Source organism: Bombina bombina, chromosome 5 (genome assembly GCF_027579735.1).
Source record: "Bombina bombina isolate aBomBom1 chromosome 5, aBomBom1.pri, whole genome shotgun sequence".
NCBI classification, from domain to species: Eukaryota; Metazoa; Chordata; class Amphibia; order Anura; family Bombinatoridae; genus Bombina; species Bombina bombina.
Window position 1 is genome coordinate 957,227,992 of NC_069503.1, and position 72,089 is coordinate 957,300,080.

Sequence of the window (72,089 nt, forward strand, 5' to 3'; positions counted from 1 at the left end):
TCTGGGATTTGTTTGATATAGTACCTAATTTGGGGGCTTTTATCGGTGTCATGTTGATATTGAAATCCCTTGCTAATATTATTTTGCTTTGAGACCATTGAGTCAGTAATTGTAAGATGTGTCTGAAGAATATCTCCTGTTTCTTATTTGGGGTGTAGATGTTGTAAACGGTTATATCTGCCTCCTCTAATTTTCCTCTTACTATTACATATCTACCTTCCTCATCTGCTGTTATGGATTTGTGAATAAATCCAAGAGATGAGTGAATCAATATAGATACCCCTCTCCTCTTAGTATTTGCTGTGGCATGATAGTGTTGTGTAAAATGTCGTGACCAATATTTGGGAATATGGTTTTTAGGAAAGTGAGTTTTTTGTACGTATAATAGGTTGGCCTGTAGATGAGTGTATTGTGATATGGCTATTTTGCGTTTAACATCTGTATTCAACCCTTTCATGTTATGTGAGATCAAATTAATTTGTGGCATCATTTGTTATAAATCCTATTGAGATATGACATCATATTGTGCAACCTGGAAAAGGGAGGGTTCCTGTGACTCGACCTTAGTGATAACATATTGTACCTTTTGAAAAACAATAAAAAGAAGACTAGAGAAAAATAAACAATAACTTTCCCCTAACAAAGGGGTTGAAAACAAACTTACTCAGTATCACACAATTGAGGGGTGTGATGCGGCTATGTACGTATATCTAATTAATAACATCTTAACTATAACAGCTACTGTTTGCATTAAGGGTTCTGTTAATAGCACCATCGTATTGTATAGAGCAACACGACGCATGCCTGGGTATAGTTCTTTTTTAAAGGGACAGTCTACCATATAATTGTTATTGTTTTAAAAGATAGATAACCCCTTTATTACCCATTCCCCAGTTTTGCATAACCAACACGGTTATATTGTATCTAGGAACCTTCTTCCAGCCCCCTGATCACATGACTGTGACTGTTTATTATCTATTGTTCTAACTTTAGCATTGTTTTGTGCTAAATCTTAAATAACCCCCTGTGCCTGAACTCAGTGTTATCTGTATGGCCCACATGTACTTTCTGTCTCTTTGTGTTGAAAAGAGATTTAAAAAGCATGTGATAAGAGGCAGCCCTCAAAGGCTTAGAAATTAGCATATGAGCCTACCTATGTTTAGTTTAAACTAAGAATACCAAGAGAAAAAAGCAAATTTGATGATAAAAGTAAATTGGAAAGTTGATTAAAATTAAAAGTCCTATCTGAATAATGAAAGTTTAATTTATAGTAGACTGTCCCTTTAAGTATAAAGAAATCATGATTCAGTCACATAACAGTTCAATCAATACAAAAGGATACTTATGTACACTGCGTCCGTTTACGTAATCCTTTTCCTTTTTATATGTGCAGAGTCTATTAGGTAGTGATTCCTCTTGCTCATTCCGTATTATTTTTTGTTCTGCCTTTTTCTATTTATTGTAGACCATTTTGAGGATTGAGCAGATCACAGTGAGACTTGTGAGTTTGTATTTTTTTGTAATTGTAAGATCATCTGTAGTTTAGGAGTGTCCAATCCTAGTATAGCCCACACTTCAGGTATGTCTTCTGGCTCTTTTATAGTGATAGTCTTATTGTCCTTTAGAATGGAAAGTGCAAATGAGAAACCCCATTTGTATTGTATTTGATTTTTCCTAAGGAGTGATGTAAGAGGTCGTAACAGGCTCCTTCTCTGTAGTGTCCTTAGGCTAAGATCCTTGTAGAATTGTATGACATTACCTTGAAATTTGCCTGTTGGATTATTTCTTGCTGCTGCCAGGATTTTATCTTTCTCCTGAAATAGGAGTAGTTTCACCACAACATCACTAGGTGGACTATCTCCTTTAGGTTTCGCTTTAATGCCCTATGAGCTCTCTCAATACTGAATTCAGAACCTCCATTGTCTCCAGTGATGTGTGTGAATAGTTGCTGCAAATATGGGACAAGGTTTTTGATGAGAATGGATTTAGGAACTCCTTTTAATCTTATATTATTTCTTCTATTCCTGTTCTCCAGGTCTTCAAGTTTGTCTTGCATATTGGACATAAGCTGCTGCTGTGAGGATTTAGTTTGGGAAACTTTGGTTAAATCTTCCGTGACCAGTTCTTTATGCTCCTCCAAAGCTTAAATTCTACCACCCAATTCTGTGATTTTTATCTCTGTTAGACTGTTAGTTACAGAAGTGTGCATAGAATCAATTTTGTCCCATAATTTCTCAAAGCTTGAAGAAATAAACTGTTGTGATATGCTTTTGTAACAGGGGTTTGATCTAACTCCATGTTAATGTCTTCTGGATCTATTTCAAAGTCCTCTTCTATCCCTATTTCACCTTGCTCTAGTTGCTTGCTGTTTTTATGGGGTTTGAAAAATGTTTTTTGTAAAGTGGCCTTACTTGTCTTATCCCCTTTGAGGTTCTTTCTAGCAGACATTTTAAGTAGTAAAGTCTCCAAGTGTGTAGATATGCTCTGGAGATGAGTCATCTATGTACTTTTACCTCACAAGGAAAAACCAATTCTGGATGGGAATGTCTCTGTTAAAATATTACCTCTTCGTTTTTATTTCTTGGTCTGAAGTAGATTTTGTTAAATCTGTCCCAATAGAAAATCTTTGCTATTGCGGTATACGTATGCTGCTTCTTTATGATCTTAAGATTGGGAGGTCTATTTATGGCTGTGTCATGCTGCCCTGGCCTATTTTGCAGCCTATATTAGTTTTCATTCATGTCCCTGCTCTCTTTACCGGTTCTATCTTACCGGTATTTCTCAGCACCCTAATGAGCTGTGTTCCTCCCTACATGTGTATCATATGCGGCTTTAGTTTTACTCACCGCCGGGTGCTTTTGGTTGCGGCCTGGTGCGGTACTAGCGCGCTGATCTTGCTGGTTCTTTAGTTGCGGCCTGGTATTGGAAGTGCTTGCCGGTTTTAATGAGGTATCGAGTGTAATGATGGTTTCCACTTGGTGTTATCTACATCTGACCGAACCAGCAAGTTTGTGGCCCAGATATCATCCTGTGTGCCGTCTCTTCTATGCTCCCTGCGTGTCCGTGCTGTGAGGGCTTCTCAGACTCCCAGTGTGAGGTGCCTGGAAGCGCTACTTATTTTTCTGGATTACCATCCACAACAGTATCTCTGTTCAAGCCCCCAACCCTCCGTTGCCAATTTTATATCATTTAGCTCCTTTACACCCAGGATGTCTTTTATTAAGCCTGCATCAGCCTGGAGCTCAGAGATCAGGCATCCATCTCTGAGCATGTCTAAGCACCGCCCCTCTCCTTTCCAATTTTAGATGACACAAGACATGGCTGTTGCCTTTCTCCATTTCTGTTCCAATGTGTAATTGAAGCTGTCACATATCAGACAACATTATAATATAGAAAGTATCTAAAATATCACAATGGTTCACTATCTCTCTTTTTGTCAATGACATTCTGTGTTCGTCAACTAATCCAGAAATTTCAATCCCTCAGCTTCCTGCTGAATTCCAGACCTTTCACACTCCAATTTTTTTAATTTATCAAGATCTGAAATTTTCATAATTTTAAAATTTAATGAATTAAAGTGCCCCTGTTTTAAAGAGTATTTTTAGCTACTGGGCTTTCATTCGTTAAACTTTACATTCACTTTAAGTACGTTGAGTCTCCCTAACCAAGACAACTTTTTAGATCTCCAACAAGACAGGTTCCTAATTATAACTTCTTTTATCTGTAAAAAGTTGGATTCGTTAATAGTATCAAATGTAGGCTCAAGTTTAACCCCTTTACAGTACTATTTATTAAATCTGGATTTATAAAAAAAAATAAAAAAAAAAATGGGATTTTAGTGTTTGGTGTCCCTTTAATTAAACACCTTCAAAAATGTGCTTTTTACCAGTGATGCTGCAAGGAAAAAAACGGGTGAAACATTTTTATTTATTTTTAAAATGAGATAGTGGGATTTATTTTTATACACAGACTGCAGTTATAAATGTTTTTTTTTTTTTTTTAAATTAAACATAACAGGATGACAAAGATAATATTATCTGCTTATATCTAGTTATTACCAGAAATAGTGCAATCTGAAGGGTATGGTGGCAACTACTTGAAGCAGTAAAATATTAAATCTTCAAAAAAAATTTATGAGCGTTCTTTTAATAGTTTCACTCCAAACATTATGCTAATTAACAATGTTGCTTTTACTACTACAAAGCAATTTTGTAAATAGGGTGTTTCTTTAATTACATGGGGAATACAAGCTTATGTTTTGAGATAGCAATAAAATTCAAAGTAAAATATGCTCAGAAGGTTTGTCATTTTTACTTCAATTAGACAACTTGAAAGCAAATTGGATGAAGATTCACATATTTTTGCTTAAAGCATTTTAACGTTTTATAAAAGAAAACGGATCTCTACATGTTTTTTTTTTTAAATTTATTTAAGAAAAGCATTATAAAAGTTAAATACTGGTATATTGCAGCGTGCACTTCACAGCATTATAAAAGTTAAATACTGGTATGTTGCAGCGTGCACTTCACAGCATTATAAAAGTTAAATACTGGTATGTTGCGGTGTGCACTTCACAGAATTGGGATAATAAAGACACTGCAATTAATTAACACAACACGTTGGCCAAAGTGTGATTATCAGAACAGTTACTTTTATTTGTACATTTTGCTAAAGACATTTTTGTCAATGGCATCTATCCATATAAACTCTCGGCTAGATTACGAGTTTTGCGTTATGAGCGGTTTGGTGCTAACTTGCAAGTTATTGTCACCGCTCACCTCCCTATAACGCTGCTATTACAGGTTTGCAAAAACCCGACGTTAGCAGGCAATATGTTGGCGTAAAGCTCCATTGAGCTCCATACCGCACCCAAATACCAGCGCTGCTTTGAGCTGGTTTTACGTGCACGATTTCCCCATAGACATCAATGGGGAGAGCCGGCTAAAAAAAGCCTAACACCTGCAATAAAGGAGCGTAAAGCTCCATAACGCAGCCCCATTGATTCCTATGGGGAAAGAAAAGTTATGTTTACACCTAACACCCTAACATAAACCCAGAGTCTAAACACCCCTAATCTGCTGCCCCTGACATCGCCGACACCTACATCACACTTATTAACCCCTAATCTGCCGCCCGCAACACCTACATTACAGTTATTAACCCCTAATCTGCTGCCCCAATGTTGCTGCCACCTACCTACACTTATCAACCCCTAATATGCCGTCCCTAACATCGCTGCCACCTACCTACACTTATTAATCCCTAATCTGCTGCCCCAATGTCTTCGCTACCTACCTACACTTATTAACCACTAATCTGCCGCCCCAATGTTGCCGCCACTATACTAAATTTATAAACCCCTAAACCTAACCCTAAGTGTAACCCTAACACCCACTAACTTGAACATAATTAAAATAAATCTAAACAAAAAATTACAATTAATACCTAAATAATTCCTATTTAAAACTAAATACTTACCTGTAAAATAAACCCTAAGATAGCTACAATATAATATTAGCTATCTTAGGTTTTATCTTATTTCACAGCTAAGTTTGTATTTATTTTAACTAGGTAGACTAGTTAGTAAATAGTTATAAACTACAATTAAATAAAATACATTAATTAAATACAATTAACTAAATTACAAAAAAAATAAACACTAAATTACACAAAATAAAAAAGAAATTATCATATATTTAAACTAATTACACCTAATCTAATAGCCCTATAAAAATAAAAAAGCCCCCGAAAATACAAAAAACCCTAGCCTAAACTAAACTACCAATAGCCCTTAAAAGGGCCTTTTGCGGGGCATTGCCTGTACCTGTAATAAAAAAATACAAACAACCCCCCAACAGTAAAACCCACCAACCACACAACCAAACCCCCCAAATAAGGGCATTTAGCTCTTTTTCAGCCCAAACCCTAAGCTAAAAATAAAACCCACCCAATAAACCCTTAAAAAAACCTAACCCTAACCCCCGAAGATCCACTTACAGTTTTTGAAGACCGGACATCCATCCTCAACGAAGTGGCAGAAGTCCTCAGCGAAGCCGGCAGAAGTCTTCATCCAGACGGCATCTTCTATCTTCATCCATCCGGATCCATCTTCAAGACATCCGGCATGGAGCATCCCCTTCTTCCGACGGCTAACGAAGAATGAAGGTTCCTTTAAGGGACATCATCCATGATAGAATTCTATCAGCCAATTAGAATTAAAGGTGAAAAATTCCTATTGGCTGATGCAATCAGTGCCTGATCGATGAACATAGAAGATGCCGTCTGGATGAAGACTTCTACCAGCTTGGATGAAGACTTCTGCCGGCTTCGCTGAGGACTTCTGCCGCTTCGTTGAGGATGGATGTCCGGTCTTCAAAAACTGTAAATGGATCTTCGGGGGTTAGTGTTAGGTTTTTTTAAGGGTTTATTGGGTGGGTTTTATTTTTAGCTTAGGGTTTGAGCTGAAAAAGAGCTAAATGCCCTTTTAAGAGCAATGCCTATCCAAATGACCTTTTCAGGGCAATGGGGAGCTTAGGTTCTTTTAGATAGGCTTTTATTTGGGGGGTTTGGTTGTGTGGGTGGTGGGTTTTACTGTTGGGGGTTGTTTGTATTTTTTTTTACAGGTAAAAGAGCTGATTTCTTTGGGGCAATGCCCTGCAAAAATCCCTTTTAAGGGCTATTGGTAGTTTAGTTTAGGCTAGGTTTTTTTTTTATTTGGGGGGGTTTATTTTGATAGGGCTATTAGATTAGGTGTAATTAGTTTAAATATTTGATAATTTCTTTTTTATTTTGTGTAATTTAGTGTTTTTTTTTTGTAATTTAGTTAATTGTATTTAATTAATGTAATTTATTTAATTGTAGTGTAAGGTTAGGTGTTAGTGTAACTCAGGTTATGTTTTATTTTCAGGTAAATTTGTATTTATTTTGACTAGGTAGCTAGTAAATAGTTAATAACTATTTACTAACTAGTCTACCTAGTTAAAATAAATACAAACTTAGCTGTAAAATAAAAATAAAACCTAAGCTAGATACAATGTAACTATTAGGTATATTGTATCTAGCTTATGGTTTATTTTACAGGTAAGTATTTATTTATTATTTTAATTATGTTAAAGTTAGGGGTGTTAGGCTTAGGGTTAGACTTAGGGTTAGGTTTAGGGGTTTATAACTTTAGTATAGTAGCAGCGATTTGGGGGGCAGCAGATTAGGGGTTAATAACAGTAATGTAAGTTGCGGTGATGTTAGGGACAGCAGATTAGGGGTTATTAATATTTAACTAGTGTTTGCGATGCGGGAGTGTGGCGGTTTAGGGGTTAATGTGTTTATTATAATGGTGGCGATGTCTGGAGCGGCAGATTAGGGGTTAATACATTTATTTTAGTGTTTGCAATGTGGGAGGGCCTCGGTTTAGGGGTTAATAGTTAGTTTATGGGTTAGTGTACTTTTTAGCACTTTAGTTATGAGTCTTATGTTACAACTTTGTAGCGTAAAACCCATAACTACTGACTTTCAGTTTATGGTACAAATCTTGACGGTATAGGCTGTACCGCTCACTTTTTGGTCAGATAGGCAAACTCGTAATACCGGCGCTATGGAAGTCCCATTGAAAAAGGACTTTTTGAAAGCTGCGGTAGTTACGTTGCATTACGGCCAAAAAAGTGTGCGGTACAGTTATACTGTCAGGGTTGAGCACTGTTTCTTTAAGAGACTCTGAAGTTTCTCCTAATTGATTGCTCCTCCTATAAAACAACACAGCACATTGCAATCAGTGCTTGGTATTGTGTTCCAGTATCCACTGAGTACTCCTTGTATTATGCTCTGGATTACAAGTTGTCTAAGCCTCTCTGCCTTATTTTCTAACAGGTTGAAATATCTGCTGGATTTCCTAAATACCGGATCCTACTCTCACTTACTTCCTCATTTGATGCCTCTGCAAGATTCCTCAGTGGGGTAAAGGAAGATTTATTACCTTCTCTCAGTGTCTCTCTGCTTCAGCAGCAGCCGCTGCTACATTCCAGGCTGTCAGCTCTGCCAGTGACTTCACAGGCTCACTTCCTCCTCATTTAGCATTCACACGCTGCCTGCCTGCTCCACATCAGACTTCTCAGCTCCTGCAGCATTTCAGGTACACTCTCTGCAAATACTACTACTGACTGCTTAGCTTGCTACCACTTACAAATATTGCAGTATTTGATTATACATATTTAGGTAGTATTACGCTCTCCATCCTGAAATTATTCTTTGAGTGTGAATCCAGGATCTGTGTACTTTTCTGCACGCTGACCCAGAGTGTGTTCTGAATAACTTTACCTTACTTCTACCATAGCCCAGTCTTGCTTGCTTCATTTAACAACCTGTGAATCAGAGTTGTTATTAACAACCTGTTTTTACCATAAGGTGGTCTTATATTTCCCTGTCCAATACTTTAATTATTCTGTCAAAAGGTATACAGTGTGTGTTTATAAGATAAAGATATAGACTGTGTATATTTTGAAATAATAAAACACTTTATTTTTCAGAATCTGCTTGTCAGTAGTTGATTCAATAAATAAAGTGTAACAACCAAATTTTTACTACTGTTGTGTTCCATATAACAAACATTAATTGAGAGTAACATTATATAATACCAAGCCCAAAAAAAAAAAAAAAAAAAAAAAAAAAAAAAAAATATGGAACCAGTAGATCTTCCACAGGTTGTTTTTAATCTCACTCAAAGGGTTGATCAGTTAGCCCAGGGCTTACACGACTTACAAGTTGAAAATGTTGCACTAAGAAATATTATAAAAGAATCCATTGCACTGAAATCTAGTCAATTTGAGACTATGCTTGAACCACAGGTTTCCTTACCAGAGCATTTCTCAGGCAATAGAAAAATGTACAGGCAGTTTAAAAATGCCTGCCACTTACTCTTTTCCATGAAACCCAGGACTTACCCCACTGAGAGAGTGAAGGTTCTGACCACCATATCATTCCTCAGAGGGGAACCAAGAAACTGGGCTGACAAATTCTTTGAGACAGAGGATCCAATTTTAGGATCACTAGAAGCTTTCTTTGCATCCATGGATGCATTATTTCAAGATACAGATATCCAGCTCACAGCTGAATCCTCCATGAGAAGCCTCAAACAAGGCAAAAGACCTGTGGAGGAGTATATCACAGACTTTAAACAGTTTTCTGCTGATTCTCTTTGGAATCCCATAGCCTTGCGGAACCAATTCCGTATTGGTCTCTCTGAGGCTTTGAAAGACGAATTTGCTAGGATTGAACAACCAAAAACTCTAGACGCCTTTATGAGAATGGCTACTCAAATTGACCGCCGCCTCCGTGAGAGAAAAGCGGAAAAATCTGCAACAGATTTAAAACCTAAAATTTCATACTCTGCTACTACCAGTCCTTACTACGCCTCCGCTAAACCTCAGCCTGAGGCAATGGAGATAGGAATCCTCAGAGGACCACTCAGTCCTGAAGAGAAATTACGCCGTAGGATGAAGAATCTTTGTTTATACTGTGCCAGTCCTACTCACAATGTTCAAGACTGCACAGTCTTGTTAAAGTCTAAGAAATGTAAGTTTAAACTTATTAATTCATCTGTACATTCTCAGTTAAAGACATCTTATTGCACGCTGTCTCTTTCTCTACAGCTGGAACAAAGTCTACTGAAAATTGATGACGCTATCATTGATTCAGGGGCTACTGGTAACTACTTAGATCTTCACTATTGTCTTCAGAATCGTATCCCCTTGATCTGCAAGAAGACACCAGTCCCCATCAAAGTAATCGATGGATCACCCATGGTTTCTGGTCCCATAACCCATGAGACCATTCCTGTTTTTGTGAATATCTGTGGACATACAGAATTGATGTCCTTAGATGTCTTACCCTCTCCTCATTTCACTTTGGTTCTTGGGATGAAGTGGTTGCAACTTCATAACCCAACTATTGTTTGGTCCCCTTTTGAAATAAAGTTTAATTCAGATTATTGCAGAAATACTTGTCTCACTGGTCATTTATTAATGCAAACTCATACAACAATAGATAACCTACCCAATGAATATTCTGATTTTAAAGATGTGTTTAGTAAGACAGAGGCAGAGAACTTACCACCTCATAGGATATATGACTGTCCGATAGACCTTCAACCTGGTGCCAAGATCCCTTACGGTCATCTCTATCCTCTCAGCCCCCCTGAATTGGAGCATTTGAAAGAATATTTAGAGGAGAACTTAAGGAAAGGATTTATTAGAGCTTCCACTTCTCCAGCTGGAGCTGGGATATTCTTCGTGCGAAATAAAGATTCCAGTCTAAGACCCATTATTGATTACCGCGAACTCAATAAATGTACAATTAAGAATCGTTATCCATTACCCTTAATTCCAGAAATGATCGAAAGACTTTCTGATGCCACCATCTTCACCAAGTTGGATTTAAGAGGGGCATATAATTTAATAAGGATAAAGGAGGGCCATGAGTGGCTGACGGCATTCAGGACCAGGTATGGTCTTTTCGAATACCTGGTAATGCCTTTCGGCCTGTGTAATGCCCCCGCTACGTTCCAGCACTTTATCAACGATGTGTTCAGAGATCTGTTGGACGTATGTCTTGTAATATATTTGGATGACATTCTCATTTATTCTAGAACCAGAGAAGAACATGTAAAACATGTTCGTCAAGTTCTTTCCCGGCTTAGAGTGCATAGACTATATGCAAAGCCTGAAAAATGCATGTTCCACACAGATCAAGTATCCTTCTTGGGCTATAACATCTCCCCCTTAGGTATTCAAATGCAGACTGAAAAGGTAAACGCAGTTCTCGATTGGCCTCAACCTAAATCAAGGAAGGATGTACAGCGGTTTTTTGGGTTTTTCAAACTACTATAGAAAATTCATCAAAAACTTCTCTTCTATAGTCAAGCCTTTAACACTTTTAACTGGCAGTACAACACCTTTCATCTGGAATGCTCAGGCAGAGAAAGCTTTCCAAATTTTAAAAAGAAAATTCACATCAGCTCCCATTTTGCATTTTCCCAAACCTCAGTACCAGTACACGTTAGAAGTCGATTCTTCGGATTATGCAATTGGAGCCGTTCTCTCTCAGCAAAGTTCTTTAAGTCAACCTCTACATCCCATCTCCTTTTACTCCAAATTAATGTCACCTGCTGAAAGAAACTACGCTATTGGAGACAAAGAACTCTTAGCAATCCGCCGATCCCTCGAACATTGGAGACATCTGCTCGAAGGAACTACCATACCTATTAACATCTTTACTGATCATAAAAATTTGCAGTATCTCCAAAGAAACAAAACTCTCTCAGCCCGACAGGTTCGTTGGAGCCTCTATTTTGATCGCTTTAACTTTTCCATCATTTACAGACCAGCAGATAAAAACGGAAAGGCTGATGCCTTATCCCGTTCACTCATAAAATCTGAAGAGCTCCCACTCAGATCCAGCATCATACCTCCTGATTGTTTTGTTGGACTGATAACTCCAATCATCTCTGAACTCAAAACTTACTGCAAAGATGTTCCAATACCTCCTAAACCAGAACTCCATAAGTCTGCCGGATTATATTACCACAGGAGTAAATTGTATCTTCCTCCTCATTTGCAGTTACAGATGATAAAAGCCTCTCATGATACCCCTCTTTCCGGACACCCTGGCATTCGTAGGACTATGGAACGCCTCTCACGAACCTTTTGGTGGCCAAAGATGAGGGAGGACTATTCAAGAGTACATAAAGACCTGCAAGGTTTGTACCACCTCCAAACCAGATCGCAAAGCTCCTTATGGATTACTCATGCCTCTTCCTGTTCCCGAAAGACCCTGGTACCATGTCTCCATGGATTTCATTGTTGATTTGCCTCTTTCAAACAAACAAACTACAATATTTGTAGTCATTGACTTATTCACAAAGATGGCTCATTTCATCCCCTATCACAAACTCCCCACTTCCTCTGAAACAGCTCTTCTGTTTATTGATAATATAGTCAAGTTACATGGCATACCTCCTATATTAACTAGTGACAGAGGAACACAATTTACCTCAAAATTTTGGACCAAACTATGTGAAGTAACCCAGATCGATCACCGCTTTACTACAGCTTATCACCCCCAAACAAACGGGCAGGCAGAAAGACTGAATCAGTGGCTAGAACATTACTTAAGATGTTATTGTTCTTATCACCAATCAGATTGGATGAAATTCCTATCAATGGCTGAATATGCATACAATAATTCCTTGAACGCCTCCACAAAGATGACGCCCTTCTATGCGAATTATGCCTATCACCCTGACTTCACTTTTACTTCACACAACCCCTCTGATTCCCCATTGGTTGATGATATTGTCAATACAATACAAGAAAACTTTAAATTCATTCAAGACAATATTCTTTCAGCACAGAAGACACAGAAACACTACTACGACCTCAGAAGGAGACCATCTCCTGACTATGTTGTGGGTGATTTGGTCTGGTTATCCACAAAAAACTTAAAACTCCAAATACCCTCTAAAAAATTGGCAAGCTTGTTCATAGGTCCATTCCCAATAGAACGCATCATCAATAAGAATGCCATCCGATTACAACTTCCCAACAACATTAAGATTCATCCAACAGTTCACGTTTCCCTTCTAAAACCTTATGCCCGCACAAGGGATCAGCGAATTCTTCTACCACCTGTTGCTACCACCCTCGGTCAGGATGAATATGAAGTTGAATCCATTTTGGATTCCAGATTTTATAAGGGGGTCTTACAATATCTGGTTAGGTGGAAAAATTATTCACCTGACGAGGACACCTGGGAACCCATCACCAACTTGAATGCTCCTCGCCTTACGTCTCAATTTCATCGCAGGCATCCTGATCGACCCCGTCCTACCGCTGTGGAACAGCTTCCTTGAGCGGGGGTCATGTCAGGGTTGAGCACTGTTTCTTTAAGAGACTCTGAAGTTTCTCCTAATTGATTGCTCCTCCTATAAAACAACACAGCACATTGCAATCAGTGCTTGGTATTGTGTTCCAGTATCCACTGAGTACTCCTTGTATTATGCTCTGGATTACAAGTTGTCTAAGCCTCTCTGCCTTATTTTCTAACAGGTTGAAATATCTGCTGGATTTCCTAAATACCGGATCCTACTCTCACTTACTTCCTCATTTGATGCCTCTGCAAGATTCCTCAGTGGGGTAAAGGAAGATTTATTACCTTCTCTCAGTGTCTCTCTGCTTCAGCAGCAGCCGCTGCTACATTCCAGGCTGTCAGCTCTGCCAGTGACTTCACAGGCTCACTTCCTCCTCATTTAGCATTCACACGCTGCCTGCCTGCTCCACATCAGACTTCTCAGCTCCTGCAGCATTTCAGGTACACTCTCTGCAAATACTACTACTGACTGCTTAGCTTGCTACCACTTACAAATATTGCAGTATTTGATTATACATATTTAGGTAGTATTACGCTCTCCATCCTGAAATTATTCTTTGAGTGTGAATCCAGGATCTGTGTACTTTTCTGCACGCTGACCCAGAGTGTGTTCTGAATAACTTTACCTTACTTCTACCATAGCCCAGTCTTGCTTGCTTCATTTAACAACCTGTGAATCAGAGTTGTTATTAACAACCTGTTTTTACCATAAGGTGGTCTTATATTTCCCTGTCCAATACTTTAATTATTCTGTCAAAAGGTATACAGTGTGTGTTTATAAGATAAAGATATAGACTGTGTATATTTTGAAATAATAAAACACTTTATTTTTCAGAATCTGCTTGTCAGTAGTTGATTCAATAAATAAAGTGTAACAACCAAATTTTTACTACTGTTGTGTTCCATATAACAAACATTAATTGAGAGTAACATTATATATACCTGCAAAACTCGTAATTCCAGTGCTAGTGAAAAAGAGCCATAACGCTGCTTTTTCACTCATAACGCAAAACTCGTAATCTAGCCGTCTATTTGCTATATCACATAATGACTGTTCAAGTAGTCTATAAAACCATGTTGGAACTATAGTGTGCAAATACAAATTAACAAAGCATAAACATGAGTTATTAAGATTTATATGGAACATAAAAGGGGCATAACCCCCCAAAAAATTAGTTTCATGATTCAGATAGCGCAAACTATTTTTTAAAAAATTTTTTAAATTCTTTATTCGAAGGATCAAAACGATCATGTATTTTACATAAAGATTATTGCAAATGATCTTCCACTGATATAGTTAATATAATACATTAAAGTTACATTTAAACTCACGTCTTCTACATTAACACTGTGTTTGTGCATGTCCTTATATTTTTACAATATAATTCTCAATACAAATTTCAACTGCTTGTCTTCTTAAGTCTCATCCTAGTCCCCAGGGTGTCATTTTCGGTCTTATGTTTTATTTCAGACTCTTGATTCTGATTGGTGTGTGCTACCTTCAAAATTGAGCTGCCATTCCCCTCTTAGTTGGGCATTTAAGATAAATTCTGTGTTTCTAATAGGGTACAATATCTGCGTCTGTTGGACTTTGTCAAGAGAGAGCAAATAAATCTCCCATTTGTTCATGAAGCGATTTGTTAGTCTCTGAATATTCCCTATAGTGTCTGCTTGCTCATAGAGCAATTGTTGGTGTACTTCTCTTTTTAACTAAGTCAGGGTTGGAGCATCCCTACTCAGCCGGTTTTCCTTGCCTGTAGAATAACATTATGTGTGAAAAATGAGTTTGTTTTGTTGAGGTTTTGACAGTTTAGGAATAAAAAAGTTTGTGGTGTAAATGGGGCAATAGTGATGCCTATAGTTTTCAACCAGTGATTTACCATCCCCCAAATTTATGACACGTCCATGTCATGTGTAGTAGGTCTGCTTCCCAATTTCTGTATAGTTTGGGTGTTATATATGCTGTTTGAATGAGTCTGGTATGTGCCTCCCTGATATCCATGGATAGTGTGGCGAGCTGTACATTTTGAATGCTTTGTTTGATTTGGGTTATTGAGATATACAAGTCTAATATTCCTGACCATCACTCTTGTTTTTGGGTACATTCATTTTCACAAGTTATCAGCTCTTTATAAACTGGGGACATGGATCTGATTCCCTGTGTATACAGGTTGCTTAACTGTATACACAGTCAAAAGACTCACGATTGCCCTAAAGAAATCAGCTCTTTTCCCTGATAAAAAACACAAAGACCCCCAACAGTAAAACCCACCACCCAACCAACCCCCCAAAATAAAAAACCTAACTCTAACAAAAACCTAAGCTACCCATTGCCCTGAAAAGGGCATTTGTATGGGCATTGCCCTTAAAAGGGCATTCAGTTCTTTTTCATTGCCCTGAAAAGGGCAGTTAGCTCTTTTAAGAACGCCTAAACCCTAATCTAAAAAAAAAAACCCACCCAAATTTTTTTTAAAAAACCTATCACTAACCCCCGACGATCCACTTACAGTTTCTGAAGTCCGGACATCCAGGTAGCGAAGTCTTCATCCAGGCGGTGAGGTCTTCATTCAGATGGCATCTTCTATCTTCATCCCGGCAGCGCAGAGCGGGTCTATCCTTCAAGACATCTGGCACGGAGCATCCTCTTCATACGGTCGCCGCCGTACACTGAATCTTCAATGCAAGGGAGCCTTTTCAAAATGGCATCTCTTGGATTCCTATTGGCTGATTTGATTTTTGAAATTCAAATCAGCCAATAGGATGAGAGCTACTGAATTCCTATTGGCTGTGCAAATCAGCCAATAGGATGAGAGCTACTGAAATTCTATTGGCTGATTTGAATAGCCAATAGAATTTCAGTAGCTATATTGTAGTCTCCCCCCCCCCCCCCAAGATAATCGTGATATCTGTCATGCGTAAAAGGCGAATTCGGAGAGAACTCCAAAAGTCTCCTTTTTGTGATCCTGAGAGGGGTCCGTACACCCCTCTCAGGATCAGTGGGCAACCATCTAGGGTGATGGATGTACCTTCCTTGCGGGTCCAACATAGTCTGAGCCACTTTGTAGTTCAAATTTTTCCTAAAGAGAAAAGTCACTCCTCTAGCCCTCCTGCTCTCGTATTGAGTATAGATTACCACCCACCCCCCCCTCAACTTGTTTTAATTTTTGGTGTTCGCTTGGTTTCAAATGAGTTTCTTCTATTTTGGCTATGTCTGCTTTCTTAGAGTTTAAATATTTCAGGATGGATTTTCTTTTAATGGGTGATGTGATTCCCCCCACATTCCATGTTTAGGTTTTGGGCAGAAGTTACTTGTACTGAGTGTTTTTTAGAGTAAATATGATTTTTGAAGAGTTCTCTGGCTGTGTGGTTTAAGCGAATTGTGTATTGTAAAGTGAATACTCACAGTTTGACACCCTGGGGAGTTTCTCTGTGAAACCAGGCAGTTACTAGTTGGTCCTTTAGATGACAAGTAAAATAGGAAATCAATGTTTATCGACAAACAAGAATAGTGCAGATATATAACATTAACAATAAGTGCAAATCATCTTTAGCGACAGTATTAAACCCCCCCCCCCTTCAAAAAGGATATAGAACTTCGACCATATTTATATACAGTGGATCTGGAAAAAGAAAGAAAGTCTACAGTCCTTGTATGTGAAGTTCACCTATAACAGGTTAAGGTTTGCATAGGTTAAATGAAAGATTCTCTTTTCCATCCTCAGCCCTCTTCTTCATCAATTCTTTTTGCCTCCCTCTGATTGTTGCTTCTTAGATTATGTATTCTCATAATGGCTTGGGGCTGATTGGTTGAGTCGAAGAACTAGGGACCTTGTGCTGTCTGTATCTTAAGTCGTGCCGAATATAAGTGAGATAGATTCCCCTCTTCCCAGGAGTTTCTTGCAGTAAGGAGAGAATTCTCTACGCTTCTTTGCTACTTCGGCTGAGTAGTCTTGGAATAGATGGATACTTCCGTCCTCATAGGTCAATTCTGGTGCCTGCATGTAAGCCTTCAGGAGTAGAGTTTTGTCCTTGAAATTTAGGTATTTAATCATAATTTGTCCAGGCAGTGTTCTTTGGTCTGCTTTTTGCTGCTGAGGCCCAATTCTGTGGGCTCTTTCAACTACACAGGGTATACTAGAGTCTGGAATATGAAGTAGACTTGGGCGTATCTTTTCAGCGAAGTCAATTAGTGCTGAGCTAGGGATTGACCCAGGGAGGCCCACCACCCGGATTTTATTTCACCTGGACCTATTGTCCAGATCCTCTAGTTTTTTCCTGGAGGGCTTTATTTTGTCTTTGCAGTTGCGTGATGTTAGTTGTGGCTTCTATTTGTTGTGACTATGGTAGATAACCTTGTAGAGAATACTTTAAAGTCTGAGGTTAAGGCGTCCAACTCCAAACCTGGGTGGGTATCTTGCTGTGAGGTTTCAGTCGCCTCTATGTTTGTTGAGGGTGATGTGTGAACCTCTGCTTGATGTTTAAAGGGACAGTCTACACCAGAATATTTGTTGTTTTAAAAGATAGATAATACCTTTATTACCCATTCCCTAGTTTTGCATAACCAACACAGTTATATTAATACACTTTTTACCTCTGTGATTATCTACCCCTTATTTCAGTTCTCTTGATAGACTTGCATTTTAGCCAATTAGTGCTGGCTCCTAGGAACTCCACGTGCATGAGCTCAATGTTATCTATATGAAACACATGAACTAACACCCTCTAGAGATGAGAGGCGGCCTTCAAGGGCTTAGAAATTAGCATATGAACCTCCTAGGATTAGCTTTCAACTAAGAATACCAAGAGAACAAAGCAAAATTGGTGATAGATGTAAATTTGAAAATTGTTTAAAATTACATGCTCTATCTGAATAATGAAAGTTTGTTTTGGACTAGACTGTCCCTTTAAGTTTTCTGTCTTGCCGGTGTGTAATACTTTTGCATGCAGAGGTTATGCGCAACAGCGCTGAAACTATTAGTAGAGTATGTGGTTATTGTCCTGCAGGCTCAATGAGAATGTAAATACAATGACTTTGGACTGAAGACGTAGATATGGGGGGCGATTTTAGGGGTGACCGTGAGTGCCTTACACCATCATAAGTTCCTTGTGGCTTTTTGTCACAGGCTTCTATTTTTGACTCTGGACATAAATGGTGTTCTATAGCCTCTTTCCCACCTTATATCACAATTATTTGTGTGGCTCTGGGCTTTAAAGTTTGGTGGTTAGTCCACTTCTGCCTTGCTTTGTGATCGCTGCTATTGAAATGATCTGGCTGTTTGCCGGTATGGCCGTTTTTATGTACTTAGGCCTGCAGATGCGCCGGTTGCGCATTTCAAATAAGATGGCCGTGTGGGTTTTGAAGGGTCTATTGCCTTCTCGCCCTGTGTATATAGTGGGTTTGTTTATGTCCCTGTTTGGCGCCCTTAGCGTGTTGGGTGTGGGTGCTTCAGCTTTTCCCCCCATGCTCCTCAATGCTCACCTCCAGTGATTATCAGAGGCTCGGTTTCTTTAATGCATTGCGGCCGAGATTGAGGGCTGCACTGCCTCTCTCTTCTATCTTGGCTTCTTAATGAAGGAGCTGATGTAATTGCTCCTCATTCTGCTATCTCCGGGTGAATAGTACTAGTCTCTCACTAAGGCTGTGTGCTGTGAGAAAACAGAATTTATGCTTACCTGATAAATTACTTTCTCCAACGGTGTGTCCGGTCCACGGCGTCATCCATTACTTGTGGGAATATTCTCTTCCCCAACAGGAAATGGCAAAGAGCACAGCAAAAGCTGTCCATATAGCCCCTCCTCAGGCTCCGCCCCCCAGTCATTCGACCAACGGTTAGGAGAAAAAAAGGAGAAACTATAGGGTGCCGTGGTGACTGTCGTGTATAGAGAAATACATTTTTCAAACCTGATTAAAAAACCAGGGCGGGCCGTGGACCGGACACACCGTTGGAGAAAGTAATTTATCAGGTAAGCATAAATTCTGTTTTCTCCAACATTGGTGTGTCCTGTCCATGGCGTCATCCATTACTTGTGGGAACCAATACCAAAGCTTTAGGACACGGATGAAGGGAGGGCGCAAATCAGGTTACCTAAACGGAAGGCACCACGGCTTGCAAAACCTTTCTCCCAAAAATAGCCTCCGAAGAAGCATAAGTATCAAATTTGTAGAATTTGGCAAAAGTGTGCAGAGAAGACCAAGTCGCTGCCTTACATATCTGATCAACAGAAGCCTCTTTCTTGAAGGCCCATGTGGAAGCCACAGCCCTAGTAGAGTGAGCTGTGATTCGTTCAGGAGGCTGCCGTCCGGCAGTCTCATAAGCCAATCGGATAATGCTTTTCAGCCAGAAAGAAAGAGAGGTAGCAGTAGCTTTTTGTCCCCTCCTCTTACCAGAGTAAACGACAAACAAAGATGAGGTTTGTCTAAAATCCTTTGTTGCTTCTAAATAGAATTTTAAAGCACGAACTACATCTAAATTGTGTAACAAACGTTCCTTCTTTGAAACTGGATTCGGACACAGAGAAGGAACAACTATTTCCTGGTTAATATTTTTGTTGGAAACAACTTTTGGAAGAAAACCAGGCTTAGTACGCAAAACGACCTTATCTGAATGGAACACCAGATAGGGTGGATCACACTGCAAAGCAGATAATTCAGAAACTCTTCTAGCAGAAGAAATAGCAACCAAAAACAGAACTTTCCAAGATAGTAACTTGATATCTATGGAATGTAAAGGTTCAAACGGAACCCCTTGAAGAACTGAAAGAACTAAATTTAGACTCCAAGGAGGAGTCATGGGTCTGTAGACAGGCTTGATTCTGACCAAAGCCTGTACAAAAGCTTGTACATCTGGCACAGCTGCCAGTCGTTTGTGTAACAAGACAGATAAAGCAGAAATCTGTCCCTTTAGAGAACTCGCTGACAACCCTTTATCCAAACCCTCTTGGAGAAAGGAAAGAATCTTAGGAATTTTAATTTTACTCCAGGAGAATCCCTTGGATTCACACCAACAGATATATTTTTTCCATATTTTATGGTAAATCTTTCTAGTCACAGGTTTTCTGGCTTGGACCAGAGTATCTATCACTAAATTTGAAAATCCACGCTTGGATAAAATCAAGCGTTCAATTTCCAAGCAGTCAGCTGCAGAGAAACTAGATTTGGATGTTCGAATGGACCTTGTACTAGAAGATCCTGTCTCAAAGGTAGCTTCCATGGTGGAGCCGATGACATATTCACCAGGTCTGCATACCAAGTCCTGCGTGGCCACGCAGGAGCTATCAGAATCACTGAGGCCTTCTCCTGTTTGATCCTGGCTACAAGCCTGGGAAGGAGAGGAAACGGTGGAAACACATAAGCTAGGTTGAACGACCAAGGCGCCACTAATGCATCCACTAGAGTCGCCTTGGGATCCCTGGATCTGGACCCGTAGCAAGGAACCTTGAAGTTCTGACGGGACGCCATCAGATCCATGTCTGGAATGCCCCATAATTGGGTTAACTGGGCAAAGACCTCCGGATGGAGTTCCCACTCCCCCGGATGGAAAGTCTGACGACTCAAATAATCCGCCTCCCAGTTGTCTACTCCTGGGATGTGAATTGCAGATAGGTGGCAGGAGTGATCCTCTGCCCATTTGATGATCTTGGATACCTCTCTCATCGCCTAGGAACTCTTTGTTCCTCCCTGATGGTTGATGTAAGCTACAGTCGTCATGTTGTCCAACTGGAATCTTATGAATCCGGCCTTCGCTAGCTGAGGCCAAGCCCGGAGTGCATTGAATATCGCTCTCAGTTCCAGGATGTTTATCGGGAGAAGGTTGAGTGCACATTCAAAGAGCAGTAGCTTGATTCAAACCACAAACCTTCTACTTGCAAGGTAGTTCAGCTAGCCATTATGCTACCAATGCTGGCAGTAACTATCCCCACTACCTTCATTTGAGGAATCATCTTGGGCAACCTTATTAAATGTGACAGTACTGTTATCACATACATTTGAAGGGGGGCCACCTTGGCCTCCATACATACAGAACATGTTCTATCTGAAGGTACAGACAGTTTAGACAGGCTTAAACAGATTAATAATGCAAAAAAAAGTTTTAAAACAAAACCGTTACTGTCTCTTTAAATTTTAAACAGAGCACACTTTATTTCTGAATGTGTGAAAAACTATGAAGGAAATATCCAATCTTTACCAATCTTAATGCTTTAAAAGTATTGCACCCCAAGTTTCAAGCTTTTAACCCCTTAATTGAGGAAACCGGAGCCGTTTAATCAAATCACAATTTTTAACCCCACTACAGTCCCAGCCACAGCGTTTGCTGCGACTTCACCTGTCCTTAGGAGTTATACGATACCAAATTAAGCCATCCAGGAACGTTTTCAATGATCACTAGACCCTCTCACATGCAGCTGCATGCACTGCAGCCAAAAGAAACTGCGCAGTTATGGCGCGAAAATGAGGCTCTGCCTACTATAGTGAAAGGCCCCTCTGACTGGAAAGGTGTCTAAAACAACTGCCTGGCACCTAAAAACGTTCCCCCACAATAAAAGTTTTATAAATCACCTCAGATTACATAAAAAAACTTAAATAAAGCAATCGATTTAGCCCACAAGAGTGTCAACCAGTGTATAGCCCATAATAAGCCTTCATTCTGTTAAGAGTCTAAGAAAATGGCTTACCGATCCCCAAGAGGGAAAATGACAGTCTTCTAGCATTACACAGTCTTGTTAGAAAATGGACTAGTCATACCTTGAGCAGAAAAGTCTGCTAACTGATCCCCCCAACTGAAGTTCTCTGGGCTCAACAGTCCTGCGTGGGAACAGCAATTGATTTTAGTTACAGCTGCTAAAATCATACTCCTCTTTTAAACAGAACTCTTCATCCCTTTCTGTTTTAGAGTAAATAGTACAACCGGCACTATTTTAAAATAACAAACTCTTGATAGCAGAATAAAAAACTACAACTAAACACCACATACTCTTCACCATCTCCGTGGAGATGCTACTTGTTCAGAGCGGCAAAGAGAATGACTGGGGGGCGGAGCCTGAGGAGGGGCTATATGGACAGCTTTTGCTGTGCTCTTTGCCATTTCCTGTTGGGGAAGAGAATATTCCCACAAGTAATGGATGACGCCGTGGACCGGACACACCAATGTTGGAGAAACAGGGTTTTTATTCCCCTTTCCAACCTGGATAGACAGAGCTCGGTTCTCCTGCTGCCGTCCCAGATGCCCGCCCACCAGAAGTAGAGCAAACCATTTTAAGCAACTTACTAATTTACTTCTATTATCTCATTTGTTTTGTTCTCTTGTTATCATTTGTTGAAAAGAATACATAGTTAAAGGGGCACTCAATCAAAATTAAACTTTCATTATTCAGATAGAGCATGCCATTTTAAACAACTTTCCAATTTACTTCCATTAACAAAATGTGCACAGTCTTTTTATATTTAAATTTTTTGAGTCACCAGCTCCTACTGGGCATGTGCAAGAATAAGTGTGTATGCATTTGTGAATGGCTGATGGCTGTCACATGGTACGTGTATGCATTTGTGATTGGCTGATGGCTGTCACATGGTACAGGGGGAGTGGAAAAAGACATAACTTTTAAAATTGTCAGAAAAAAAATCTACTACTCATTTGAAGTTCAGACTAAGTGCTATTGAATTGTCTTGTTGTCTTACATTTGCTGATTATGCAAATCTACTGTGTTGACTGGTCCTTTAAGTTTGGGAGCAGCTAAGCACTACTGGATGCTAGCTGTTGAGTGGTGGCTCTTGTCATTGGCTTACCCAATGTGTTCAGTTAGCTCCTAGTAGTGCATTGTCTATGATTAAGCACTTGTAGTGGGTGTACGAAACGCTGCCTGTTAGTCTTCCTATTTTGTGTTTGTGCCATGTACCTAAGGACTTTGTACCTTTTTTTAATTTACCAAACACGTTTGGAATAAAGTTTGGTTATTTAATATCATCTGTGAACAGGGCCGGATTGGGACCAAAAATAGACCCGGGCATTTTAAGGCAAAGCAGCCCACTCCTTCCCCATGTTTTATTTAACCGCCCACATACACACACCAATATCCATGCACACACACATATAAACATGCATATGCATGCACATTACAAATATAAACATGCATATGCATGCACATTACACATATTCATTTGCTCATAAGCATGTACACCACATATACATACACTCGTAAGCATGCACACCACACACACTCATATGCACCCACACCACACATACACACACTCATATGCATGCACACAACACACATGCACACAATATGTATGCACACCATACACCACACATATACACAAGTATATGCATGGACACCATACATGCACACCACTGATACCCACTCTCAAAAGCACGCACACCACACATACAGACACACTCATATGCACGCACACCACACACTGATATGCACGCACACCACACATACACACACACACTCATATGCACCCACACCACACATACTCATATGTACGCAAGCCACACATACACCCACACTCAAATGCACTCACAACATACATACACCCACACTCATATGCACTCACACAACACATACATATACTCACACTCATATGCATGCACACAACACATACACCCACATATGCACACAACACACAGTCACATGCATTAAAGGGACAGTCTACACCAGAATTTTTATTGTTTTAAAAGATAGATAATCCCTTTATTACCCATTTCCCAGTTTTGCATAACTAACACATTTATAATGATATACTTTTAACCTCTGTGATTATCTTGTATCTAAGCCTCTGCAAACTGCCCCTTTTTTCAGTTCTTTTGACAGACTTGCAGTCTAGCCAATCAGTGCCTGCTCCCAGATAACTTCTCGTGCACGAGCACAGTGTTATCTATATGAAATACGTGAACTAACACCCTCTAGTGGTGAAAAACTGTTAAAATGCAATCTGAAAGAGGTGGGCTTCAAGGTCTAAGAAATTAGCATATGAACCTCCTAGGTTAAGCTTTCAACTAAGAATACCAAGAGAACAAAGCAAAATTGGTGATAAAAGTAAATTGGAAAATTGTTTAAAATTACATGCTCTATCTGAATGATGAAAGTTTATTTTGGCCTAGACTGTCCCTTTAATACCATATATATATATACAGGGAGTGCAGAATTATTAGGCAAATGAGTATTTTGACCACATCATCCTCTTTATGCATGTTGTCTTACTCCAAGCTGTATAGGCTCGAAAGCCTACTACCAATTAAGCATATTAGGTGATGTGCATCTCTGTAATGAGAATGGGGGTGTGGTCTAATGACATCAACACCCTATATCAGGTGTGCATAATTATTAGGCAACTTCCTTTCCTTTGGCAAAATGGGTCAAAAGAAGTACTTGACAGGCTCAGAAAAGTCAAAAATAGTGAGATATCTTGCAGAGGGATGCAGCACTCTTAAAATTGCAAAGCTTCTGAAGCGTGATCATCGAACAATCAAGCGTTTCATTCAAAATAGTCAACAGGGTCGCAAGAAGCGTGTGGAAAAACCAGGGCGCAAAATAACTGCCCATGAACTGAGAAAAGTCAAGCGTGCAGCTGCCAAGATGCCACTTGCCACCAGTTTGGCCATATTTCAGAGCTGCAACATCACTGGAGTGCCCAAAAGCACAAGGTGTGCAATACTCAGAGACATGGCCAAGGTAAGAAAGGCTGAAAGACGACCACCACTGAACAAGACACACAAGCTGAAACGTCAAGACTGGGCCAAGAAATATCTCAAGACTGATTTTTCTAAGGTTTTATGGACTGATGAAATGAGAGTGAGTCTTGATGGGCCAGATGGATGGGCCCGTGGCTGGATTGGTAAAGGGCAGAGAGCTCCAGTCCGACTCAGACGCCAGCAAGGTGGAGGTGGAGTACTGGTTTGGGCTGGTATCATCAAAGATGAGCTTGTGGGGCCTTTTCGGGTTGAGGATGGAGTCAAGCTCAACTCCCAGTCCTACTGCCAGTTTCTGGAAGAAACCTTCTTCAAGCAGTGGTACAGGAAGAAGTCTGCATCCTTCAAGAAAAACATGATTTTCATGCAGGACAATGCTCCATCACACGCGTCCAAGTACTCCACAGCGTGGCTGGCAAGAAAGGGTATAAAAGAAGAAAATCTAATGACATGGCCTCCTTGTTCACCTGATCTGAACCCCATTGAGAACCTGTGGTCCATCATCAAATGTGAGATTTACAAGGAGGGAAAACAGTACACCTCTCTGAACAGTGTCTGGGAGGCTGTGGTTGCTGCTGCACGCAATGTTGATGGTGAACAGATCAAAACACTGACAGAATCCATGGATGGCAGGCTTTTGAGTGTCCTTGCAAAGAAAGGTGGCTATATTGGTCACTGATTTTTTTTTGTTTTGTTTTTGAATGTCAGAAATGTATATTCGTGAATGTTGAGATGTTATATTGGTTTCACTGGTAAAAATAAATAATTGAAATGGGTATATATTTGTTTTTTGTTAAGTTGCCTAATAATTATGCACAGTAATAGTCACCTGCACACACAGATATCCCCCTAAAATAGCTAAAACTAAAAACAACCTAAAAACTACTTCCAAAAATATTCAGCTTTGATATTAATGAGTTTTTTGGGTTCATTGAGAACATGGTTGTTGTTCAATAATAAAATAAATCCTCAAAAATACAACTTGCCTAATGATTCTGCACTCCCTGTATATATATATATATATATATATATATATATATATATATATATATATATATATATATCTGAAGCGGTTACAGTGGGCACATTTCGTTCTACAAAAACACATAAAGTACCAATGTATGAGATACAAATGTACAAGTCCCATCAAATATAACTAAACAGAGGACCCATAGGTCACCTAAAACATGCTTGTAACTAGATTATTTTTGGTACTCGTAATGCTAAGTCTTTTTTATAGCTATCTATTATGCTATAATGCTCAAACTGGAAAGACGAGTAAAGGGGTTCCCTCTACCTTACACCTAGCCCACAGGGCCCCACTACTTTATATTCCATACCCCCCAACTGTCCCGATTTTCGCGGGACAGTCCCTATTTTAGGGGTCTGTCACGCTGTCCCGAGTTGCTAGCCATCTGTCCCGCATTGTCCCATGCATTAAAATTTTTATTTTTTTATTTTTACAGATACCCATATATGATGTAGTGTGTGTCTATCTGTATCTATAAGTGTGTGTGTATCTGCATGTATAAGTGTGTGCTATGTAGTGTGTGTGTCTGCATGTATAAATCTAAGATATGTAGTGTGTGTGTGTATCTGCATGTATAAGTGTATGCTATGTAGTGTGTGTCTGCATTTATAAATGTAAGCTATGTAGTGTGTGTGTGTATCTGCATGTATAAGTGTATGCTGTGTAGTGTGTGTGTCTGCATGTATAAATGTAAGCTATGAAGTGTGTCTATCTTCATGTATAAGTGTATACTATGTAGTGTGTATCTGCATGTGTAAGTGTATGCTATTTAGTGTGTGTATGTATCTGTATGTATAAGTGTATGCTATGTAGTGTGTGTATCTGTATGTATAAGTGTATGCTATGTAGTGTGTATGTATCTGCCTGTATAAGTGTATGATATGTAGTGTGTGTGTATCTGTATGTATAAGTGTATGCTATGTAGTGTGTGTGTATCTGCCTGTATAAGTGTATGATATGTAGTGTGTGTGTATCTGCCTGTATAAGTGTATGATATGTAGTGTGTGTGTGCGTATCTGCATGTATAAGTGTATGCTATGTAGTGTTTATGTATAACTGTATGCTATGCAGTGTGTATGTATAAGTGTATGCTATGTAGTGTATGTGTATCTGTCTGTATACGTCTATGATATGTAGTGTGAGTCTGCATGTGTAAGTGTATGCAATGTAGTGGTTATGTGTCTGCATGTTATAAGTGTATGCTATGTAGTGAGTGTGTATCTGTATGTATAAGTGAATGCTATGTAGAGTGTGTGTATCTGCATGTATAGGTGTATGCTGTGTAGTGTGTATCTGTATGTGTAAGTGTATGATATGTAGTGTGAGTCTGCATGTGTAAGTGTATGCAATGTAGTGTTTATGTGTCTGCATGTTATAAGTGTTTGCTATGTAGTGTGTGTGTATGTGCATATGTAAATGTATGCTATGTAGTGTGTGTGTATGTGCATATGTAAGTGTATGCTATGTAGTGTGTGTGTATCTGCATATGTAAGTGTATGCCATGTAGTGTGTGTGTATCTGCATGTCTAAGTGTATACTATGTAGTGTGTGTGTATCTGCATGTCTAAGTGTATACTATGTAGTGTGTGTGTATGTGCATGTATAAGTGTATGCTATGTAGTGTGTTACTGTGCTTTTTTGCTAACTTTAAAGGCCAGAATCTAGAATATTAATGAGGAAAGCAGAGAGCAGTTTTAAAGAATCTATTATTAAATGTCCAATTAAGATAAAAAATATTTAGCACTGTCTCTGCAAAGGTTAATTAAATACAGAGCTCACATAGCTATACCAATGGTTTGAGCTTGTGTTTGATTTGCTGCCTAAGAGTATTACAAGATATGTGAAACAACAACGGCTCCAGGGCTACAAGAAAGATATGACCTTATTTAGAATTTTATTTATATTACTTTGGTCTTATGATTTTTTTTAATACCCCGCCCCGCCCCGCCCACCACATGTCACATTTTTGCCACGGGGGGGGGGTCCCTCTTTTGAATTTTGAAATGTTGGGAGGTATGTATTACAGATATATTTAATGTTATAGAGAGGTCCCCTTTGCCTCGCACAAATATATAATATTATGGAGAGGTTCCCTCTGAGACACACACACCATATCCCCAGTACATTATATAGAGATATAAAAATATTATGTAGTAGTTCCCTCTGACACACACACACACACACGCCATATCCCCAGTGCATTATACACAGATATATAATATTATGTAGTAGTTCCCTCTGACACACACACCCCATATTTCCAGTGCATTATACACAGACAGATAATATTATGTAGTAGTTCACTCTGACACACACACACCATATCCCCAGTACATTATATACAGTCTGGTATAATATTATGTAGTAGTTCCCTTTTGACACACACACACCGTATCCCCAGTATATTATATACAGATATAATATTATGTAGTAGTTCCCTCTGACACACACACACACACACACCATATCCCCAGTACATTATACACAGACAGATATATAATATTATGTAGTAGTCCCCTCTGACACACACACACACACCATATCCCCAGTGCATTATTCACAGATATATAATATTATGTAGTAGTTCCCTCTGACACACACACACACACCATATCCCCAGTGCATTATACACAGATATATAATATTATATAGTATTCCCTCTGACACACACACACCATATCCCCAGTACAGTATATACAGATATAATATTATGTAGTAGTTCCCTCTGACACAAACACCATATCCCCAGTACATTATACACAGACAGATATATTATATTATGTAGTAGTTCCCTCTGACACTCACACACACCATATCCCCAGTGCATTATACACAGATATATAATATTATGTAGTAGTTCCCTCTGACACACACACACCATATCCCCAGTACATTATACACAGATATATAATATTATGTAGTAGTTCCCTCTGACACACACACACCATATCCCCAGTACATTATATACAGTCTGATATAATATTATGTAGTAGTTCCCTTTGACACACACACTATATCCCGAGTACATTATATACAGATATAATATTATGTAGTAGTTCCCTCTGACACACACACACCATATCCCCAGTGCATTATACACAGATATATAATATTATGTAGTAGTTCCCTCTGACACACACACACCATATCCCCAGTGCATTATACACAGATATATAATATTATGTAGTAGTTCCCTCTGACACTCACACACACCATATCCCCAGTGCATTATACACAGATATATAATATTATGTAGTAGTTCCCTCTGACACACACACACCATATCCCCAGTACATTATACACAGATATATAATATTATGTAGTAGTTCCCTCTGACACACACACACACACACACACCATATCCCCAGTACATTATATACAGTCTGATATAATATTATGTAGTAGTTCCCTTTGACACACACACCATATCCCGAGTACATTATATACAGATATAATATTATGTAGTAGTTCCCTCTGACACACACACACCATATCCCCAGTACATTATACACAGATATATATTATGTAGTAGTTCCCTCTGACACACACATACACACACCATATCCCCATTGCATTATACACAGATATATAATATTATATAGAATTCCCTCTGACACACACTATATCCCCAGTACATTATATACAGACATAATATTATGTAGTAGTTCCCTCTGACACGCACCATATCCCCAGTACATTATACACAGATATATAATATTATGTAGTAGCAGTGGAAGAAATACAATGTTGAGATGCATAGATTATTTTATTAGAGGCTGGCATTTGTGAACATTAGTGGGACTGGGGAAGTTGTAGACACACAATTTTTTTGCCCCTTGAGCCAGTGCTGCAATTTCAACAAATAGTTTTCCCGGCTGCTTTTGCTTGTTTGTACTTTGCTCCTCCCCTGCCCAATTTCACTATGAATGTTGTGGGTGTGCCGTGGGGCTTGCAAAGTTGCGCTGCTAGCCTAAACCTGCCTGCCTATCTGTGCTCACTGCCCTCTGACACACACTATATCCCCAGTACATTATATACAGACATAATATTATGTAGTAGTTCCCTCTGACACACACCATATCCCCAGTGCATTATACACAGATATATAATATTATATAGAATTCCCTCTAACACACACAACCCATATCCCCAGTACATTATATACAGACATAATATTATGTAGTAGTTCCCTCTGACACGCACACGCACCATATCCCCAGTACATTATACACAGATATATAATATTATGTAGTAGTTCCCTATGACACACACACACCATATCCCCAGTGCATTATATACAGATAAAATATTATGTAGTAATAGTCCTTACGCTGTAACTAGGTACAATAGCTATTAAATAGTTAATAACTATTTAATAGCTACCTAGTTAAAATAATTACCAAATTACCTGTAAAATAAATCCTAACCTAAGTTACAAATAGACCTACACTATCAATAAATTAATTAAACTACAAATATCTAAACTAAAATACAATTAAATACACTAAACTAAATTACAAAAACAAACAAACATTAAATTACAAAAAATAAAAAAAGATTACAAGAATTTTAAGCTAATTACACCTAATCTAAGCCCCCTAATAAAATAATAAAGCCCCCCAAAATAAAAAAAATTCCCTACCCTATTCTAAAGTACAAAGTAATCAGCACTTTTACCACCCCGATTCTATCCACCCAAACCCCCCTTAAAAAAACCTATCACTAACCCCCTGAAGATCTCCCTACCTTGAGTCGTCTTCACCCAGCTGAGCCGAAGTCGTCATCCAATCCTGGCGATGTGGTCCTCCATCCGGGCGATGTCTTCATCCAAGAGGCAAAGAAGAGGTCTTCCATCTGGGCGATGTCTTCATCCAAGCGGCAAAGAAGAGGTCTTCCATCCGGCCGATGTCTTCCTCCAAGCGGCATCTTTTATCTTCTTTCTTCCGGCTCCATCTTCAGACCTCCTACGTGGAACATCCAGCTGGCCCGACGGACTAACGACGAATGAAGGTTCCTTTAAATGACATTATCCAAGATGGCGTCCATCGAATTCCGATTGGCTGATAGGATTCTATCAGCCAATTGGAATTAAGGTAGGAAAAATCCGATTGGCTGATTGAATCAGCCAATCGGATTGAGCTTGCATTCTATTGGCTGATCGGAACATTGGAGTACTTACGCAGATTTCTGGACATCGCTAGTTTGTCCGACTTACGCACTTTAGCATCTGACGGCGCCGTATATGGGATAGCTCGAGTTGCGAGCTGAAACTACGGGCGGCGCAGGTTTCCACGCTTGCGCCGAAACCTGCGTCGTCTATCGGATCCCCTCTGACACACACACACACACCATATCCCCAGTAAATTATACACAGATATATAATATTATGTAGTAGTTCCCTCTGACACACACACACCATATCCCCAGTACATTATATACAAATATAATATTATGTAGTAGTTCCCTCTGACACACACACCATATCCCCAGTACATTATACACAGATATATAATATTATGTAGTAGTCCCCTCTGACACACACACACACCATATCCCCAGTACATTATACACAGATATATAATATTATGTAGTAGTTCTCTCTGACACACACGCACCATATCCCCAGTACATTATATACAGTCTGATATAATATTATGTAGTAGTTCCCTCTGACACACACACACAATATCCTCAGTACATTAGTTCCCACTGACACACACCATATCTCCAGTACATTATATACGGATATAATATTATGTTGTAGTTCCCTCTGACACGCACCATCTCCCCAGTGCATTATACACAGATATATAATATTATGTAATAGTTCCCTCTGACACACACCCTCTCCCCAGTGCATTATACACAGATATATAATATTATGTAGTAGTTCCCTCTGACACAGACACCATATCCCCAGTACATTATACACAGTCTGATATAATATTATGTAGCAGTTCCCTTTTGACACACACACCATATCACCAGTACATTATACACAGTCTTATATAATATTATGTAGCAGTTCCCTTTTGACACACACACCATATCCCCAGTACATTATATACAGCTATAATATTATGTAGTAGTTCCCTCTGACACACACACATACACCATATCCCCAGTGCATTATACACAGATATATAATATTATGTAGTAGTTCCCTCTGACACACACACACCATATCCCCAGTGCATTACATACAGATATAATATTATGTAGTAGTTCCCTTTGACACACACACACCATATCCCCAGTACATTATATACAGTCTGATATAATATTATGTAGCAGTTCTCTTTTGACACACACACCATATCCCCAGTACATTATATACAGTTATAATATTATGTAGTAGTTCCCTCTGATACACACACCATGGGCGCGATCCGATATGCAGCGTAGTTTGCGGCGCAAGCGAGGGAACCCCCGCCGCCCGCAGTTTCAGCTCGCAACTCGAGCTATCCTATATACGGCACCATCAGAAGCTAAAGTGCTGTAAGTCTGATAAACCAGCGATGTCCAGAAATCTGCGTAAGTACAAATTTCTGGAGTCGCCAGTGACTTACGGCACTTTAGAAACTGCCGGCGCCTACAAAACCTGACTAAAGTATGAAATCAACCGCACTGTCTAACACGCCTCCTAAACATAGCCCGACACGTCTAACCCTCTATCCGCTATCCCCCCTCACTATCCTAACAATAAAAAAAGTTATTAATCCCTAAACCGCCGCTCCCGGACCCCGCCGCCACCTAATAAAGTTTTTAACCCCAAACCGCCGCTCCCGGACCCCGCTGCCAGCTATATTAAATCTATAACCCCCTAATGTGAGCCCCTACCCCGCCGCCATCTACCTTACCTACCCCCTAAAGTGAGCCCCTACCCCGCCACCATCTATTTTAAATTATTTAACCCCTAATCTAATCCCCCTACCCTGCCGCCAGCTATATTAAATTATTTAACCCCTAATCTAATCCCCCTACCCCGCCGCCAGCTATATTAAATTATTTAACCCCTAATCTAATCCCCCTACCCCGCCTCCAGCTATATTAAATTATTTAACTCCTAAAATACTAAACTATCCCTACCACTAAACCCAAGTCTAACCCTACAAATAGCCCTGGAAAGGGCTTTTTGCGTGACATTACCCCAAAGTAAACTGCTCTATTGCCAACCCTTAAAAGGGCTTTTTGCGGGGCATGCCCCAAAGAATTCAGCTCTTTTACCAGCCCTTAAAAGGGCTTTTGGTGGGGCTTTGTCACAAAGTAAACTGCTCTTTTGCATCTAATCTAAATCCCCCTACACCGCGGCCACCTATAATAAATGTATTAACCCCTAATTTAATCCCCCTACACCGCCGCCGCCACCTATATTAAACACATTAACCCCTAATCTAATCCCCCTACACCGCCGCCAGCTATATTAACTATATTAACCCTAATTATATTAGGGTTAATCTAGTTAATCTAGTTATTATATTATATATATTAACTATATTAACCCTAATTATATTAGGGTTAATATAGTTAATATCGTTATTATATTATCTATATACTAAGTATAATAACCCTATCTAACTCTAACATCCCTAACTAAACTCTTATTAAAATAAATCTAATATTAATATTATTAATTAAAATATTCCTATTTAAATCTAAATACTTACCTATAAAATAAACCCTAAGATAGCTACAATGTAATTAATAATTACATTGTAGCTATTTTAGGGTTTATATTTATATTACAGGTAACATTTATTTTAACTAGGTACAATAGCTATTAATTAGTTAATAACTATTTAATAGCTACCTAGTTAAAATAATTACCAATTTACCAGTAAAATAAATCCTAACCTAAGTTACAAATACACCTACACTATCAATAAATTAAATAAACTACAAATATCTAAACTAAAATACAATAAAATAATCTAAACTAAATTACACAAAAAAACATAATTTATGCTTACCTGATAAATTCCTTTCTTCTGTAGTGTGATCAGTCCACGGGTCATCATTACTTGTGGGATATTAACTGCTCCCCTACAGGAAGTGCAAGAGGATTCACCCAGCAGAGTTGCTATATAGCTCCTCCCCTCTACGTCACCTCCAGTCATTCGACCAAGGACCAACGAGAAAGGAGAAGCCAAGGGTGTAGTGGTGACTGGAGTATAATTTAAAAAATATTTACCTGCCTTAAAAAACAGGGCGGGCCGTGGACTGATCACACTACAGAAGAAAGGAATTTATCAGGTAAGCATAAATTATGTTTTCTTCTGTTAAGTGTGATCAGTCCACGGGTCATCATTACTTGTGGGATACCAATACCAAAGCAAAAGTACACGGATGACGGGAGAGATAGGCAGGCTCTTTATACAGAAGGAACCACTGCCTGAAGAACCTTTCTCCCAAAAATAGCCTCCGAGGAAGCAAAAGTGTCAAATTTGTAAAATTTGGAAAAAGTATGAAGCGAAGACCAAGTTGCAGCCTTGCAAATCTGTTCAACAGAGGCCTCATTCTTAAAGGCCCAAGTGGAAGCCACAGCTCTAGTGGAATGAGCTGTAATTCTTTCAGGAGGCTGCTGTCCAGCAGTCTCATAAGCTAAACGAATTATGCTACGAAGCCAAAAAGAGAGAGAGGTAGCAGAAGCTTTTTGACCTCTCCTCTGACCAGAGTAAACGACAAACAGGGAAGACGTTTGTCGAAAATCTTTAGTTGCCTGTAAATAAAATTTAAGGGCACGAACTACATCCAGATTGTGCAAAAGACGTTCCTTCCTCGAAGAAGGATTTGGGCACAAGGATGGAACAACAATCTCCTGATTGATATTCCTGTTAGTGACTACCTTAGGTAAGAACCCAGGCTTAGTACGCAGAACTACCTTATCCGAGTGAAAAATCAAATAAGGAGAATCACAATGTAAGGCTGATAACTCAGAGACTCTTCGAGCCGAGGAAATAGCCATTAAAAATAGAACTTTCCAAGATAACAACTTTATATCAATGGAATGAAGGGGTTCAAACGGAACACCCTGTAAAACGTTAAGAACAAGGTTTAAACTCCATGGTGGAGCCACAGCTTTAAACACAGGTTTAATCCTGGCCAAAGCCTGACAAAAAGCCTGAACGTCTGGAACTTCTGACAGACGCTTGTGTAACAGAATGGACAGAGCTGAGATCTGTCCCTTTAAGGAACTAGCGGATAACCCCTTTTCTAAACCTTCTTGTAGAAAAGACAATATCCTAGGAATCCTAACCTTACTCCAAGAGTAACCTTTGGATTCGCACCAATATAGGTATTTACGCCATATTTTATGGTAAATCTTTCTGGTAACAGGCTTCCTAGCCTGTATTAAGGTATCAATAACTGACTCAGAAAAACCACGCCTTGATAAGATCAAGCGTTCAATTTCCAAGCAATCAGCTTCAGAGAAGTTAGATTTTGATGTTTGAAAGGACCCTGAATCAGAAGGTCCTGTTTCAGAGGTAACGACCAAGGTGGACAGAATGACATGTCCACCAGATCTGTATACCAAGTCCTGCGTGGCCATGCAGGCGCTATTAGAATCACTGATGCTTTCTCCTGTTTGATTCTGGCAATCAATCGAGGAAGCATCGGGAAAGGTGGAAACACATGAGCCATCCTGAAGGTCCATGGTGCTGTCAAGGCATCTATCAGGACCGCTCCCGGATCCCTGGATCTGGACCCGTAGCGCGGAAGCTTGGCGTTCTGTCGAGACGCCATGAGATCTATCTCTGGTTTGCCCCAACGTCGAAGTATTTGGGCAAAGACCTCTGGATGAAGTTCCCACTCCCCCGGATGAAAAGTCTGACGACTTAAGAAATCCGCCTCCCAGTTCTCCACTCCCGGGATGTGGATTGCAGACAGGTGGCAAGAGTGAGACTCTGCCCAGCGAATTATCTTCGATACTTCCATCATTGCTAGGGAGCTTCTTGTCCCTCCCTGATGGTTGATATAAGCTACAGTCGTGATGTTGTCCGACTGGAACCTGATGAACCCCCGAGTTGCTAACTGGGGCCAAGCCAGAAGAGCATTGAGGACTGCTCTCAATTCCAGAATGTTTATTGGAAGAAGACTCTCCTCCTGATTCCATAGTCCCTGAGCCTTCAGAGAATTCCAGACAGCGCCCCAACCTAGTAGGCTGGCGTCTGTTGTTACAATTGACCAGTCTGGCCTGCTGAATGGCATTCCCCTGGACAGATGTGGCCGATAAAGCCACCATAGAAGAGAATTTCTGGTCTCTTGAATGGAATGAAGGACACGGCATGCACTTTGAAGTTTTGTTAACCTGTCCTCTGTCAGGTAAATCTTCATTTCTACAGAATCTATCAGAGTCCCCAGGAAGGGAACTCTTGTGAGTGGAAAGAGAGAACTTTTCTCTTCGTTCACTTTCCATCCATGCGACCTTAGAAATGCCAGTACTATCTCTGTATGAGATTTGGCAGTTTGAAAGCTTGTATCAGTATGTCGTCTAAGTACGGAGCTACTGAAATTCCTCGCGGTCTTAGTACCGCCAGAAGAGTGCCCAGAACCTTTGTGAAGATTCTTGGAGCCGTAGCCAGTCCGAATGGAAGAGCTACAAACTGGTAATGCCTGTCTAAAAAGGCAAACCTTAGATACCGGTAATGACTTCTGTGAATCGGTATGTGAAGGTAAGCATCCTTTAAATCCACTGTGGTCAAGTACTGACCCTCTTGGATCATGGGCAAAATTGTTCGAATAGTTTCCATCTTGAACGATGGAACTCTTAGGAATTTGTTTAGGATCTTTAAATCCAAGATTGGCCTGAAGGTTCCCTCTTTTTTGGGAACTACAAACAGATTTGAGTAAAACCCTTGTCCTTGTTCCAACCGCGGAACTGGATGGATCACTCCCATTAATAAAAGATCTTGTACGCAGCGTAGAAACGCTTCCTTCTTTGTTAGGTTTGTTGACAACCTTGACAGATGAAATCTCCCTCTTGGGGGAGAGGATTTGAAGTCCAGAAGGTATCCCTGAGATATGATCTCTAACGCCCAGGGATCCTGAACATCTCTTGCCCAAGCCTGGGTGAAGAGGGAAAGTCTGCCCCCCACTAGATCCGGTCCCGGATCGGGGGCCCTCAATTCATGCTGTCTTAGGGGCAGCAGCAGGTTTTCTGGCCTGTTTGCCCCTGTTCCAGGACTGGTTAGGTTTCCAGCCTTGTCTGTAGCGAGCAACAGCTCCTTCCTGTTTTGGTGCAGAGGAAGTTGATGCTGCTCCTGCTTTGAAATTACGAAAGGAACGAAAATTGGACTGTCTAGCCTTGGCTTTGGCCTTGTCCTGAGGCAGGGCATGACCTTTACCTCCTGTAATGTCATCAATAATCTCTTTCAAGCCGGGCCCGAATAAGGTCTGCCCTTTGAAAGGAATATTAAGCAATTTAGATTTAGACGTAACATCAGCTGACCAGGATTTTAGCCACAGAGCTCTGCGTGCCTGAATGGCGAATCCTGAATTTTTAGCCGCAAGTTTAGTTAAATGTACTACGGCATCTGAAATAAATGAATTAGCTAACTTAAGGAATTTAAGTTTGTGTGTGATGTCATCTAGTGTGGATGATTGAAGTGTCTCTTCCAGAGACTCAAACCAAAATGCTGCTGCAGCCGTGACAGGCGCAATACATGCAAGAGGTTGCAATATAAACCCTTGTTGAACAAACATTTTCTTAAGGTAACCCTCTAATTTTTTATCCATTGGATCTGAAAAAGCACAGCTATCCTCCACTGGGATAGTGGTACGCTTAGCTAAAGTAGAAACTGCTCCCTCCACCTTAGGGACCATTTGCCATAAGTCCCGTGTGGCGGCGTCTATTGGAAACATTTTTCTGAATATAGGAGGGGGTGAGAAAGGCACACCGGGTCTATCCCACTCCTTAGTAACAATGTCAGTAAGTCTCTTAGGTATAGGAAAAACGTCAGTACTCGTCGGTACCGCAAAATATTTATCCAACCTACACATTTTTTCTGGGATTGCAACTGTGTTACAATCATTCAGAGCCGCTAATACCTCCCCTAGTAACACACAGAGGTTCTCAAGCTTAAATTTAAAATTTGAAATGTCTGAGTCCAGTTTATTTGGATCAGAACCGTCACCCACAGAATGAAGCTCTCCGTCTTCATGTTCTGCAAACTGTGACGCAGTATCAGACATGGCCCTTGCATTATCAGCGCACTCTGTTCTCATCCCAGAGTGATCACGTTTACCTCTTAGTTCTGGTAGTTTAGCCAAAACTTCAGTCATAACAGTAGCCATATCTTGTAATGTGATTTGTAATGGCCGCCCAGATGCACTCGGCGCTACAATATCACGCACCTCCTGAGCGGGAGATGCAGGTACTGACACGTGAGGCGAGTTAGTCGGCATAACTCTCCCCTCGTTGTTTGGTGAAATATGTTCAATTTGTACAGATTGACTATTTTTTAAAGTAGCATCAATACATTTAGTACATAAATTTCTATTGGGCTCCACTTTGGCATTAACACATATAGCACAGATATCTTCCTCTGAATCAGACATGTTTAACACACTAGCAAATAAACAGCAACTTGGAAATACTTTTCAAAGTAATTTACAAATAATATGAAAACGAACTGTGCCTTTAAGAAGCACAGAAAAATATTATAACAGATAAAATAATTAAGTTATAGCATCAATCTTTGTCAGAATATACAGTTTTAGCAAAGGATTGTTCCCCTCAGCAAATGATAACTAACCCAGGCAGCAGAAAAAAAATACACAAATAAACGTTTTTTATATCACAGTCAATACAATCAGCACAGCTCTGCTGTATGATTACTTCCCTCAAAAAAGACTCTTGAGATCCCTGAACTCTGTAGAGATGAACTGGATCATGCAGGAAGAAAATGAACCTCTGACTGAGTTTTTCTGATGCATAGTGAAAGCACCAAAATGGCCCCTCCCCCACACACATAACAGTGAGAGAGATCAGTGAACTGCTCTAATTTAAATCAAAACTATTGCCAAGTGGAAAAAAAGTGCCCAAAACATTTTTTCACCCAGTACCTCAGAGAAAAAAACGTTTTTACATGCCAGCAAAAAAACATTTTACCTCAATAATTAATTGTCATTTAAAACCTATTGCAAGTCCCTGCAAAATAGGTTAAGTCTATGTATACAGTTTAAAAGCCAGAGAAGTACCATTTCCCAGAAAACTGAAGTGTAAAATATACATACATGACAGCCTGATATCAGCTACATCTACTGCATTCAAGGCTGAGTTTACATTATAACGGTATGGCAGGATTTTCTCATCAATTCCATGTCAGAAAATAATAAACTGCTACATACCTCTTTGCAGATTAATCTGCCTGCTGTCCCCTGATCTGAAGTTTACCTCACTCCTCAGATGGCCGAGAAACAGCAATATGATCTTAACTACTCCGGCTAAAATCATAGAAAAACTCAGGTAGATTCTTCTTCAAATTCTACCAGAGAAGGAATAACACACTCCGGTGCTATTATAAAATAACAAACTTTTGATTGAAGATATAAAAACTAAATATATCACCATAGTCCTCTCACACATCCTATCTAGTCGTTGGGTGCAAGAGAATGACTGGAGGTGACGTAGAGGGGAGGAGCTATATAGCAACTCTGCTGGGTGAATCCTCTTGCACTTCCTGTAGGGGAGCAGTTAATATCCCACAAGTAATGATGACCCGTGGACTGATCACACTTAACAGAAGAAAACAAACACTAAATTACAAAAAATAAAAAAAATGTTACAAGATTTTTAAGCTAATTACACCTATTCTAAGCACCCTAATAAAATAATAAAGCCCCCAAAATAAAAAAATTTCCTTGCCCTATTCTAAATTTAAAAAGTTAGCTCTTTTACCTTACCAGCCCTTAAAAGGGCCTTTTGCGGGGCATGCCCCAAAGAACCAATCAGCCAATCAGATTGAACTTGAATCTGATTGGCTGATTCAATCAGCCAATCAGATTTTTCTACCATAATTCCGATTGGCTGATAGAATCCTATCAGCCAATCGGAATTCGACGGACGCCATCTTGGATGACGTCATTTAAAGGAACATCATTCATCGGGAAGTCGTCGTGCCGGATGGATGCTCCGCGGCGGAGGAGCGAAGAAAGAAGATTGAAGATGCCGCTTTGCTTGAAGACATCACCGGATGGAAGAAGACTCTCTGCCGCTTGCTTGAAGACATCGCCGGATGGAAGAAGACTCTCTGCAGCTTGATTGATGACATTGCCCGGATCGGATGAAGAGTTCTGCTCGGCTGGGTGAATACAAGGTAGGGAGATCTTCAGGGGGGTAGTGTTAGGTTTATTTAAGGGGGGTTTGGGTTAGATTAGGGGTATGTGGGTGGTGGGTTGTAATGTTGGGGGGTGGTATTGTGGGGTTTTTTTCAGACAAAAGAGCAGTTTTCTTTGGGGCATGCCCCGCAAAAGGCCCTTTTAAGGGCTGGTAAGGTAAAAGAGCTAACTTTTTAAATTTAGAATAGGGCAGGGAATTTTTTTTATTTTGGGGGCTTTATTATTTTATTAGGTGTATTAGAATAGGTGTAATTAGCTTAAAAATCTTGTAATATTTTTTTTATTTTTTGTAATTTAGTTTTTGTTTTTTTGTGTAATTTAGTTTAGATTATTTTATTGTATTTTAGTTTTGATATTTGTAGTTTATTTAATTTATTTATAGTGTAGGTGTATTTGTAACTTAGGTTAGGATTTATTTTACAGGTAAATTGGTAATTATTTTAACTAGGTAGCTATTAAATAGTTATTAACTAATTAATAGCTATTGTACCTAGTTAAAATAAATACCAAGTTACCTGTAAAATAAATATAAACCCTAAAATAGCTACAATGTAATTATTAATTACATTGTAGCTATCTTAGGGTTTATTTTATAGGTAAGTATTTAGATTTAAATAGGAATATTTTAATTAATAATATTAATATTAGATTTATTTTAATAAGAGTTTAGTTAGGGATGTTAGAGTTAGATAGGGTTATTATACTTAGTATATAGATAATATAATAACGATATTAACTATATTAACCCTAATATAATTAGGGTTAATATAGTTAATATATATAATATAATAACTAGATTAACTAGATTAACCCTAATATAATTAGGGTTAATATAGTTAATATAGCTGGTGGCGGTGTAGGGGGATTAGATTAGGGGTTAATGTGTTTAATATAGGTGGCGGCGGCGGTGTAGGGGGATTAAATTAGGGGTTAATACATTTATTATAGGTGGCCGCGGTGTAGGGGGATTTAGATTAGATGCAAAAGAGCAGTTTACTTTGTGACAAAGCCCCGCCAAAAGCCCTTTTAAGGGCTGGTAAAAGAGCTGAATTCTTTGGGGCATGCCCCGCAAAAAGCCCTTTTAAGGGCTGGCAATAGAGCAGTTTACTTTGGGGTAATGTCACACAAAAAGCCCTTTTCAGGGATATTTGTAGGGTTAGACTTAGGTTTAGTGGTAGGGATAGTTTAGTATTTTAGGGGTTAAATAATTTAATATAGCTGGCGGCGGGGTAGGGGGATTAGATTAGGGGTTAAATAATTTAATATAGCTGGCGGCGGGGTAGGGGGATTAGATTAGGGGTTAAATAATTTAATATAGCTGGCGGCGGGGTAGGGGGATTAGATTAGGGGTTAAATAATTTAATATAGGTGGCGGCGGGGTAGGGGGATTAAATTAGGGGTTAATAATTTTAAAATAGATGGCGGCGGGGTAGGGGCTCACTTTAGGGGGTTGTTTAATATAGTTGGCGACGGTGTAGGGGGATCACATTAGGGGGTAGTTAATGTAGGTGGTGGCGGGGTCCGGGAGCGGCGGTTTAGGGGTTAAATTTTATTAGGGATTGCGGTGGGGGATCGCGGTTGACAGGTAGATAGACATTGCGCATGCGTTAGGTGTTAGGTTTATTTTGTAGCTAGTGTAGGGAGTTACGGGGCTCCAATAGACAGCGTAAGGCTTACTACGGCTGCTTTTTGTGGCGAGGTGAAAATGGAGTAAGATTTCTCCATTTTCGCCACGTAAGTCCTTACACTGTATATTGGATACCAAACTGCGCTGGTTTGGTATACCTGCCTATGGCCCAAAAAACTACAGGCAACGGCAGAAATATACGAGCGTAACTTCTAGGTTACGCCGTATATAGGATACCAAACCAGCGCAAATGCCGGCGACGCTGCATATCGGATCGGGCCCCAAATCCCCAGTACATTATACACAGATATATAATATTATGTAGTAGACTAGTAGTTCCCTCTGACACACGCATTATATACAGTCTGATATAATATTATGTAGCAGTTCTCTTTTGACACACACACTATATCCCCAGTACATTATATATACAGATATAATATTTTGTAGTAGTTCCCTCTGGCACACACACACACCATATCCCCAGTACATTATATACAGATATAATATTATGTAGTAGTTCCCTCTGACACACTCATATATCCCCATAACATTATAAGACACCTGCTGCCTATGAACAAAACATTCTACAGCTAATACAGCCGGGAATCTCACATGATGTTGAAGCAGGAAGCCTGTACACTTTAAATACTAATACTTAGTGCCTGTGGCAGCCGGATCTGATACTGCAGAGTCAGTGCAGTGCACAGTTGATCACGGGATCCGCCAGGTTAATTACAATCTGAAATGAGTGAACATCCGGCCTGCCAGAGCGGTAGAGCACTGCCTGGCCTCGGTTCACCTGGCCTCCACCCTGCTTGTACTAAGAAGTGAGGTAGCAGTACTGCGATATATGCTCTGAGTCTGATCTCTGAATGCTAATCAATGAATTAGAATTCAATTAGTTATTTTATCCACCTAAAGAGAGAGTCCTCTGTCAGTCACTTGATAGTTGAGACAGTTGTTTAGCGCCGCACCCGAACTGAACTCACGCAGAGAGTCACACAACCTCGTGCGCCGCAAACTTATAACTGTAGTCATGTCACTGCAGTGTAGAACAAATAGAAATGGGAAAAAAATGAATTAAAAAAAAAATTCAACATTGCAGCAGCCCAGGGACTGAGAAGCAATGCGGGACTGAGCACTCAGTATGTGCTGTAATTGTGGGGTGGCTAAGGAATCCGGCGGCCCACTGGGCATTTGCCCGGTATGCCCTATGGTCAGTCCGGGCCTGTCTGTATGTTCCTACAACTTTTTATTGTTACCTAGTAGTACATTGCTGCTCTTTCAAGAAAGGATACCAAGAGAACAAAGCAAACTTGATAATAGATGGGGCCTGTCCAGGCAGCTGTCAGGGCTGGCAATGCATCTATACTGGGAAGACAAGATTCTGATTATCTACTAAAAATCAGCTCTTCTCTCAAGCCATCTGTGATAGCAAAGTGTACCATCTGTTTGTTTAACATTTAGCTATATCTAATGCTATTGATATTGTAAGCCTTCTCTGTGGATCTGGGCAATTAAGTACTCTGGTGGCCAAGTTTGAAAAGGCCTCAGCAAACCCCCTGGTAAATGAGTTAATTTAGGAGTGAACACTGCTCTGTTTTGTACACATGCTTTAATTTATGGATATGGAGGAATTCTACAGAAACCTGCAAGTCCTCTTTAAAATGTTTGAGTTTAAGGCTATCGATAGTCTCGACCACCTTCAGGCTGAAGGAGATGTCCCTGAGAGCGAGGGCGATGTCCCTGAGACTCTAACAATGGAGGATGTTGAAATTACAAAGCACTTGTGGGCTAAGCCATCAAAAGTGATGAGGCAGTTTCCTGCAAAAGAGGGTCCTGTCTACGAACTACCAATTTCACGTGAGAGATATTGCCCTCTCAGTTTGGTCCCTGCTCAGGAAGATGCTGCTGGCCTTCTGAAGCAAGGTACATGCTTTTCATACTATCAAAAGGGGCCTTATTTAATGCGTGCTGCTGGACAATGAGTTATTGGGCTTCTGGATCATGCAATAACATAATTTATATAAGAACTTACCTGATAAATTAATTTCTTTCATATTGGCAAGAGCCCATGGGCTAGTGACGTATGGGATATATGATCCTACCAGGAGGGGCAAAGTTTCCCAAACCTCAAAATGCCTATAAATACACCCCTCACCACACCCACAATTCAGTTTAACGAATAGCCAAGTAGTGGGGTGATAAAGAAAGGAGTAAAAAACATCAACAAAGGAATTTGGAAATAATTGTGCTTTATACAAAAAAATCATAACCACCATAAAAAGGGTGGGCCTCATGGACTCTTGTCAATATGAAAGAAATGAATTTATTAGGTAAGTTCTTACATAAATTATGTTTTCTTTCATGTAATTGGCAAGAGCCCATGAGCTAGTGACGTATGGGATAGTAATACCCAAGATGTGGAACTCCACGCAAGAGTCACAAAGAGAGGGAGGGATAAAATAAAAACAGCCATTTTTCGCTGAAAAAAATTAATCCACAACTCAAAATATAAGTTTATTCTCATAAATGAAAGGAAAAACTTAAATCATAAGCAGAAGAATCAAACTGAAAGAGTGGCCTGAAGAACTTTTCTACCAAAAACTGCTTCCGAAGAAGCAAATACATCAAAGCAGTAGAATTTAGTAAATGTATGCAAAGAAGACCAAGTTGTTGCTTTACAAATCTGATCAACTGAAGCTTCATTCTTAAAAGCCCACAAAGTGGAGACTGATCTAGTAGAATGAGCTGAAATTCTCTGAGGCGGGGCTTGACCCGACTCCAAATAAGCTTGAGGAATCAAAAGCTTTAACCTCAATGCCAAGGAAACAGCAGAAGCCTTCTGACCTTTCCTAGAACCAGAAAAGATAACAAATAGACTAGAAGTCTTCCTGAAATCTTTAGTAGCTTCAACATATTATTTCAGAGCTCTCACCACATCCAAAGAATATAAAGATCTCTCCAAAAAATTTTTAGGATTAGGACACAAGGAAGGGAGGGAACAATTTCTCTATCAATATTGTTAGAATTCACAACCTTAGGTAAGAATTTAAATGAAGTTTGCAAAACTGCCTTATCCTGATGAAAATTCAGAAAAGGAGATTCACAAGAGAGAGTAGATAATTCAGAAACTCTTCTAGCAGAAGAGATGGCGAAAAGAAACAACACATTCCAAGAAAGTATTTTAATGTCCAAAGAATGCATAGTCTCAAATGGAGGAGCCTGTAAAGCCTTCAAAACCAAATTAAGACTCCAAGGAGGAGAGATTGACTTAATAACAGGCTTGATACGAACCAAAGCCTGAACAAAACAGTGAATGTCAGGAAGCTTAGCAATCTTTCTGTGAAATAAAACAGAAAGAGCAGAGATTTGTCCTTTCAAGGAACTTGTAGACAAACCCTTATCCAAACCATCCTGAAGAAACTGTAAAATTCTAGGAATTCTAAAAGAATGCCAAGAGAATTTATGAGAACACCATGAAATATAAGTCTTCCAAACTCGATAATACATCTTTCTAGAAACAGATTTACGAGCCTGTAACATAGTATTAAACACTGAGTCAGAGAAACCACTATGAATAAGCACTAGGCGTTCAATTTCCATACCTTCAAATTTAATGATTTGAGATCCTGATGGAAAAACGGACCTTGAGACAGAAGGTCCGGTCTTAATGGAAGTGGCCAAGGTTGGCAACTGGACATCTGAACAAGATCCGCACACCAGAACCTGTGAGGCCATGCTGGAGCCACCAGCAACACAAACGATTGCTCCATGTTGATTTTGGAGATCACTCTTGGAAGAAGATCTAGAGGCGGGAAAATATAAGCAGGTTGATAACACCAAGGAAGTGTCAACGCATCCACTACTTCCGCCTGACTATCCCTGGACCTGGACAGGTACCTGGGAAGTTTCTTGTTTAGATGAGAAGCCATCAGATCTATTTCTGGAAGACCCCACATCTGAACAACCTGAGAAAACACATCTGGATGGAGGGACCGCTCCCCCAGATGTAACGTCTGATGGCTGAGATAATCCGCTTCCCAATTGTCTATACCTGGGATATGAACCACAGAGATTAGACAGGAGCTGGATTCTGCCCAAGCAAGTATCCGGGATACTTCTTTCATAGCTTGGGGACTGTGAGTCCCACCCTGATGATTGACATATGCCACAGTAGTGATATTGTCTGTCTGAAAACAAATGAACAGTTCTCTCTTCAACAGAGGCCAAATCTGAAGAGCCCTGAAAATCGTACGTTCCAAAATATTGATTGGCAATCTCGCCTCTTGAGATTTCCAAACCCCTTGTGCTGTCAGAGATCCCCAAACAGCTCCCCAACCTGAAAGACTCGCATCTGTTGTGATCACAGTCCAGGTTGGACGAACAAAAGAGGCCCCTAGAACTATATATACAATGGTGATCTAACCACCAAGTCAGAGATAGTCGAACATTGGGATTTAAGGATATTAATTGTGATATACTTGTATAATCCCTGCACCATTGGTTCAGCATACAAAGCTGGAGAGGTTTCATATGAAAACGAGCAAAGGGGATTGCGTCCGATGCTGCAGTCATGAGACCTAAAACTTCCATGCACATAGCTACTGAAGGGAATGACTGAGACTGAAGGTTCCGTTAGGCTGAAACCAATTTTAAATGTCTCTTGTCTGTTAGAGACAGAGTCATGGACACTGAATCTATCTGGAAACCTAAAAAGGTGACCCTTATCTGATGGATCAAAGAACTTTTTGGTAAATTGATCCTCCAACCATGTTTTCGAAGAAACAACACTAGTTTATTTGTGTGAGATTCTGCAGAATGTAAAGACTGAGCGAGTACCAAGATATTGTCCAAATAAGGAAACACCGCAATACCCCGCTCTCTGATTACAGAGAGTAGGGCACAGAGAACCTTTGAAATGATCCTTGGAGCTGTCGCCAAGCCAAAAGGAAGAGCGACAAATTGGTAATGCTTGTCTCGAAAAGAGAATCTCAGCAACTGATAATGATCTGGATGAATCGGAATATGAAGATATGCATCCTGTAAGTCTATTGTGGACATAATGCCCTTGCTGAACAAAAGGGAGAATAGTCCTTATAGTCACCATCTTGAAAGTTGGTACTCTTACATAACGATTCAAAATTTTTAGATCCAGAACTGGTCTGAATGAATTTTCTTTCTTTGGGACAATGGATAGATTTGAATAAAACCCCAGACCCTGTTCCTGAAACGGAACCGGCATGATTACCCCTTCATGCGGACTTGGGGGCTGGCTTTGGTTTCTTAAATGGCTTGGATTTATTCCAATTTGAAGAAGGTTTCCATTTGGAAACAGATTCCTTGGGGGAAGGATTAGGTTTCTGTTCCTCATTTTGTCGAAGAACAAGAGCGGTTAGAAGCTTTAGATTTACCCTTAGGTCTTTTATCCTGAGGCAAAAAAAAACCTCCCTTCCCCCCAGTGACAGTTGAAATAATTGAATCCAACTGAGAACCAAATAACTTATTACCTTGGAAAGAAAGAGATAGCAATCTAGACTTAGAAGTCATATCAGCATTCCAAGATTTAAGCCACAAAGCTCTTCTGGCTAAAATAGCTAAAGACATATGGCTAGATTACGAGTTTTTCATTATGGGTGAAAAAGCAGCGTTAACAGGTCCTAATGCTGCTTTTTTACGCCCGCTGGTATTACGAGTCTTGCAAATTTAGGGGCACCACACACTTTATTGGCCATACCACAAATCAATTTATGCAAATTGCGTATAGTCTTTTTTCTACGGGACTTCCATAGCGCCGGTATTACGAGCTTGTCCTGGGAGGCCAAAAAGTGAGCGGTACACCCTACCCCGTCAAGATTCGTACAGCGTTTTAAAGTCAGCAGTTATGAGTTTTACACTACAACGCTGTGGCATAAAACTCATAACTAAAGTGCTAAAAAGTACACTAACACCCATAAACTACCTATTAACCCCTAAACCGAGGCCCTCCCACATCACAAACACTAAAATTAAATTATTAACCCCTAATCTGCCGCTCCCAACATCGCCGTCACCAGAATAAACATATTAACACCTAAACCACTGCACTCCCGCATCGCAAACATTAGTTAAATATTATTAACCCCTAATCTGATGTCCCTAACATCGCCGCCACCTACCTACATTTATTAACCCCTAATCTGCCGCCCCCAATGTCGCCGCCACTATATTAAATTTATTAACCCCTAAATCTAAGTCTAACCTTAACACCCCCTAACTTAAATATAATTAAAATAAATCTAAATAAAACTTACTATCATTTCCTAAATTATTCCTATTTAAAACTAAATACTTACCTGGAAAATAAACCCTAAGCTAGCTGCAATATAACTAATAGTTACATTGTAGCTAGCTTAGGTTTTATTTTTATTTTACAGGCAAGGTTGTATTTATTTTAACTAGGTAGAATAGTTACTAAATAGTTATTAACTATTTAATAACTACCTAGCTAAAATAAATACAAATTGACCTGTAAAATAAAACCTAACCTAAGTTACACTAATACCTATCACTACGCTACAATTAAATAAATTACCTAAATTAAATACAATTAACTAAATTCTAAATAATTAGCTAAATTACAAAAACAAACAAACAAACACTAAATTACAGAAAATAAAATAAAATTAAAAGATCTTTAAACTAATTACACCTAATCTAATATCCCTATCAAAATAAAAAAGTCCCCCGAAGTAAAAAAAACCCTAGCCTAAACTAAACTACCAATAGCCCTTAAAAGGGCTTTTTGTGGGGCATTGCCCCAAACAAATCAGCTCTTTTACCTGAAAAGCCACTTCTGCCGGCTTCGTTGAGGACATCTTGCCACTTGGATGAAGACTTCTCCCGGGAAATGGATCTTCGGGGGTTAGTGTTAGGATTTTTTAAGGGTGTATTGGGTGGGTTTTATTTTTAGGTTAGGGGCTTTGGGCCGCAATAGAGCTAAATGCCCTTTTAAGGGCAATGGGGAGCTTAGTTTTTTTTAGTTAGGGTTTTATTTGGGGGGTTGGTTGTGTGGGTGGTGGGTTTTACTGTTGGGGGGTTGTTTTTATTTTTTTTCAGGTAAAAGAGCTGATTTCTTTGGGGCAATGCCCCGCAAAAGGCCCTTTTAAGGGCTATTGGTAGTTTAGTTTAGGCTAGGGTTTTTTTTATTTCGGGGGGCTTTTTTATTTTCATAGGGCTATTAGATTAGGTGTAATTAGTTTAAAAATCTTGTAATTTGTTTTATATTTTCTGTAATTTAGTGGGTTTTTTTTTTTTTGTAATTTAGCTAATTGTTTTGAATTTAGTTAATTGTATTTAATTTAGGGAATTTATTTAATTGTAGGGTTAGGTTAGGTGTTAGTGTAACTTAGGTTAGGTTTTATTTTACAGGTAAATTTGTATTTATTTTAGCTAGGTAGTTAGTAAATATTTAATAACTATTTAGTAACTATTCTACCTAGTTAAAATAAATACAAACTTGCCTGTAAAATAAAAATAAACCCTAAGCTATAACTATAAGTTATATTGTAGCTAGCTTAGGGTTTATTTTATAGGTAAGTATTTAGGGCGCGATCCGATATAGATCGTAGTTTGCGGCGCAAGCGAGGGAACCCGCGTCGCCCGCAGTTTCAGCTCGCAACTCGAGCTATCCCATATATGTCGCCTTCAGAGGCTAACGTGCCGTAAGTCAGATAAACCAGTGATGTCCAGAAATCTGTGCAAGTACAAATTTCTGGCGTCGCCAGTGACTTGCGGCACGTTAGAAACTGCCGGCGCCTACAAAACCTGACTAAAGTCTAAATCACCCGCACTGTCTAACACGCCTCCCTAACATAGCCCGACACGTCTAACCCTCTCTCCGCTATCCCCCCTCACTAGCCTAACAATAAAATATGTATTAACCCCTAAACCGCCGCTCCCGGAGCCCGCCGCTACCTAATAAAGTTATTAACCCCTAAACCGCCGCCAACTATATTAAATCTATAACCCCCTAAAGTGAGCCCCTAACACCGCCGCCATCTACCTTACCTACCCCCTAAAGTGAGCCCCTACCCCGCCGCTATCTATTTTAAAATTATTAACCCCTAATCTAACCCCCTACCCCGCCGCCATCTATATTAAATTATTTAACCCCTAAAATACTAAACTATCCCTACCACTAAACCTAAGTCTAACCCTACAAATAGCCCTGAAAAGGGCTTTTTGCGTGGCATTGCCCCAAAGTAACAGCTCTTTTGCCAGCCCTTAAAAGGGCTTTTGTCGGGGCTTTGTCACAAAGTAAACTGCTCTTTTGCCTACAATCTACATCCCCCTACACCGCGGCCACCTATAATAAATGTATTAACCCCTAATCTAATCCCCCTACACCGCCGCCAGCTATATTAACTATATTAACCCTAATTATATTCGGGTTAATATAGTTAATATAGTTATTATATTATATATATTAACTATATTAACCCTAATTATATTAGGGTTAATATAGTTAATATCGTTATTATATTATATATATATTAAGTATAATAACCCTATCTAACTCTAACATCCTAACTAAACTCTTATTAAAATAAATCTAATATTAATATTATTAATTAAAATATTCCTATTTAAATCTAAATACTTACCTATAAAATAAACCCTAAGATAGCTACAATGTAATTAATAATTACATTATAGCTATGTTAGGGTTTATATTTATTTTACAGGTAAATTGTTAATTATTTTAACTAGTTATGAACTATTTAAGAGCTACCTAGTTAAAATAATTACCCAATTACCTGTAAAATAAATCCTAACCTAAGTTACAAATACACCTACACTATCAATAAATTAAAGAAACTACAAATATCTATCTAAAAATACAATTAAATAAACTAAACTAAATTACAAAAACAAACAAACACTAAATTACAAAAAATAATAAAATGATTACAAGATTTTTAAGCTAATTACACCTATTGTAAGCCCCCTAATAAAATAATAAACCCCCAAAATAAAAAAAATTCCCTACCCTATTCTAAATTAAAAATAGTTCAAAGCTCTTTTACCTTACCAGCCCTTAAAAGGGCCTTTTGTGGGGGCATGCCCCAAAGAAAACTGCTCTTTTGCCTGCAAAAAAAAACACAATACCACCCCCCAACATTACAACCCACCACCCACATACCCCTAATCTAACCCAAACCCCCCTTAAATAAACCTAACACTACTCCCCCTGAAGATCTCCCTACCTTGTATTCACCCCGCCGGGCAGAACTCCTCATCCGATCCGGCCGATGTGTTCCATCAAGCGGCAGTGAAGTCTTCTTCCATCCGGGCGATGTCTTGAAGCAAGCGGCAGAGAGTCTTCTTCCATCGGCGACGTCTTCAAGCAAGTCGGCATCTTCAATCTTCTTACTTCGCTCCTCCGCCACGGAGCATCCTTCCGGCACGACGACTTCCCGACGAATGAGGTTCCTTTAAATGACGTCATCCAAGATGGCGTCCGCCGAATTCCGATTGGCTGATAGGATTCTATCAGCCAATCGGAATTAAGGTAGAAAAATCTGATTGGCTGATTGAATCAGCCAATCAGATTCAAGTTCAATCCGATTGGCTGATTGGTTCAAGTTCAATCCGATTGGCTGATTGGTTCAGCCAATCGGATTGAACTTGAATCTGATTGGCTGATTCAATCATCCAATCAGATTTTTCTACCTTAATTCCGATTGGCTGATAGAATCCTATCAGCCAATCGAAATTCGGCGGACGCCATCTTGGATGACGTCATTTAAAGGAACCTCATTCGTCGGGAAGTCGTCGTGCCGGAAGGATGCTCCGCGGCGGAGGAGCGAAGTAAGAAGATTGAAGATGCCGATTTGCTTGAAGACGTCGCTGATGGAAGAAGACTCTCTGCCGCTTGCTTCAAGACATCGCCCGGATGGAAGAAGACTTCACTGCCGCTTGCTGGAACACATCGGCCGGATCGGATGAGGAGTTCTGCCCGGCGGGGTGAATACAAGGTAGGGAGATCTTCAGGGGGGGTAGTGTTAGGTTTATTTAAGGGGGGTTTGGGTTAGATTAGGGGTATGTGGGTGGTGGGTTGTAATGTTGGGGGGTGGTATTGTGTTTTTTTTTGCAGGCAAAAGAGCAGTTTTCTTTGGGGCATGCCCCCACAAAAGGCCCTTTTAAGGGCTGGTAAGGTAAAAGAGCTTTGAACTTTTTTTAATTTAGAATAGGGTAGGGAATTTTTTTATTTTGGGGGCTTATTATTTTATTAGGGGGCTTAGAATAGGTGTAATTAGCTTAAAAATCTTGTAATCTTTTTATTATTTTTTGTAATTTAGTGTTTTTTTTTTTTGTAATTTAGTTTAGTTTATTTAATTGTATTTTTAGATAGATATTTGTAGTTTCTTTAATTTATTGATAGTGTAGGTGTATTTGTAACAGGTTAGGATTTATTTTACAGGTAATTGGGTAATTATTTTAACTAGGTAGCTATTAAATAGTTAATAACTATTTAATAGCTATTATACCTAGTTAAAATAATTAACAATTTACCTGTAAAATAAATATAAACCCTAACATAGCTATAATGTAATTATTAATTATATTGTAGCTATCTTAGGGTTTATTTTATAGGTAAGTATTTAGATTTAAATAGGAATATTTTAGTTTATAATATGAATTATATTTATTTAATAAGAATTTAGTTAGGGGTGTTAGGGTTAGATAGAGTTAATATAGTTAATATAAATACTATAGTAACTATATTAACTATATTAACCCTAATATATATAATGTAATAACTATATTAACTATAATATACTTAGGGTTAATATAGATAATATAGCTGGCGGCGGGGTAGGTAGATTATATTAGGGGTTAATAATTTTAATATAGATGGCGGCGGTGTAAGGGGTTCACATTAGGGGATAGATCAGTTAGATGGTGGCGGTTTTAGGGGCTCACAGTAGGGGGTTAGTTTATGTAGATGGTGGCGGTTTAGGGGTTAAATACTTTATTAGGTATTGCGGCGGTTGATCGCGGTTGACAGGGAGATAGACATTGCGCATGCGTTAGGTGTTAGGTTTATTTTAGAAGGTCGCGGTTGACAGGGAGATAGACATTGCGCATGCGTTAGGTGTTAGGTTTATTTTAGAAGATCGCAGTTGACAGGGAGATAGACATTGCGCATGCGTTAGGTGTTAGGTTTATTTTAGCAGCCAGTTTAGGGAGTTACGGGGCTCCAATAGTCAGCGTAAGGCTTCTTACGGCTGCTTTTTGTGGCGAGGTGAAAATGGAGTAAGATTTCTCCATTTTCGCCACGTAAGTCCTTACGCTGTATATTGGATACCAAATTGAGCGGGTTTGGTATACCTGCCTATGGCCCAAAAAACTACGGGCGACGGCAGAAATATACGCGCGTAACTTCTAGGTTACGCCGTATATAGGATACCAAACCCGCGCAAATATTGGCGTCGCCGACTTTTGCGGGCGACGATTTTTATCGGATCGACCCCTTAGTTTTAAATAGGAATTATTTAGTTAATGATAGTAATTTTTATGTAGATTTATTTTAATTATATTAAAGTTAGGGGGTGTTAGGGTTAGACTTAGATTTAGGGGTTAATAAATTTAATATAGTGGCGGCGACGGGGGCGGCAGATTAGGGGTTAATAAATGTAGGTAGGTGGTGGCGATGTTAGGGGCGGCAGATTAGGGGTTAATAATATTTAACTAGTGTTTGCGATGCGGGAGTGCAGCGGTTTAGGGGTTAATATGTTTATTATAGTGGCGGCAATGTTGGGTGCGGCAGATAAGGGGTTAATAAAGTGTAGGTAGGTTGCGGCGACATTGGGGGTGGGAGATAAGGGGTTAATAAATATAATGTAGGTGTCGGCGATGTTGGGGGCAGCAGACTAGGGGTTAATAAGTATAATGTAGGTGTCGACGATGTCGGGGGTGGCAGATTAGGGGTTAATAAGTGTAAGATTAGGGGTGTTTAGACTCGGGGTAGATGTTAGGGTGTTAGGTGTAAACATAAAATGTGTTTCCCCATAGGAATCAATGGGGCTGCGTTACTGAGCTTTACGCTGCTTTTTGGCAGGTGTTAGACTTTTTCTCAGCCGGCTTTCCCCATTGATGTCTATGGGGAAATCTTGCACGAGCACGTACAACCAGCTCACCGCTGACTTAAGCAGCGCTGGTATTGGAGTGCGGTATGGAGCTCAATTTTGCTCTACGCTTACTTCTTGCCTTTTAACACCGGGTTTCTGAAAAACTGTAATACCAGCGCTGTAGGTAAGTGAGCGGTGACAATAACATGCAAGTTAACACTGCACCCCTCATAACGCAAAACTCGTAATCTGGCCGATAGATTTAACATCAATTTTGATGATATAAAAAATGGCATCACAAATAATATGATTAGCATGTTGAAGCAAGCGAACAATGCTAGACAAATCAGAATCCAATTCTTGTTGCGCTAAATGTTCCAAACAAAAAGTTGATGCAGCTGCAACATCAGCCAAAGAAATTGCAGGCCTAAGAAGATGACCAGAATATAACTAGGCTTTCCTTAGATAAGATTCAAGTTTCCTATCTAAAGGATCTTTAAAAGAAGTACTATCTTCCATAGGAATAGTAGTATGTTTAGCAAGAGTAGAGATAGCCCCATCAACTTTGGGGATCTTTTCCCAAAACTCCAATGTAACTGCTGGCAAAGGATACAATTTTTTAGGAATAAAAGATGTACCAGGCCTATTCCATTCATTTCATTTCATCATTTCAGAAATAGCATCAGGAACTGGAAAGACCTCTGGAGTAACCACAGGAGGTTTATAAACAGAATTTAAAGGTTTACTAGTCTTAATATCAAGAGGACTAGTTTCCTCAATATCCAATGTAATCAACACTTCTTTTAACAAAGAACGAATGAACTCTATTTTAAATAAATAAGTAGATTTGTCAGTGTCAATATCTGAGGAAGGATCTTCTGAATCAGTTAGATCCTTATCAGAGGAGGATAATTCAGTATGTTGTCGGTCATTTGAAATTTCATCAACTTTATGAGAAGTTTTAAAAGACCTTTTACGTTTATTAGAAGGCAGGATGGCAGACAGAGCCTTCTGAATAGAATCAGCAATAAAATCTTTTAAATTCACAGGTATATCTTGTACATTAGATGTTGAAGGAACAGCAATAGGCAATGCACTATTACTAATAGACACATTCTCTGCATGTTAAAGCTTATCATGACAACTATTGCAAACCACAGCTGGAAAAATAATCTCCACAAGTATACAACAAATGCACTTAGCTTTGGTAGAACTGTTATCAGGCAGCAGAGTTCCAACAGTGATTTCTGAGACAGGATCAGATTGAGACATCTTGCAAATGTAAGAGAAAAATCAACATATAAAGCAAAATTATCAATTTCCTTATATGACAGTTTCAGGAATGGGAAAAAATGCAAACAGCATAGCCCTCTAATAGAGAAAAAAGGCAAGAGGCATATAGGAATGGGGTTTTAAATAATGAAAATATTTGGCGCCAAGTATGACGCACAACACAAACAGAATTTTTTTTGCCGCTAACAACATCCGGAAATGACACACTTGTGTCATCAAAGACGCAACTTTGTGAAAGGACTCAGCGTCGACCAAGATGCCGGAAATGACGAATTCACGTCATCGAACATAATTTCACTAAAAAAATCTTGCGCCAAAAATGACGCAATATACTTTGGCATTTTGCACCCTTGCAAGGCTAATTTTGCCTGTGAATTAAAAAGAACAGTCAATTGAAAAAGGACTATACCCCAGGTAAGATTTTTTTTTCCTAAAAAATGCATTTCCCAGATATGAAACTGATAGTCTGCAAAAGGAAATATACTTAAACCTGACTCATGGCAAATATAAGTACAATACATATATTTAGAACTTTATATAAATACATGAAGTGCCAAACCATAGCTGAGAGTGTCTTAAGTAATGAAAACATACTTACCAAAAGACACCCATCCACATATAGCAGATAGCCAAACCAGTACTGAAACAGTTATCAGTAGAGGTAATGGTATATGAGAGTATATCGTCGATCTGAAAAGGGAGGTAGGAGATGAATCTCTACGACCGATAACAGAGAACCTATGAAATAGATCTCCCGTGATGAAAACCATTGCATTCAATAGGTGATTCTCCCTTCACATCCCTCTGACATTCACTGTACTCTGAGAGGAATCGGGCTTCAAAATGCTGCGGAGCGCATGTCAACGTAGAAATCTTAGCACAAACTTACTTCACCACCTCCATAGGAGACAAAGTTTGTAAAACTGAATTGTGGGTGTGGTGAGGGGTGTATTTATAGGCATTTTGAGGTTTGGGAAACTTTGCCCCTCCTGATAAGATTGTATATCCCATACGTCACTAGCTCATGGACTCTTGCCAATTACATGAGAGAAAGATATTTTCGTGCATGCTACCTCCTCCCTACAAGTGTCGGAAACCGGCCTACAGTATTTCCTGACCAGCTTGAATTGAAAGGCCAGATGGAAGTGACGGTGATGCCACCAGATGTAGAGTATTGGAAGAAAATCCTTTCAGCTGGGCACATTGCTCTACGCTCCAGGTCAGCTAGTGTCAGGTTAGAGCCCAAGTTAGGCAAAATAGCAAGAGTTTATTTGTCTATGTCAGATATGTAGAGTGGAGTATGTGTGAAACCGCTGTTATACGATATTAGTTTATCGTATTTTGCTCTTTGTTTATTGTTTTCCTCAAATTTTATTTTGTGCTATTCCCTTATTCTTAAGACTCTTGTACCTCTTTATGAAGGCTGATAGACCAGAGATCTGAGGATTTACTGAGTCTCACAGGACTGCCTTGATCCACATTGAGTGGGGTAATGTCTGACTTTACAAATCTATCTTTGGGGACAGTTAATTCTCTATATTTAACCTGGAGGATGCTGCTAGTGACTATGTTTTCTATCAGTAACTTTATGTTGTTTCTTGATACTTCACTTTACATTTCTAGCTTATTTTACTGTGCTGATAGATTAAGGTTCCCTGCTATAGAGTCATATCTATCTACAGAGAGGCTTGTCTAGTGTTGTTTTTTTATGAAGGTATTAGAAAGGTACCATGCCAGTTATAATTAGACACTGACATTTATATGATTGCTTATATCTCTGCACTAATATAGAGTGTAATAATGTTCCTTAATAATAACAAGCTATCAAACTCACAGAACACTTTGTTTAACTTTATGCAGCTTTGGTTTATTTTATGATTTCTATGTGTTTACTGTTTAGTGTTTTCCTCTGCATCTATGAGTTATAGTCAGTGCTAGTATGACTAGTATGGCTCCCTATGTCAGATATTTATGGCAGACTTATGGGCTGACATGCCATGATTGCATCTTTGAGCTATATAGAAAATGACGTGCTCATGTATGTTGATTTCATTGTGCTCAGTGACTTATGGCTATATGGCAGAGCATCATAGACTTTGATACGGGTTCATATGTATAGTGAATGGATATAACTTTCTGCATGTTTAGTTACATAGTACCTGTGCAGCCCTATTATAGACCCCCTTAGTGATTAGCTAATCTCGCAATCTATGACACAGAAGCTCATGGCCTTAGCCTCACATCTGTTGTGAATTTGCGTACAATGTGGGCTGCATCAATGCTCTCTGCTAAATATCATTGGCAGCCTGTTGAATCCAATGAGTGAGTCTTTTGTAACTAGTGAAGCCTTTAATGCAGCCCAGATTGTGATGTCATTGGTGGGCAGAGCTTGGCAGCCATTTCAAAGTGACCAGAAACAATATTCATTTTAAAATAACTTTTTAATGTTACTGCTGCGTGAAATAGAAAGGGTGCAAGAGGATATTTGCTGTGTAATCTAAACTATGACTAAGGTGTACACTGTCCCTTTAACAGTCACATATTTGTAATATAAACAGGGCTCTAAGGTTTGCTTAAAGCAGTCACAGGTATTTTATGGGATTATGTGCAGGTAAAGGAGGGCAATATTATTTCACTGCTTAACCAGGAGACCAAAGGGGAGGGGGCAAAGTAAATGTTACGGACCTCACCACAGTGACTTGCTGCAGACACCAAAGCTGCAGAATATCGAAGTTACAGAACACAACTCAGGCTCAATCCCTTTGCCACAACTTGCTGAGCTTTAATTAGCAACAACTATGCAAGATATGTTTTTTTCAAGCACAGTGATAAGAAAATAAAACCAAGGCAATTTCATGGTTTCTAGCGGACGCTGCAATTAAGTAGCTACTTCACAGAAACTATCAGCTAGATTACGAGTTGTGCGTTAGGGTAAAAAAGCAGCGTTAACAGGTCCTAACGCTGCTTTTTTATGCCCGCTGGTATTACGAGTCTTGCAGGTTTAGGGGCACCGCACACTTTTTTGGCCTTACCGCAAAACCACTTACGTTAACTTCGTAAACCCTTTTTTCTATGGGACTTCCATAGCGCCGGTATTACAAGTCTGTCCTGGGAGACCAAAATGTGACCGGTACACCCTACCCCGTCAAGATCCCTAACGCATTTTAAAGTCAGTAGTTATGAGTTTTACACTACAACGCTGTAGCATAAAACTCATAACTAAAGTGCTAAAAAGTACACTAACACACATAACCTACCTATTAACCCCTATACCGAGGCCGTCCTGCATCGCAAACACTAAAATAAATTTTTTAACCCCTAATCTGCCGCTCTGGACATCGCTGCAACTATAATAAACATATTAACCCCTAAATTGCCGCACTCCCGCCTCGCAAACACTAGTTAAATATTACTAACTCCTAATCTGCCGTCCCTAACATCGCCGCCACCTACCTACATTTATTAACCCCTAATCTGCTGTCCCCAACGTCGCCACCACTATACTAAATGTATTAACCCCTAAACCTAAGTCTAACCCTAACACCCCCTAACTTAAATATAATTACAATAAATCTAAATAAAAATTAATATTATTACCTAAATTATTCCTAACTAAATACTTACCTGTAAAATAAACCCTAAGCTAGCTACAATATAACTAATAGTTACATTGTAGCTAGCTTAGGGTTTATTTTTATTTTACAGGCAAGTTTGTATTTATTTTAACTAGGTAGAATAGTTATTAAATAGTTATTAACTATTTAATAACTACCTAGCTAAAATAAATACAAATTTACCTGTAAAATAAAACCTAACCTAAGTTACAATAACACCTAAACCTACACTATAATTAAATAAATTAACTAAATTTACAACAATTAAATAAATTAAATTAGCTAAAGTACAAAAACAAACACTAAATTACAGAAAATAATAAACAAATTACAAGATATTTAAACTAATTACACCTAATCTAATAGCCCTATCAAAATAAAAAAGCCCCCCCAAAATAAAAAAAAAATCATAGCCTAAACTAAACTATCAATAGCCCTTAAAAGGGCCTTTTGCGGGGCATTGCCCCAAAGTAATCAGCTCTTTTACCTGTAAAAAAAAATACAAACACCCAATTTTGAGAGGGGTCTGGAACCTAACTCCCTCACTTCCCATTGACTTACATTATAAACTGGGTTTCAATTTACAACGGTTTCGATTTACAACCATTCCTCCTGGAACCTAATCCCGACGTAAACTGAGGGCTACCTGTACAAATTTACCTGTAAAATAAAACCTAACCTAACCTAAGTTACACTAACACCTAACACTACAATATAATTAAATAAATTAACTAAATTAAATACAATTACATAAATTAAATTAGCTAAAGTACAAAACCCCCCCACTAAATTACAGAAAATAATAAACAAATTACAGAAATTTAAACTAATTACACCTAATCTAATAGCCCTATTAAAATAAAAAAGCCCCCCCAAAATAAAAAAACCCTAGCCTAAACTAAACTACCAATAGCCCTTAAAAGGGCCTTTTGTGGGGCATTGCCCCAAAGTAATCAGCTCTTTTACCTGTAAAAAAAAATACAAACAACCCCCCCAACAGTAAAACCCACCACCCACACAACCAACCCCCCAAATAAAATACTATCTGGAAAAACTTAAGCTCCCCATTGCCCTGAAAAGGGCATTTGGATGGGCATTGCCCTTAAAAGGGCAGTTAGCTCTTTTGCGGCCCAAACCCTTATCTAAAAAATAAAACCCACCCAATACACCCTTAAAAAAGCCTAACACTAACCCCCTGAAGATCGACTTACTGTTCTGAAGACCGGACATCCATCCTCAAGGAAGCGGCAGAAGTCTTCATCCAACCGGGCCGAAGTCCTTAACAAAGCCGGGAGAAGTCTTCATCCAAGCCGGGCGAAGTCTTCATCCAGACGGCATCTTCTATCTTCATCCATCCAATGCGGAGCGGGCCCATCTTCAAGACATCCGGCGTGGAGTATCCTCTTCAAACGACGGCTTCTTACTGAATGACGGTTCCTTTAAGTGACGTCATCCAAGATGGCGTCCCTTTAGATTCTGATTGGCTGATAGAATTCTATCAGCCAATCGGAATTAAGGTAGAATGCAAGCCCAATCCTATTGGCTGATTGGATCAACCAATAGGATCGAACTTCAATCCTATTGGCTGATTGCATCAGCCAATAGGATTTTTTCAACCTCAATAGGATTGAGTTCGCATTCTATTGGCTGTTCCAATCAGCCAATAGAATGCAAGCTCAATCCTATTGGCTGATTGGATCAGCCAATAGGATTGAACTTCAATCCTATTGGCTGATTGCATCAGCCAATAGTATTTTTTCTACCTTAATTCCGATTGGCTGATAGAATTCTATCAGCCAATTGGAATCTAAGGGACGCCATCTTGGATGACGTCACTTAAAGGTACCTTCATTCTGTTTTAGTCGTTGCCAGAAGAGGATGCTCCGCGTCGGATGTCTTGAAGATGGACCCGCTACGCGCCGGATGGATGAAGATAGAAGATGTCGTCTGAATGAAGACTTCTGCCCGTCTGGAGGACCACTTCTGCCCGGCTTGGATGAAGACTTCTGCCCGTCTGGAGGACCACTTCGCTTGGCTTGGATGAAGACGTCTCCCGGTAAGTCGATCTTCAGGGGGTTAGTGTTAGGTTTTTTTAAGGGTGTATTGGGTGGGTTTTATTTTTTAGATTAGGGTTTGGGCGACAAAAGAGCTAACTGCCCTTTTAAGGGCAATGCCCATGCAAATGCCCTTTTCAGGGCAATGGGGAGCTTAGGTTTATTTAGATGGTATTTTATTTAGGGGTTGGTTGTGTGGGTGGTGGGTTTTACTGTTGGGGGGGTTGTTTGTATTTTTTTTTACAGGTAAAAGAGCTGATTACTTTGGGGCAATGCCCCACAAAAGGCCCTTTTAAGGGCTATTGGTAGTTTAGTTTAGGCTAGGTTTTTTTTTATTTTGGGGGGGGCTTTTTTATTTTAATAGGGCTATTAAATTAGGTGTAATTAGTTGAAATTTCTGTAATTTGTTTATTATTTTCTGTAATTTAGTGGGTTTTTTTTTGTACTTTAGCTAATTTAATTTAATTTAGGTAATTGTATTTAATTTAGTTAATTTATTTAATTATATTGTAGTGTTAGGTGTTAGTGTAACTTAGGTTAGGTTTTATTTTACAGGTAAATTTGTACAGGTAGCCCTCAGTTTACGCCGGGGTTAGGTTCCAGGAGGAATGGTTGTAAATCGAAACCATTGTAAATTGAAACCCAGTTTATAATGTAAGTCAATGGGAAGTGAGAGAGTTAGGTTCCAGACCCCTCTCAAAATTGTCATAAGTAACACCTAATACATTATTTTTAAAGCTTTGAAATGAAGACTTTAAATGCTAAACAGCATTATAAACCTAATAATATAGATTGTATCATCATCAAACTAAGTTTAATGAACAAAAACATTTGCTAAACATCACCTAATAAAATAATCACACAACAGACTGCATCATCATCAAACTAGGTTTAATGAACAAAAATGTTTTCTCTTGTAAGGTGTATCCAGTCCACGGATCATCCATTACTTGTGGGATATTCTCATTCCCAACAGGAAGTTGCAAGAGGACACCCACAGCAGAGCTGTCTATATAGCTCCTCCCCTCACTACCATATCCAGTCATTCTCTTGCAACTCTCAACAAGCATGGAGGTAGTAAGAGATAAGTGGTGAAACGTAGCTGTTATTTTGCTTCAATCAAGAGTTTATTATTTTTAAATAGTACCGGAGTTGTGCTATTTTGTTCCAGGCAGAAAAAAAGAAGAATCTGCCTGTGATTTCTATGATCTTAGCAGGTTGTAACTAAGATCCATTGCTGTTCTCACACATGACTGAAGAGAGAGATAACTTCAGCAGGGGAATGGCGTGCAGGTTATCCTGCTATGAGGTATGTGCAGTTAATATTTTTCTAGAAGATGTGAAGGCTAGAAAATTCTGCTGATACCAAATTTATGTAAGGTAAGCCTGAATACAGTGATTTAATAACGACTGGTATCATGCTTACTTTCTGAGGTAATACTCTTTTATATTTACAATATAAAACGTTTGCTGGCATGTTTAAACGTTTTTATATATACTTTGGTGATAAAACTTTATTGGGGCCTAGTTTTTTTCCACATGGCTGGCTTAAATTTGCCTAGAAACAGTTTCCTGAGGCTTTCCACTGTGTTACTATGAGTGGGAGGGGCCCAGTTTAGCGCTTTTTTGCGCATTAACTATTACAGACTGAGACATCCAGCTTCCTCCAGGAGTCCCCTGAATGCTATAGGACATCTCTAAAGGGCTCTTAGGCTTCCAAAATCGTTTGTTGGGGAAGGTAGACCCACAGCAAGGCTGTGGCAGTTTGGTGTGACTGTTAATAAAACGTCTATATCGTTTTTTGATCCGTTTTTTTAACTAAGGGGTTATTCATCCATTTGCAAGTGGGTGCAATGCTCTGCTAGCTTATTATACACACTGTAAAAATTTTGTTTGATTTACTTCCTTTTTTCACTGTTTTTCAAATTCTGACAAAATTTGTTTCTCTTAAAGGCACAGTACCGTTTTTTATATTTGCTTGTTAACTTGATTTAAAGTGTTTTCCAAGCTTGCTAGTCTCATTGCTAGTCTGTATAAACATGTCTGACATAGAGGAAACTGCTTGTTCATTATGTTTAAAAGCCATGGTGGAACCCCCTCTTAGAGTGTGTACCAGATGTACTGATTTCACTTTAAGCAATAAAGATCATATTTTGTCTTTAAAAAATTTATCACCAGAGGAATCTGACAAGGTGGAAGTTATGCCGACTAACTCTCCCCACGTGTCAGATCCTTTGACTCCCGCTCAAGGGACTCACGCTCAAATGGCGCCAAGTACATCCAGGGCGCCCATAGCGTTTACTTTACAAGACATGGCGGCAGTCATGGATAATACACTGTCAGCGGTATTAGCCAAACTACCTGTATTTAGAGGAAAGCGAGATAGCTCTGGAGTTAGACGAAATACAGAGCATACTGACGCTTTAAGAACTATGTCTGATACTGCCTCACAATATGCAGAAGCTGAAGAAGGAGAGCTTCTTTCTGTGGGTGATGTTTCTGACTCAGGGAAGATGATGCAACCTGATTCTGATATTTCTACATTTAAATTTAAGCTTGAACACCTCCGCGTGTTACTCAGGGAGGTTTTAGCTGATCTGAATGACTGTGATACAATTGCAGTGCCAGAGAAATTGTGTAGACTGGATAAATACTATGCAGTGCCGGTGTGCACTGATGTTTTTTCCAATACCTAAAAGGTTTACAGAAATTATTAATAAGGAATGGGATAGACCAGGTGTGCCGTTCTCTCCCCCTCCTATTTTTAGAATTTTTTTTCCAATAGACGCCACCACACGGGACTTATGGCAGACAGTTCCCAAGGTGGAGGGAGCAGTTTCTACTCTAGCAAAGCGTACTACTATCCCTGTCGAGGACAGTTGTGCTTTCTTAGATCCAATAGATAAAAAGTTAGAGGGTTACCTCAAGGTTTTATCCTACAGCCCCTTGCATGCATTGCAAGTTCTGGTTTGAGTCTCTGGAAGAGGCTTTACAGGCTTTACAGGTAGCAACTCCATTGGATGAAATACTTGACAAGCTTAGAGCACTTAAGCTAGCCAATTCTTTTGTTTCTGATGCCATTGTTCATTTGACTAAACTAACGGCTAAGAATTCTGGTTTTGCTATCCAGGCACGCAGAGTGCTATGGCTTAAATCATGGTCAGCTGACGTTACTTCAAAATCGAAGCTGCTTAACATTCCCTTCAAGGGGCAGACCCTATTCGGGCCTGGTTTGAAGGAGATTATTGCTGATATCACTGGAGGAAAAGGTCATGCCCTTCCTCAGGATAGGTCCAAACCAAGGGCCAAACAGTCTAATTTTCGTGCCTTTCGAAACTTCAAGGCAAGTGCGGCATTAACTTCCTCTAATGCAAAACAAGAGGGAACTTTTGAATGTTTGGTAGGTTTAGACTGTCTAGCTGGTGGGGAATCTAGCACACCTGAAGTAAACTTTATCCCAAAGTTTAAAGAGTTATAGTTAGTTGTAGTAGGTGGCGCAAAACAAGTTGCTATTCCCAATGTGTCTTACTGTAAATATGTGTGATAATATGTGGGCTCAATATATGTTAATGTTTTGATGAGTCCTAATTTTATATTCTCTTTTGGAAAAAAATGGATGTCGAAACTATTTAAGAAATAAATATGATCCTTTATTTGATTATGGTAAATTTACCCAATAGTAGTGATGCTAAAAGTACAGTTAAACAAAAATTATTACAATTCCTTCAAAGTTTAAAAAATGACACCGGTGTCTCTATGTATAAAAATGTACATAATATATAAAAAATAAATTAAATTAAAATAATAACGTTGAAATCTTATAATTTATACAGTTTTGGGTTTATCACAAGTTGTAATTTCTAACAGAATGTTTGTAGATACAATTTTATAGTGGATAAAACAATAGTTGCTGTATAGTTCATATAGGATACTTTGTTTCAAGTTCAGCTATGCAATTGAGATCTTATCTTAGGCAACTATATATCAAATGTAGAGGTATGTTGGTGCGATTTTTATCACACTATAATATAAGTATACAAATTAGTACCTTGAAGTGTATCTGTTTGATATCACTTTTGTGAGATAATTGCGGTTAAATAAACGCTGCTATGCCAGTGTTTTGATTAAGTAAGATCAAGCTGGTGGCAGTTCTATATGAGCTGCTGGCGGTTAAATAAATGCCGCTTTGGTTTCCTCTTATTAGGTGGGCTTATCTGTTTGCTGCGAGAAAATTCACTTTTATATAAGTGTTTGGGTAGTTGTCGTGGCCGCTCAGTTACCTTATCCTTTGTCGGTCAGTGACCGATCGCGCTCTTAAGGGTTTCTTGGTGGGATCTTCGTTGCGGTTAAGTGCTAACCGTTTGCTGATGTTTTTTAAGTATCTCCGGTTTTTCTATTCTGTGGCTTGTCTGTCGGTCAGTGACCGATCACGATGGTATGGTTGTTGGATAACCTCCTGATGTGGAATTTTTGCGTGCCTTTCCGGTCTGTTGTTCCCAGGTTTCTTAGATGTCGGTCAGTGACCGATCTGGGTGCTGAAATGTGGTTGTTGGGATAAGTAGAAAGTTTGTAGGATAAGTAGAAAAAGGATTTCTAGTTATCAATGTGATCTTTGCGGTTAAATATATGCCGCTCAGTGGGAACTTGAATATTTCAACTGGGTATAGCTGGTATTCACTTTGTCTTCTCAAATCCTGTGCAGGTGTGCTCTGGTATCAACATGTTTCGGCTGGACAGCCTTTTTCAAGATACCAGATGTGGGGATTCAAAGGCTATTTAAAGCCTCTCTAATTTAGCAATAAATCACTAATTGATGATATACATAAAATAAAAAAAATCAGGAACAATTATAAAATGCTGTTTTATTATATAACATAGGTATCCTTGGGTCTTAATTATAATATAGTTGGGTGTTTTTATGTAGCGATAAACATTTTATATGATTACTTTTAAAATACAGAAAGATATTATATATCTTAATGTCAATTACTTTTAGAGTGTATATTTTAGTCACTTTATGAAACCATGGATATTTTTAAAAGGTTTCTGTAATTAGAGCGTAATATTAGAGTGAAATAATTTGTCTATACTTATCGTTGTATGGATATTTTAACCATAAAATATAGTTAAATGGGGCCAATGGTGAAATTAGAATTTAGTGAAATAAAAGTTAGATGGGCCAAAAGAGAATATAAATTTAAGTGAATCTTTTGACTCTAGTTTGAATGTTTCTATTTGTTATCTGTGGGCTACAATAACCAGATAGTGGGTATTGTAAAAATATATTAAAGAGCTGTATGATCCAATGAGTGTGTTGTACCAATACTTTTCTAGTTTTTGTGGATATTAGTATTATCGGATGAGAGATTAGCCTTCTTGTATGAATTTTTATAATTATTGTAGGAATTTTAAAATTTCAAGTTGTTTGTCCTTAGACTGTAAAACTAAGTTGTAATTTTGTCAAATATATATATATATATTATTTTAGAATTCTATTGTATTTAATCAACTTGGTTTGTTAGTGTGATGGCTTGGTTTTTATGATCTTAATCTTTATAAAAATGGCCTATGTGTTAGTTTAAATTTCAAGTGGTGTGTCCTTAGACTGCAAAACTATATATTTATGATATATATATATTTTCTTGAGTAGTTTTATTATGTTTAGTAAATATGTTTTAATGGTGTGTTTGCGTGTTTTCGTGTCTATACTTATCGTTGTATGGATATTTTAACCATAAAATGGGGCCAATTGTGAAATAAAAATTAGTGAAATAAAAGTTAGATGGGCCAAAAGAGAATATAAATTTAAGTGAATCTTTTGACTCTAGTTTGAATGTTTCTATTTGTTATCTGTGGGGCTACAATAACCAGATAGTGGGTATTGTAAAAATATAGTAAAGAGCTGTATGATCCAATGAGAGGGAACTTTTGCTCAGTCCAAGATGGTCTGGAGACCTAACCAGACCTGGAACAAGGGTAAGCAGGCCAAAAAGCCTGCTGCTGCCTCTAGGACAGCATGAAGGAACGGCCCCCTATCCGGTAACGGATCTAGTAGGGGGCAGACTTTTGCTCTTCGCCCAGGCGTGGGCAAGAGATGTCCAGGATCCCTGGGCGTTGGAAATTATATCCCAGGGATATCTTCTGGACTTCAAGGCTTCCCCCCCAAAAGGGAGATTTCACCTTTCACAATTATCTGCAAACCAGATAAAGAGAGAGGCATTCTTACACTGTGCACAAGACCTCCTAGTTATGGGAGTGATCCATCCAGTTCCAAAGGAGGAACGGGAACAGGGATTTTACTCAAATCTGTTTGTGGTTCCCAAAAAAGAGGGAACCTTCAGACCAATTTTGGATCTAAAGATCTTAAACAAATTCCTCAGAGTTCCATCATTCAAGATGGAGACTATTCGTACCATCCTACCTATGATCCAGGAGGGTTAATACATGACTACAGTGGATTTAAAGGATGCTTATCTGCACATTCCGATACACAAAGATCATCATCGGTTTTTCAGGTTTGCCTTCCTAGACAGGCACTACCAGTTTGTAGCTCTTCCCTTTGGGTTAGCTACAGCCCCAAGCATTTTTACGAAGGTTCTGGGGTCGCTTCTAGCGGTCCTAAGGCCATGGGGCATAGCAGTGGCCCCTTATTTAGACGACATCCTGATTCAGGCGTCAAACTTCCAAATTGCCAAGTCTCATACGGACATAGTGTTGGCATTTCTGAGGTCGCATGGGTGGAAGGTGAACGAGAAAAAGAGCTCTCTATACCCCTTCACAAGAGTTTCCTTCCTAGGGACTCTGATAGATTCTGTAGAAATGAAGATTTACCTGACGGAGTCCAGGTTATCAAAACTTCTAAATTCCTGCCGTGTTCTTTATTCCATTCCTCGCCCTTCGGTGGCTCAGTGCATGGAAGTAATCGGCTTAATGGTAGCGGCAATGGACATAGTGCCGTTTGCACGCCTACATCTCAGACCTCTGCAACTCTGCATGCTCAGTCAGTGGAATGGGGATTACACAGATTTGCCCCCTTTACTGAATCTGCATCAAGAGACCAGGGATTCTCTTCTCTGGTGGCTATCTCGGGTCCATCTGTCCAAAGGTATGACCTTTCGCAGGCCAGATTGGACAATTGTAACAACAGATGCCAGCCTTCTTGGTTGGGGTGCAGTCTGGAACTCCCTGAAGGCTCAGGGATCGTGGACTCAGGAGGAGTCTCTCCTTCCAATAAACATTCTGGAACTAAGAGCGATATTCAATGCTCTTCAGACTTGGCCTCAGCTAGCGACAATGAGGTTCATCAGATTTCAGTCGGACAACATCACGACTGTGGCTTACATCAACCATCAAGGGGGAACAAGGAGTTCCCTAGCGATGTTAGAAGTCTCAAAGATAATTCGCTGGGCAGAGATTCACTCTTGCCACCTATCAGCTATCCATATCCCAGGTGTAGAGAACTGGGAGGCGGATTTTCTAAGTCGACAGACTTTTCATCCGGGGGAGTGGGAACTCCATCCGGAGGTGTTTGCACAACTGGTTCATCGTTGGGGCAAACCAGAACTGGATCTCATGGCGTCTCGCCAGAACGCCAAGCTTCCTTGTTAGGGGTCCAGGTCCAGGGACCCCAAGGCAACGCTGATAGATGCTCTAGCAGCGCCTTGGTCCTTCAACCTGGCTTTTGTGTTTCCACCGTTCCCTCTGCTCCCTCGTCTGATTGCCAAAATCAAGCAGGAGAGAGCATCGGTGATCTTGATAGCGCCTGCGTGGCCACGCAGGACTTGGTATGCAGATCTGGTGGACATGTCATCCTTTCCACCATGGACTCTGTCGCTGAGACAGGACCTTCTACTTCAAGGTCCTTTCAGCCATCCAAATCTAATTTCTCTGAAGCTGACTGCATGGAGATTGAACGCTTGATTTTATCAAAGTGTGGTTTCTCCGAGTCAGTCATTGATACCTTAATTCAGGCACGAAAGCCTGTCACCAGGAAAATCTATCATAAAATATGGCGTAAATATCTTTATTGGTGTGAATCCAAGGGCTACTCATGGAGTAAGGTCAGGATTCCCAGGATATTATCTTTTCTCCAAGAAGGATTGGAGAAAGGATTGTCAGCTAGTTCCTTAAAGGGACAGATTTCTGCGCTATCTATTCTTTTGCACAAGCATCTGGCGGATGTCCCAGACGTTCAGTTATTTTGTCAGGCTTTAGTTAGAATCAAGCCTGTGTTTAAACCTGTTGCTCCACCTTGGAGCTTAAATTTGGTTCTTAAAGTTCTTTTTTTGGTAGCTATTTCCTCGGCTCGTAGAGTTTCCGAGTTATCTGCCTTACAATGTGATTCTCCTTATCTGATCTTCCATGCGGATAAGGTAGTTCTGCGTACCAAACCTGGGTTTTTACCTAAGGTGGTATCTAATAATAATATCAATCAAGAGATTGTTGTTCCATCTTTGTGTTCTAATCCTTCTTCAAAGAAGGAGCGTCTATTACACAATCTGGACGTGGTTCGTGCTTTAAAGTTTTACTTACAAGCTACTAAAGATTTTCGTCAAACATCTGCTTTGTTTGTTGTCTACTCTGGACAGAGGAGAGGCCAAAAGGCTTTGGCAACTTCCCTTTCCTTTTAGCTAAGGAGTATAATAAGCTTGGCTTATGAGACTGCTGGCCAGCAGCCTCCTGAAAGGATTACAGCTCATTCTACTAGAGCTGTGGCTTCCACATGGGCCTTTAAGAATGAGGCTTCTGTTGAACAGATTTGCAAGGCGGCCACTTGGTCTTCGCTTCATACTTTTTAAAAATTCTACAAATTTGATACTTTTGCTTCTTCGTAGGCTATTTTTGGGAGAAAGGTTTTACAGGCAGTGGTACCTTCCATTTAAGTACCTGCTTTGTCCCTCCCTTCATCCGTGTACTTTAGCTTTGGTATTGGTATCCCACAAGTAATGGATGATCCGTGGACTGGATACACCTTACAAGAGAAAACATAATTTATGCTTACCTGATAAATTTATTTCTCTTGTGGTGTATCCAGTCCATGGCCCGCCCTGTCATTTTAAGGCAGTTATTTTTTAATTTTAAACTACAGTCACCACTGCACCCTATGGTTTCTCCTTTCTCTGCTTGTTTTCGGTCGAATGACTGGATATGGTAGTGAGGGGAGGAGCTATATAGACAGCTCTGCTGTGGGTGTCCTCTTGCAACTTCCTGTTGGGAATGAGAATATCCCACAAGTAATGGATGATCCGTGGACTGGATACACCACAAGAGAAATAAATTTATCAGGTAAGCATAAATTATGTTTTTTTGCTTGCATTTTTCTGCAATCAGTTCTCTGCATTGTTAGCATGTTAGATAATATTGGGTCTGCACCTATTCTATGCATTTCAATCTGCAGTGATTAATAGGCAGTTAGGCACCCTCACCTCAAGCTGCTGGACAGGAAGATAATAGGGAAGTACCTGCTAAATTTTGCTCGATAGATCTGGTCTGATCTGTGTACACAGATCAATTTAAGGCTGTTATGTTGCATAACTTTGCTGCAAAACAAGCGGACAGCTCCACCTAAGGGCTATTTTAATTAGTGCATTGCTTTCCAAATGAATAAAAAAAAGGTTGTTATTCTAAAACGGCGCAAATTGAACCGGCGTAAACCGAGGGCCACCTGTATTTATTTTAGCTAGGTAGTTATTAAATAGTTAATAACTATTTAATAACTATTCTACCTAGTTAAAATAAATACAAACTTGCCTGTAAAATAAAAATAAATCCTAAGATAGCTACAATGTAACTATTAGTTATATTGTACCTAGCTTAGGGTTTATTTTATAGGTAAGTAATTAGTTTTAAATAGGAATAATTGAGTTAATGATAGGAATATTTATTTAGATTTATTTAAATTATATTTAAGTTATTGGTTGTTAGGTTTAGGGTTAGACTTAGGTTTAGGGGTTAATAACTTTAATATAGTGGCGGTGACGTTGGGGGCGGCAGATTAGGGGTTAATAAATGTAGGTAGGTGGCGGCGATGTTAGGGACAGCAGATTAAGGGTTAATAATATTTAACTAATGTTTGCTAGGTGGGAGTGCGGCAGTTTAGGGGTTAATATGTTTATTATAGTGGCGGCGACGTTGGGGGTGGCAGATTATCGGTTAAGAAGTGTAGGTAGGTGGCGGCGACATTGGGGGCGGCAGATTAGGGGTTAATAAATATAATATAGGTGTCGGCGATGTTGGGGTCAGCAGATTAGGGGTTCATAAATATAATGTAGGTGGCGGCGGTGTCCGGAGCGGCAGATTAGGGGTTAACATTTTTATTTTAGTATTTGCGATGCGGGAGAACCTCGGTTTAGGGGTTAATAGGTAGTTTATGGGTGTTAGTGTACTTTTTAGCACTTTAGTTATGAGTTTTATGCTACGGTGTTGTGTAAAACTCATAACTACTGACTTTTAAATGCATTAGGACTCTTGACAGGGTAGGGTGTACCGCTCACTTTTTGGCCTCCCAGGACAGACTCGTAATATCAACGCTATGGAAGTCCCATAGAAAAAAGACTTTACGAAGTTTACGTAAGTCGTTTTGCGGTAAGGCCAAAAAAGTGTGCGGTGCCTCTAAACCTTTAAGACTCGTAATACCAGGGGGCTTAAAAAAGCAGCGTTAGGACCTATTAACGCTGCTTTTTTACCCTAGCGCACAACTTGTAATCTAGCCGAGTGATTTTGGATGGATAATCTGTTAATAATTAAACATCTTGATATATAGATATGTTCAGAATTAAGTATAAAAATATTCTTTCAAAAATAGGAAAATATGCTGTTACAAATGATTTTATATATATATATATATATATATATATATATATATATATATATATATATATATATATATATATATATATATAACAAAACAAAAAAAAAAAACAATTTAAAGTAATTTGGTGGAGATGGTTGCTATTATAGAGCCACCACCCTCTCTTATTTATAACTGAGGATGGGACACTTTTACTTTACTCTTCAACAAATGATACCAAGAAAACAAAGCAAATTTGATAATAGACGGGGTTTTTTAGAATTACACGTTTTATCTGAATTATACATTTTCATTTTTTTACTTTACTGTCTCTTGAACAATGTATAACACACATACAATATCCCTTATATGATGTGCTTAGGGGTCTTATGTCCCTTTAAGTAACAGGTGATTGCCATAAAAATTACTAACACTTGTCTGCTTGGTACCCTTTTATTGTCCTCTGGACCTTAAAAAGTACTCTTGCACCCCAAAATAAGCACACAAAAATGGGAGTCACGTGCCGTCATCTGACAGAATCACAGACCTAGGGAATATAATCAGGTGGTGCAGGGCTGGTGCTAAGATTTTTGGATACACAGGCAAAGACACATTTTG